The following is a 72,089-nucleotide window of genomic DNA, read 5'->3' as shown; positions in this document are numbered from 1 at the left end:
GGGGATGTAACACTTTTTCAAGGAGGCTTTGAGGGTGTCCTTGAAGCATTTCCTCTGCCCACCTGGGGTTCTCTTGCCATGTCGGAGCTCTGAGTAGAGCGTTTATTTTGGGAGTCTCGTATCGGGCATGCGGATGATGTGGCCCATCCATTGAAGCTGATTGAGCGTGGCCAAAGCTTCGATGCTGGGGATGTTTACCTGAGCGAAAACACTGACGTTGGTGCGCCTATCCTGCCAATGGATTTGCAGGATCTTGCAGAGGCATCTAGCTTGGTGTACCTCTGGGGGATGCGCCTGAAGTCATATTGCAGTTTTACATAGTTGAATACCAAGCTGGCAGTCAACATCGAGGAAATGTGAGGGTACTATTATAATAAATTGGGTCTCAGTTTGCAAGCCCCTTTAAAGGCAGAGGCATAGAAATTGCAGTGGCTGTGCTAAAAGCTTTTAGGGAAAACAACATCTGCTGGTTTCCACAAGATATTTCAGTCTGTGGGCTGCACCCCCACGTAGCAGGCCAGCCAATGAAAAGGGGAGAAGCAATATTCTTCAAGCTCAACTATAACCTGCAATAAGAAGGCAATTAAGCACCTGAAACAGCAATGAGGAGGCAAAGGCATCTGCTAATTTTTGCAAAATTGTTGTAGAATTTGGCATTTGCAGAGTGCGAAGATTCAGTTTCACAGCCAGTTTCACGGTAAGCCCCACTAGAAAAGGAGAGGAACAGGAGCAGGCCAAAATGAATATTCTTGTCTATGAGCCTGGGCAGGATATTCCATGCATTAACGGAGCAACTATGTTTGTGCTGGGTTTATAAGCAATGGGAAAGTTTGCACTTTTAGTATTGCATTCTGGATCAATGAAAATGTTTTTTTCCTAGTTCCATCTTCCTTGTTGAAATTAGCATTGATTGACCCCAAACACAATATGATTTATCGCTGCACTTGTACTTGAAATTAATTTGTAATAATGTTAAAGAGATTACGGCCTAGAAATTGGATTGCCCTGTGCCCGTTTTACAGGTGTGAACATTAAATATGTGGCTAATGCCGGCCAACGCTCACTTCTCTCCCCATTGCCTACCCCCTGGACTCTGCTGAGGGCCTCAGCTGGCATTTGAGCCAGCACGTTCTGCAACCCGTGAGCTGCCTTTGGTGCTCGCCGGTAATATACAAATGATGCCGCTGAGTGTATCTTCTTAACCAATCAATATTGAAGGGTTGTAAAATTAACAGCGCAAGGACTGAGAATGAAATGTAAATTCAATGACAATTCAGGTACAGAAAGCAAAATAAAGAGAGGGAAAGAAAGATTGGATTAAGAGAGAGAGAAAAAGAGACAGAAAGAAAAAATTAAAAAAAGTTATTTTTAATTTATTTAAAAGAAATGTCCAACAACAATTAGAACCAAAGGAATGAGAGTCCATCCTTGTAACAGTTAATTTTCACTGCCAGAGAGGTTGACTGGCAGTAATTAACACTTATCACATCGTTAAAAGGGTACTTAAACTTGAAATGATGGCTTAACTTTCTGTGTTGAGTTTACTTCGTATCCACCACCCAAGTACTGGAACTTCACAGTACTCAATGCATTTGAATGGGGAGCCAGACAGCGCGATGCCATTTTCATGAAGCTAACAACAGAGCGGCGCATCTCTGACAGCACCTGTTGGATTTCTGCATTTAACCGTGCGTCTGCCCTCGCCTGAAGTTGCCGTGGCATTTGCACATAAATAATGGAGAGCACCATTAGCCTCGCTGTTATTTTGACAGCAAATGTTGGGCCATTCTGTTTCTCTAATTCAGAAAATCTACAGACCAACCACTCACAGTAGAAGGATTTGTTGAGCAAACTTGAGAAAACGTCAGTTAGTGCAGTTTCTCAAATTGCCTTTTGTCAAATAACATCTCAAGTTCTTGCAGTTGTGAGTATTTTGCGTACGAGATGGTCACACAATGCCACATGCACTTACACCATCTGCTGTGATCTCCATTTTCGCCTTAGGGGAATGCAATCATTTATCTCACTGCGATCTGCATTTTTATGCACTCGAACTTTCAAGATACAACCTTCAAAGATGTTAAAATACCAACAACAGTTCTGTTCTCCTTATTTGTCCATCCTTCTGTATTTCCAATTGCATTTATTTTCTAAAAAGAAAATCCAGGCCAATATATTATCCTTTATTTGCCTCACTGGAGTATAATTTTACATCATTATCTACCTAACATGCAAACTATTTTTAACTGATAATAGCCACAAACAACAGCAGGCTAGTAGTGAAGCTTTTCCAATCTTTCTTATAAAATCAGTAAATACTCTATGATGTTACGTTCATCAGAGCTGTGGAGAGCGCTGAATAAAGATCTACGTTGAACACTTGTAATTCATGGATAATTCATAATTTTACCATTTTTGCAATGCTATTCCTGACTCGCTCCACTGCACCAACAACAAATAAAGTGTTGTAGTGGCTGACACACCACCGATGCTCAGTGAGTCCAATGTCAGCAGCTCATCAAACTGTAGTGTCCTTTCTACAGCACTTCTGTGGCAGATCTGATGACGTGCTTTGTGATTTCAGTTCATGACAACAGTCTCCATAGTAAAGGTAACACTTCTTTCCTATTTTTTTCGTTGCTCTGATATGTCCCCATGCGTCTCCTACAAGTGGCAGCTGATGCTGGGCATGGCTACAAGGATAGCCATCTTCCTGGGCATCTTATTTGATCCTGGACACCGAGGGGGAAGAATTGAGTGGGCGCCAACTTCGCCGGGGTGCTACTCCTGAAAAAATTAGCGCCCCCATGGCCGAAATTGAGTGGTAGTGCCCCAAGAGGGGCGCTGCGAGGGAATATCGCGTTGTTACGTGCCACAGCGCCCCGCACTGCGGCATGTCGCGCCGCGGTATTGCAGCTCTAACTCCACTTCTTAAAGGGGAGGGGCCTTGCATAGTGCGACCCGGGGCCCAGCTGGGCCCTCCGGGATCGGAGTGCCGGCAAAAGAGCCCGGCACTCAAGATAAGTGCCGGGCTCGTGGAGTGCAGCCGGCACTCCGCAGGGGGGAGGGGGGTGCTCAGGAGGCCAGGGACGGCAACGGAGGCAGGTGCTGGCAGGCGGCCAGCAACAAAAATGTCCGCTCAGCACCTCGCCTTTAATTAGCGCCACCCCCGCTGCAGGTAGGCCCCTCTGACCAGCAGGGGGCGCTACCAACGATCGTGGCCGGGGCACGAGCGGGGTGCTGCACACAGCGATGATGTCATCGCCGGCGGTGCAGCGCTGTGGGGCACTAACGGCTACCGCTGCCGCTAACCTCCCGCTGAATTCTGCGGGACGCGTTGGTGGCACCATGCCCAGGCGCTAGTTGCTTTGCGCCCCATTAGCACCCTGTTAGGGAGGCACAAAGCAACCGAATCTCTCCCCCCAAGGGTCAGGGGTTTATTCTACTAGTATGGGGTCATCAGAGCCAATGTGCTTGAAATAATAACTTGAGTGCATGGCAATATCTTTTCTGGAAGTGCTTCTTCAAGAGCAATCAGAAGCACTTACAGCAAACTATTTAGAGTGAGTTTAAAATTGTCATTGTTGCACAGAGAATGCAGTGTGAAAGCAGACACCTACAACCGCCAAGTGCAGCTCTCCTGGGTTTTCTATCATAAAGTGCTGGCAGTCGGTTCAGTTGGAGCACCAGTAGGAAGGAGGTCTACATGTTTCATAACTCCAATGGTGGGCTGTTGGGATCCAAGAACATACAGGCACTGGGCGCCCTCAGAGGTATCTGAGCTTGCCACCATGCTGTCAATATAAAAACACTTCAACCTCAACGTGCCATTGACTTACCCCATGCATGGAAATGTACCTTTTCATGAACTCAACTTGTAAAAGTGTGCAGAATCATCTTCGAATTTACAGAAATCTCCAAATCCCCTCACCCCACGGTAAATCACAATACTTATTTGCAGTGGTGTAGTCATTACAAGGTCAATGATGTTTCTACAAGCAAAATGTATAAATATTTACAGAAATAATTTGGGAAATTGTGATGCTGAATATTAAGTGTACTGCAGAGGAAGAAAAAATGTAAAACAGGACTCCATTTTTTAATTGAGGTGCTATTTGTAAAGGATTTGTTAGAAAGGGAAAATTATTAATACATTCTGTCCTAATTGTGCTCATAGTCTTTAAAATATTAATAATGAATCCAATTAAGTCAATATAATAACATGCTTTAAAAGACAATTCAGAATTAATGATTCTATTTAGCAACCAAAGATCTTTCTGTACAGCATGAAACTGACAAGTATATATTGGTGATCTGTTATGTGTAACATATACAGATTATATGCTGAATACTTATAGATCCAGAATAATTAAAAGAAACATTGCCTAAAGTGGCACTTGTAACATTGATGAATCTTAGTAACAATTGTTTTTACTGTAATTACATAGATTGAAGACATCTTTTGTACATAGCCAGGAGAACCATCCAATATCAGTCATTTAGATAAGCAGAAATACTGCGGATGCTGGAAATCTGAAAAAAAAATGCAGTATCTGTGGAGAGAGAAACAGAGTTAAAGTTTCAGGTCGATGACCCTTCATCAGACGTTACCTCTGTTTCTCTCGTCATAGATGCTGCCTGACCTGCTGAGTATTTCCAGCATTTTCTGTTTCAGTATCAGCCATTAATACCTTTTCAAGGGCTTTTACTCCCCTTGGGCTAAAAATTTGATTGCGTAACACCCGCTGTTTGGGCACGATGGGTGCTGTTTTGGGTAGAAAATGGCGTCCGAGCCATGCACGCACAATTCTGGTGCAGGACGTGCTGGATGGCACCTTGGTGAGGGTGTTAGTGTCGGCAATGGGTGCGTGCACCAGGCTTATGTAGAATAGGCAGATCGTGACGTCAATCGGCGTGCAATGCTGATTTGACGACAGCACTGCCATTTTCATCCCCAGCAATGGAACTAACCTCACACAGCTGGACATGTGTTCAGCAGCTGCAAGGAACTCCTACCAGTGATATTAAAAGGGATCGTCAACTACTCTAAGGTCAGTTGCTGATTAATTTCTACTGGCTCTGTGTAAGTTTGTGGAAGTGTTTGGAGCTTTCTCGAGTTGCTTAAAGTTGCTGAAGTGACAGGCAGTGGTGCTGCAAGTGGAGAAGGCCTTGACAGGGAAATGGAGCAGAGGCAACAAAGAAGAGGACAAGTTGCATGCAGAGGGAGGAGGAGGAGGAGAAGGGCTCTCAGCAGGAGGCCTTAGAGTCTTCCAAGAGCACCTCTCCTACCACAACCTGAGCCAAGAGCAGAGTGTGAAGTGTCTGCACTTTACGAAGGATGTGCTCACAGAGCTCTGCCACCTCTTGCAACCAAACCTGCAGACTCACACCAGGATAAGGACAGCACTGCCAGTGGCTGTGAAGGTGACCGTGACCCTGAATTTCTTCACGTCGGGATCCTTCCAGGCTGGAGCAGACGATATCAATAACATCTCCTAGTTCGCCATCCACTGCTGCATAAGAGCGGTGACAGACGCTCTTTATGCCAGGAGAGGGGACTTTATTGTCTTCTCTCTGAGCAGTGGACATGGCTTTGCCAGGATAGTGGTCATCCCATTGGTGCAGGGCACCAACAACTGCTGCATGTGGCTTTGTGGGCGCCACATCTAAATGCTGAAATGTACGGCAACCACAAACGTTACCACTCACTGTATGTTCAATTGGTGTGCAACCAGGCTTAGCATATCTTGATGGTCAATGCCCGGTATCCTGGCAGCAGTCATGATGCTTTCATTCTGTGCCAGTCTGCTGTCCCCTCAATCTTTGAGCCACCAAGAAAAACTAGAAGGTGGCTACTGGGCGACAAGGGCTATCCGCTGACCACCTGGCTCATGACTCCACTCTGCAACCCAACCACACGTGGGTAGCATGTTTACAATGAGAGACATGCTGCCACATAGAACCTGACAGAGCAGACCATTGGCGTCCTTAAACAACACTTCCACTGCCAGGATCGCTCTGGAGGAGCCCTGCAGTACTCGCCAGAGTCTGTCTCAAGATTTGTCGTGGTCTGCTGCATGCTCCACAGCCTCACCATCATGACAGCTCAACCCTTTCCACCAAGCATACGGTGACATGCTGAGGAGGAGGAGGAGGAAGAGGAGGAGGAGGAAGAGGAGGAGGAGGAAGAGGAGGAGGAGGAAGCGGATGAGGAGGAAGCGGAAGAGAGGAGGCAACCCAGACAGCCCCTTTCTGCCAGGGCTGTCCGTGATCGACTCATCCGACTGCAGTGACCGCAACCCCAATTCTCCATTCAACAATAGTTCCATACCTTACCTTCCCTCTGTTCCTGACCATCACTGCGTCCTCTTGGCCACAATGCTAAAATAAAAGTTACCACAAAACAAACATTATCAATCAATCCATCCAATATACCCTAACAAAGTCAACTGATCACCCTTGTGCATTCCCTTAGTGCCTGTCTTCTGTGTGCCTTTGCCTGTCCTAGTGCTTCTACGCAATGCTACCCCAGTGGCTGCAGCATGGCTGGTGGAAGGCTGCTGACTTTCAGTGGGGGAGACTGCAGATGGCCTTGCAGGATGACCTCGAGCATCTCTGGGCCCAGAAGATCCTGCTGCGGACTGCACCACCTTGGTATGGATGGCAGCAGTCTGGGCTGGCTGACAGGCAACAGCAAGGGCACTGGTGGAGTGACAGTGGTGGGAGGGCGAATGCTGTCATCCTGAGAGAGGACAGCAGGTTCAAGCTCCACGGAGCCACTGCCACTCCCCCGGGACAGCGCCTCAGCAATCCTAGTAATCAGTTGGAGGACAAATAGTTGGAATTTTGTGACACCCTGCAAGCCCCTTTCCACACTGGTAAACCCAGCCCTAATGGCAGCAGTCTAAGTTTACATGACTTCAGTCTGAGCTTCCACTGCAGCACTCAGACATTGGGTGGCTTGTGCTTGTTCTGCAATTGAAGCAGAGACATCAGCCATCAGACTCTGTATCATGGTTGGGTCCACAAGTGCAGTAATGGACCTGCCCACCCCTAACACACTGGAAATCATGGGTTCCAAGCTCTGCGCAAAGCCATGTGCAAGGTTGGTTCTAGACTCCTCTATGTTCCTTGACATTGCAGTCAGGCATAATAGCATGCCTGCCAATGCACTAAGCATTTCATTGTGAATACCCAGCAGCGTTCTTCCATAGGCCGCCCCATCGAAGTCCTCATCTGAGCCCTGTGCAGCAGAACTCGTGTGCTGGCACCTGCACTACCCTTTCCCTCTGCCCTGTCTGCAGCCCAGTTGTACCCAGTGACTCACCAGGTGCAGATCCCGCCTCAAAACTACCCTCTAAACTCTGCACAGTGCCAGTATCTGAGCTGGCAGATCGAGTGACTGCTTTTTCTTCTTCATCACTCTCTCCATCTTCTTCCACAACAACTGGCTGGGCAGGTTGGATTTCTTGGGTCTCTGAAATGTAAAAGGCACAAGGGTAGGGTAGGGTTGTTGTGATGGGAGAAGGGAAAGCAAGAGGTGCATGCTTACACTATCTGCAGTGTAGGGGGTGGCGCGTGCGGGTGGTGTTGCTTGGCGCGTGCGTGTGCCCAGTCAGTTATGCCTCTGACTGTTTATGAGTGGTTCGAATCGCTCCCACGCCCCTGGGTTCTAGACACCGGACTTAGGTACAAGGCGCCGGTACAGAGAAGACTCGAGTAGACAGGTGGTTGGATGTAAACAAAACCAAGATTTTATTGAAGAGGAAAAACTTACTTAGTACAATCTCATGAAAAAAATTACTAGTGTACACTTCTACAGGCAAAAATTACAAGAGACTCATAATAATATTTATACTTATACAGGGAATGGGGAACACACGGCACATCGAGGGAAAACAACGATCATAACAATCCCCTTATCCTTATCCCACCCCCTATACCTAACTAGATTAAGCTATGAGGGGTCAGACCTTTATGCTCACCAATAAGAACATAAGAACATAAGAAATAGGAGCAGGAGTAGGCCAATCAGCCCCTCGAGCCCGCTCCACCATTCAATAAGATCATGGCTGATCTGATCCTAACCTCAAATCTTCTATCACTCTCCATCCCACCTGAACCCATGTGATCTCCCGGGAGAGGCGAAAAACCAGATAAAAAACCCAATGGCCAATTTGGGAGAAAAAACCTGGGAAATTCCTCTCCGACCCATCTAGGCGATCGAAATTCTTCCAGGAGATCACTCTGTCCCTATATTTTCTACAGTACTTTCCTTCTGTAAAGGCGATCTCCACCCCAGCCAGGAACAGGAATAAAACCATCTCCTGAAATCTAACACAGAATTAGAACACAAGAAGTAGGAGCAGAACCAGGCTACACGGCCCCTGGGCCACTCCATTACCCACAGGGCCATGACCATTCCGAACCTAGACTCATGTCCAATTTCCTGCCCGCTTCCCGTAACCCTTAATTCCCTTTACTTCTAGGAAACTATCTATTTCTGTTTTAAATTTATTTAATGATGTAGCTTCCACAGCTTTCTGGGGCAGCAAATTCCACAAACCTACCACCCTCTGAGTGAAGATGTTTCTCCTCATCTCAGTTTTGAAAGAGCAGCCCCTTATTTTAAGATTATGCCCCCTAGTTCTAGTTTCACCCATCATTGGGAACATCCTCACCGCATCCACCCGATCAAGCCCCTTCACAATCTTATATGTTTCTATAAGATCGCCTCTCATTCTTCTGAACTCCAATGAGTAGAGTCCCAATCTACTCAACCTCTCCTCATATGACCACCCCCTCATCCCCGGGATTAACCGAGTGAACCTTCTTTGTACTGACTCGAGAGCAAGTATGTCTTTTCTTAAGTATGGACACCAAAACTGTATGCAGTATTCCAGGTGCGGTCTCACCAATACCTTGTATAACTGCAGCAATACCTCCCTGTTTTTATATTCTATTCCCCTAGCAATAAAAGCCAACATTCCATTGGCCTTCTTGATCACTTGCTGCACCTGCATACTAACTTTTTGAGTTTCGTGCACCAGGACCCCCAGATCCCTTTGTACTACAGTACTTTCCAGTTTCTTGCCATTAAGATAATAACTTGCTCTATGATTTTTCCTGCCAAAGTGCATAACCTCACACTTTCCAGTATTGTATTCCATCTGCCAAATCTCTGCCCACTTACTTAGCCTGTCTATGTCACTTTGCAGGTTTTTTATGTCCTCCTCACTCACTACTTTCCCTCCCATCTTTGTATCATCTGCAAACTTTGATATGTTACACTCGGTCCCCTCCTCCAAATCGTTAATATAGATTGTAAAGAGTTGGGGACCCAGCACTGACCCCTGCGGAACACCACCAGTTACTGATTGCCAGTCTGAGAATGAACCATTTATCCCAACTCTCTGCTTTCTGTTAGAGAGCCAATTCTCCACCCACGCCAGAATATTACCCCCAATCCCGTGATTTTTTATCTTGAGCAATAATCTTTTGTGTGGCACCTTGTCAAATGCCTTTTGGAAGTCTAAATACACTACATCCATTGGTTCTCCTTTATCCACCCTGTATGTTACTTCCTCAAAGACGTCAAGCAAATTTGTCAAACATGACTTCCCCTTCATGAAACCATGCTGAGTTTGTCCTATTAAATTATGTTTATCCAAATGTCCCGTTACTGTCTCCTTAATAATGGACTCTAACATTTTACCAACCACAGATGTTAGGCTAACAGGTCTATAGTTTCCAGCCTTCTGCCTACTACCCTTTTCAAATAAGGGTGTTATATTAGCAGTTTTCCAATCTGCCGGGACCTTTGCTGGGTCCAGGGAGTTTTGGAAAATTATTACCAATGCATCCACAATCACTACCGCCACTTCCCTCAAGACCCTAGGATGTAAGCCATCAGGTCCAGGGGATTTATCCAGCTTAAGTCCCATTATTTTACCAAGTACCACTTCCTTAGTGATTTTAATCGTATTTAGCTCCTCTCCCCCCAGAGCCCCCTGTTTGTCATGTGTTGGGATATTCTTAGTGTCCTCTACTGTAAAGACTGATACAAAATATTTGTTCAGCGTTATTGCCATCTCCATGTTTCCCACCATTAATTTCCCAGTCTCATCCTCTAAGGGACCAACATTTACTTTAGCCACCCTTTTTCTTTTTATGTAACTATAGAAACTTATGCTATCCATTTTTATATTTTTTGCTAATTTACTTTCATAATCTATCTTCCCTTTCTTAATCAATCTTTTAGTTATTTTTTGCTGTCTTTTAAAGACTTCCCAATCTTCTATCCTCCCACTAGATTTGGCTACCTTATATGCCCTTGTTTTTAGTCGGATACTATCCTTAATTACTTTACTTAGCCACGGATGGCTATCTTTTCTTTTACACCCTTTTTTCCTCGGTGGAATATATTTTTTTTAGAAGTTGTAAAATAACTCCTTAAATGTACACCACTGATCATGTACCATTTTACCCTTTAATCTATTTTCCCAGTCCACTCTAGTCCCTTCATAGTCTCCTTTATTCAAGCTCAGCAGGCTTGTTTGAGATCCAACCTTTTCACCCTCTACTTGAATATGGAATTCAACCAGGTTATGATCACTCATTCCAAGGGGATCCTTTACTAGGACATTTTTAATTAATCCTGTCTCATTACACAGGACCAAATCTAAGGTTGCTTGCCCCCTGGCCGGTTCAGTTACATACTGCTCAAGAAACCCATCCCTAATACACTCAATGAACACATCCTTAAGGCTGCTCTGCCCAATTTGATTTATCCAGTTAATATGATAATTAAAATCCCCCATAATTATAGCTGTTCCCTTATTACAAGCCTCAACTATTTCGTGATTAATACTCCGTCCAACAGAGTTGCAACTGTTCAGAGGCCTATAGACTACGCCCACTAGTGTTTTTTTCCCCTTATTATTCCTTATCTCTACCCAAACTGTTTCACTATCCTGCTCCTTTGACCCAATATCATTTCTCTGTATTATAGTGATTCCTTCCTTTATTAACATAGCCACCCCACCTCCCCTCCCTTCCTGACTGTCCTTCCTGATTGTTAAATAACCTGGTATGTTTAATTCCCAGTCATGGTCACCCTGCAGCCATGTTTCTGTAATGGCCACAAGATCATACCCATATGTAGTTATTTGTGCCGTTAACTCATTCATTTTGTTACGAATGCTACGTGCATTCAGATAAAGAACTTTCAAATATATTTTGTGACACTTAGTTCCTGTTATTTCCCCTTTTACTCCATACCTTCTGTCCCTTCCTGACACGTTCCATTTTTTAATTTCCCCACTGCTACCTAAGTCTATGACCTTCTCTGTTGTCATTTCTGTTATTTGCTCTCTAGAAACCTCCTCCCCACTAATTAGTTTAAAGCCCTCTCTACAGCCCTAGTTATATGATTCGCCAGGATTCTAGTCCCAACACTGGCCAAGTGGAGTCCATCCCAACAGAACAGCTCCCTCCTGTCCCAGTACTGCTGCCAGTGTCCCAAGAAGCAAAACCCATTTCTCCCACACCAGTCTTTGAGCCACGCATTTAACTCTTTAATTTTATTTATCCTAACCAAATTCGCTCGTGGCTCAGGTAATAACCCAGAGATTATTACCCTCGAGGTTCTGTTTTTTAATTTGACCCCTAGCTGCTCATACTCCTTTAACAGAACCTTCTTCCTTGTCCTATCTACATCATTTGTACCAACATGGACCACGACAACTGGATCCTCCCCCTCCCACTCCAAGTTTCTTTCCAGCCCAGAAGAGATGTCCTTAACCCTGGCACCGGGCAGGCAACACAGCCTTCGGGACTCCTGCTCTTGACTGCAGAGAACCCTATCTATCCCCCTAATGATATTATCCCCTACCACTACAACATTTCTTTTTACTCCCTCCACTTGAATGGCCCCCTGCACCATGGTGCTGTGGCCAGGTTGCTCATCCTCCCTGCAGTCCCCACTCCTGCCCTCACAGGGAGTAAGAACCTCAATCCTGCTTGACAAGAGCAAGGGCTGCGGCTCCTTCAACACTACATCCTGGATCCCTGTACCTTCCTCACTCGTAGTCACACCGTCCTGTCCCTGACCACGGACTACATCTGCAGTAAGTAATTTCATAGGTGTGACCACCTCCTGAAACATAGAGTCCAGGATCTGCTCCCCCTCCCTGATGTGTCGCAGTGTCTGAAGCTCGGTCTCAAGCTCTTTAACATGGAGCTTGAGTTCCTCTAGCAGCAAACACTTACCACAAATGTAATCACCTTGAGCCTCAATGGGGTCCACCAGCTCCCACATTTTGCAACAGTGACACATCACCTGTTCACCCATATCTGTGTAATTAATTACATTTCTTATTATTAGTTATGAAGACCCTCTGCCCCAATATAGATGATAATATTACACCACTATTTAATAGAACTTACCAACTTAAAGGTATAGAAGAGAAGGAAGAGAACCTACCAACCAGTTGATCACCAACCTCCCTCGTGGAAGCTGTCTGGGGGACCTGTCCGGTTGAATTGTCTCACTGCTCCACGTCCGCAGTGTTGGATTAGCCTGAGAGAGGGAAGCAAAACAGAGCAACAAGCACCTCCTCACCTCCCACTTACCCGAACTCTGCCACTTACCAAACTCTACTTACACTCAATGCGACCGCACTCAGCGCTACCGCACTAAGCCCGCCCCTTTTTATACGCGGATTCTACTTCCGGTTTCAACTCCCCAACAGCTTAATTTACTCAAAAAAATTAAACTTACTTCAAATAATTCACTTTTTTACTCACTAAAATTCAGTAAATTCACTTAAAACACTTTTTCTGCCACTTACCAAAGTTTGCTTAAACTCAATGCGATTGCACTCAGCCTGCAGCTCTAAGCCCGCCCCTTTTAATACCGGATTCTACTTCCGGTTTCAACTCCCCAACAGCTTAATTTACTCTAAAAAATTAAACTTACTTCAAATAATTCACTTTTTTACTCACTAAAATTCAGTAAATGCACTTAAAAGACTTTTTCTGCCACTTACCAAAGTCTGCTTAAACTCAATGCGATTGCAAAGGGTTTGTTAGATTCAAAACAACGGTTGGGTTCGGGGTTCGCTCTTGGCGCTCTCTGGAGCTTGTTGTCATCACGTGGCTTCCAGGTGCTGCAAGGGCATTGTCCAGGTTCGTGTACCCCAAAGTTACAGTCTCTGTTTGGGTACTTTACCTTGCAGGGATGGTTCTTCATCGACAGCCGCCAGATTGAGTTGGTGTGATTCGAAGGTCAGCTGAGGCTGAAGGCCCGATGATCCGAAGCCTCCCCTCGTTTGGTCTTCTTCCGCCGGTCTGCCCCTCGGTGGTTTTCCCTTCTCCCCTCATCTCGTCCCGCCTCGCCTGGCCTGAATTTGTCCGTGTCCGCTCGACCCGGTGCCGGGGCAGTTCCAGATGGAGTGGAAAAGGGCACGGGCAAAGGCCAGGGGGTAAGCGCAGGATGGGGAAAGAGCGGCAGCCACGAGGGCGAGGGGCCGAGGAGCAGCACCAGCACACCAACCAACGAACGCACCTGACGATCTTGGACACCAACTCACCAACTCTCCGTCTTCACGAACCTACTCAATGCTACCCGGGGCCTTCAATTATACCTTCATTGAAAACCCTTATCTGCCCGCCAAATCAGGTTAGCTCTTTGTTTAATCTTGGCGGGCTAGTTTAAACTAATGGCAGCAATACATATTAACTGGTTTTGGATTGCCGGTAATCGCATCTACCGGCCCGATAATTGACTTGTATTGTCCTAAAAGTTCCTTGATGGGCCTTGTCTGGCCTTGATGGCTCGGTTAATCTGTTTCCGATAATGTATGCAGACTGTTTGATGGCCTTAACTATAGGCCGAAACTGAATTTGGGTTTTGTCTCCAATTTGGTCTAATGCATAATTCAGAGTCCTGTCTGGTTCCAAAATACAAAGTTTCTCTTCACAGAAAGCCTGCAGCCTTAGTTTTGATTTCTCCCAAGCTGTCTGCCTTGCAGAATCTGTTGAGTCTGTGTGTCCCAGTTATGTTTAGGATCAATCACTGGACACAGACAACAAGAATAACTTTTAACAGGTCTTTACTATTCGGAGGTCAGGGCTGAACTGCCCAGCAAATCCTTACACAACACTTATATACCGGTGTGGTCACCACCGGTATTACAGTATACAGCAGCCAAGAGAAAGTAGTACATCTCTTAAAGTAGTTCTCTTAAGGTGGAACAGGTTACATACACCACAGAATCCATTTTAAAATCTCACAGTCTTTCTGCCACGAGGCACGGACGCCATCTTGGGTACCCTTTTTAACTTTAAAATGTCCATGCAGGGTCCCATTTATTAATAACAGCCTTCGGGGAAATGCAGAAATTTTGAGAATCTTACAGCAGCTTGTAAATCAGAAGAGATTGTGGGATGAGGGGGAAGTGGGATGCGAGAAGGAAGATAACGTATGAGGATACCGGCATCTCGTATCCTGGCCAAGGCTCAGCCATGCCCCTCCCAAGAATGGCCAGCACCATCTCCTCCAAGGGGTGAGGGGATGCAGACGAGCCTGTCCGCTGCTGGTTAGGTGCTGCTGACACCGGTTATATGCCATCTTTTCCTGCAACAGAAAGGGAAATCTGTCAGTGAGTGTGGGGCAATGTGTTTGTCATGGCTGTCATGGTTGAATAGCTGACAGCGTGTGTAAGCTGTGAGATATGAGTGTGAGGCTTGCAGCGGTGGTAAGTGTGTAAGGGTGAAATGGAGCATGTGAATGCTAGGTATGAGTTGTGAATGATAGAGCTTGTTAGTTGGTGGGTGGTGGGGCTGTGTTGCATTGAGCAGTATGCTACGCTTGTGGTGCAATTTGTGGGATATGGCATTTGAAGATCAATTCACTGACCTTGACCACTCGTGTGAGGTCATTAAACTTCTTGCTGCACTGTGCCCACGTCCTCAGGGCAACACTGTTGACATTCACCACAGTGGCTATCGGCTCCCATTGCTCTGTGGTCTGTTGCCTGAAGGGCCTCCTGGCCCCCTGTGGAAAGAGGACCTCTCTCCTCCAATTGACCTCCTGCACCAAGGCCTCCAGTGTTGCATCAGAGAAGCTTGGTGCATGCTCTCTCCCGTTTTGTGCCATCATTAATTGATGTTTTGCTCTGGTCTTCCTCAGCCAGTTGAATGATCTGCTGTAGGCAGAGTGCACCACCCCTTTAAGAGATGCAGATTGCCTTTAAGTAGTGCAGGCTAGCTTTAATTGGTGCTAGCCTCGCACGATCTTGGGCCCCCTGCTGAGCGTTCAGCCACTCAACAGCGTATTCAGCGCTGGGCTGAATGCTGCAATCATGGAAAAGAGCAGGCAACACAAAAGTCGCATGCAGCCTGCAGTCCTCCGAACGGGTGCAGGTTGCTAGCAAATCGCGATTCCCATGCCCATTTTCGGGGGTACACAAATTTCTAGGCCCTTGTCTTTTTGGATGTATTTACCTGTAGATGGTTGACCTAAATGAGCAAATTAGTTAGGGATGTCATTAAGTATAAATATGAACATAAGAATTTTTAAGGAAAGGCCATTTGACCTAACAAGCCTATTGTTTGAGACAGGTGAACCTCTGTCTTCTCCCTAGAAGGGTGGTTCAACAATCTCACACTTCCAGTGGGGTGCCGCACTCAGAAGGAATACAGCTTGGAGAATGGAGGCCTTACAAGCAACCAATGCAGCTTCATACGGGGATTCAGTCCGTAAGGGTGACCCCGAGCTTCCGGTCGCCTGTCATTTCAATTCACCGCTCCATTCCCACTCGGACCTCACCGTCCTTGGCCTCTTGTACTGTTCCACGGAAGCTCAACGTAAATTCGAGGAACAGCACCTCATCTTCCGATTAGGCACTCTGCAGCCTTCCGGTCTCAATATCGAGTTCAACAATTTCAGATCATAACCTCGGCCCCTATTTCATTTTCACTTATATTTTTCCACTCCTTTCCTTTCCACCCCCCCCTTTCCTTTTGTTTCTCTCTCACACCTGGCAGCTATCTTTTGCCCTGCCAGTACACTTTACACCTAATCACAGCCTATTACCATCTCGTCTAGCTTCTAATCTCTTTTACTTCTTTTGGTTCTTTTATTCTTTTGTCCGATCGCAGCCCTGCCTTCGATCTAGTTCCTTTTCTCTCCAGTTTTGAAGAAGGGTCAAACCCGAAACGTCAACTCAAATTTCTCTCCATGGATGTTGCCTGACTTGCTGAGTTTTTCCAGCATTTTCTGTTGTTATTTCGGATTTCCAACATCTGCAGTATTTTGCTTTCATACTGGGAGGGTTGGCTCATAGAATCGCACCTTACATTTGTTAATCTCGCCTCTCGAAGAAAAAACACCTCGAGCTCTCTCTTGGACCCACTTATTGTGTCTGCTTCAATGACCTCCTCCTTTGCTGTTGTGAACAATTTATCTGCATCAGTTTTGCCAATTTCCTTCATAATCATGAAAACTTTGATTAAGTTATCTCAAAGTCCCCTCTTGTCCAAGCCGAACGTCCTTTACTTTTCATAGAATCATAGAATCGTACAGCACAGAAGGACGCCATTCGGCCCATCGAGTCTGCCGGCCCTTTCGAAGAGTTAGTCCCACTCCCCTGCTCTTTCCCCATATCCCTGCAATTTTTTCTCCTTCAGATATTTATCCAATTCCCTTTTGAACCTGCATCCACCTATCAGGCAGTGCATTCCTCATAACTTTATGAGCATTTGTACTTCACCATTTAACACTTTAAGAAACTTTTACTTCTAGATTGTACAAAAGCTGCAGCTCTAACTCAGTTGTAGAATGAGCTTTAATTCTTTCATCAAACCCATTAAAAGTTTTAATTAAAAATAAAAATCTCATTATGGCATTACGCTTTGACTGCAGCAGAACTGTTTGAAGTTGTTAAGTTCCCTTGTGTTCTGGCTTGGATTTTTTTTTATGTAGCTTTGTTCAAATTTTAATTGAATTTGATACGTTTTGTGTGTGTTTAATCATCAGATTGTTATGTGTGCCCAATTTTACTGATCTTTAAGCTGTTCAAGTACTGAAAAAACAGTACATGAAACTACCTTATAGCTTCATGACGTCTCTGAGGCTATTTCACTGGAACTGTAATTAGAGGCAGCTCTTCCAATGGCTAAGCAAATTTATCCAGTGAGCATCTGAGCAATACCTACCAGAAAGGTCTCAGAAAGAAAGAAAGATGTGGTTTTATATAGCTCCTTTCACGACCTCAAAATGTCCCAAAGTGCTTTTCCAGCCAATGAAGTACTTTTTGAAGTGTAGTCACTCTTGTAATGTCGGAAAAGTAGCAGTCAATTTGTGTCCAGCAGACTCCCACAAACAGCAATGTGAGAATGACCAGATAATCTGTTTTTTTTAGTGATGTTGATTGAGGGATAAATATTGGCAAAATAAGCAATAAGCAATAATGGATGTACAATTTAAGGAAGGAAATGGCTAGAATTCCTACACCTGCTTGGTGCCCAGCAACCCCTGCTGGAAGTGAAGTGTGCATCTGGATATTGGGCAAGGGACTGAGTTCGCCTGCTCACTATCTCGGCTGACATATACTAACTGGCTGCTTAGGCCCAGTATCCATGGAACTGTACCTCAGAAAGTGAGCAAAAACTTTAGGAGAGGATTGGTAGGAAGAAATTTGTGAGGGGGAAAAAAACTATTAAGCAATATTGTTCTCTGTGTTTACTAACCTGGGGAAGTTTGGATAAGCAGCCTAATTCAAGGATGAGATCATAGGCTAGATCTTGGGTAATATCAGGTTGTCAGGAGTGGGAAATGTGGTGGGGAGCTGTTCCACCAGACCCCCGATATTCTTCATCATTTCTAATATTTTCTGCCGAAAGTGATGACAGACATTGAATAAGATTGCCCGGCATATTTAAATGATACATTAACGATGGGAATATGTTACCTAACGTATTTCCCATTATTAATGCCTTAGCAATGTTGGGCATTAGGAAAGATAAAGCATTCCGAGGGGGAGAAATTCATTATCGCCCAGGAATGGGAGCTAACTTTGGAAAAGTTTGAGATTTAGCGCCAGGCGCTAATGAATCTCACTGCACGCAAAATTCATTGTCACTGCTCAAAGAAAGGATGGGAGCGCTAAATCAAGCGCGAACGGTCTAGCTCAGTGGCGTTACACTCAAAGCACAAAGCAATATCAGGTGCAGTCTAATCCCAAATCATCATTGCCACAGGCTCTTTCCAGTTCTTAAAGGAGAGGTTAATTCATGCTGCAGAACCTCATTCTCTGCATTGCTGCCTGTGAACCTATGTCAGCAAGTAGGAGCAGGCCAAGCCCAAGAAGCTGGACAACTCAACCAGCTGTACTCATGGCAGATCCACGCCCCAGGGAGAGAGCCATCAGATTTTCGGACCAAGCATTGGAGGAGTTGGTGTCCGCTGTGGAGAGACGGAGGGCAGTGCTCTACCCGGCAAGTGGCAGGAAGCCCTCGCCGCAAGTCTTCTGTGCCATCTGGAGGGAGGTTGTCCATCAGGTCTCGGGCAGCACTGTGGTCCCCAAGACCCATACACAGTGCAGGAAGAAATTTAACGACCTCACTCCGGTGGCCTGGGTGAGTCAATGCTTCAACAAATACTACATACCACCATCTGAACCACAGTCTGCACACACTGCCCAAAGCACCACTCCCCCAGCACTCACCCACCAACAAACTCTACCTACCAATACTCGCACCCACATCTCACACCTTGCACACAATGACAGCTATTCAAATATGGCAGGCACAGCACCCAAACACATTGCTCCACACTCACTCACACTTTCCTTTCTCTTGCAAGTCAAGGTGGCTCACAACAAGAGGGAGCAGGAGTGCACAGGCGGTGGACAAGCCAACTCCCAACCACTGTCTGCGCTGGAGAATAGAGTGCTGCAAATTATTGGGCGCCAGGTAGTGGCCACCAGCGACGTTGACCCCCTTGGGGACAACAACGATATGTTCATCCCAACTCCTTCTTCTCACATCCCACGTCCCCCTCACCCCACAAGCCTTTCGCACTTTCAAGCTAATCATGCTGTACGCATGCATTTCTCCCTTCCTGCCCCCCTCCCCTCATCTTAACCCAGCTCTTGTGCCTTTATGCTTCCAGATAATGAGCAAGCACAGGAGCAGCCTGAACAGGACTCAAATGAGGACCTCGATGGGGGGTGCTTTTAGAAGAAGGGTGATGGACATGCACACGGAGATGATAGGTGCAGTGGCAAGGGTGCCCAAGAGCCTTTCGGCAATGGTAAGGAGCGTAGAGGAGTCTGCCTCCAACATTGCACAAAGCTCTGAGCACACCATGGAGCCCATCATTTCCAGTCTGGAAAGGATGGTACACTCCCAGAGAGACCGTGGCGACCCAGGCCTGATGCCACGTGTGATGGGCAATCTGGTAGCTTCCATTGCAGCACAGGTTGAAGCGATGCAATGTCTTAGTGCTGTAATGCAGTCTATGGTTGGTGCCAGTCAATCTCAGACTGCTCTCATGCAGTCTCAGTTCGATGCCACGCAAGCTCTGACTGCTGCCAATGTGACTAGGTCTACCATCGTCGAGCGGGGCTTTCACGGTGTCGCAGCAGGCCAGCAATCTGTGCTGCAACAGATTGCTAGGGATGCTGAGGTGCTGCCCCAAGGTAGTGACAGTGGGTCAGTGGAGCAGGAACCTGCTGTCCTCTCTCAGGATGACAGCATTCCTGCTCCCACCGCTGCCACTCCGCCATTGCCCTTGTCATTGCCTGTCATCCAGCCAGCCCAGACTGCTGCCGCCCATGCTGAGGTGGTGCAGTCTACAGCCAGGCCTTCCGGGCCCAGAGCTGATCGACGGCATCTTGCAAGGCCATCTGAAATCTCCTGCATGGACACTCAGCAGCCTCCCACCAGCCGTGTTGCAGCCACAGGGCCAACACATCGTAGGAGCACTAGAGTAGGAAAAGGCACAGTAACGAGAGACACTAAGGGATTGCACATGGGTGAATAGTTAATATTGTTAAAATATATAGGGGGAAAAATTCGGTTGGTTTGCGCTTCCCATTAGCGCCTTAAGAGGGTGCTAATGGGGTGCAAAGCAACTAGCGCCTGTACGCGGCGATGTTTGAGGCGCTCACGAAATTGACCAGACATTTTGCGGTGGCGCTAAACACTACCGCCATGATCTCCTGCGCCCGCAGATCATGACGTCAGTCAAGCATGCAATGCCCCGGTAGCGCCCCGGACCGGATATTGAGTGGCACTGCCTGCTGCTAGCAACGACAGTTTGAGGGGAGCGTTTTGTAGTCGGGAAGGGACTGGGGGAGCGCTATTTAAAGGCGACCGCTTCCTGCCTATTTTTGTCGGTGACATTTTTGCACCACGCATTCTGAGTGAGAGAGTGAGACTTCTGGAGACATTCAATGCTGTGTTGAGGAGTTTTGGGTACTGAGCAGCACTTTGCAGGTTCATTTTGATTTGAACTTCCTTGCATCGATTTAGAAGAGACTGTGGGGCTGCAGTCTGTGCTCTTTCTCTGGGCCTCTCCATTGTTCTTTCCAGCAGATTTGATGTACAGGTCTCTCCAGGCCGAGATTCAAGGCTGCAATGAACAGGGTGTGGATGGAGAGCAAGATCAACCCTCCCCTTTAAGAATGTGTCTGTGTTCCATTGCTGACTGACATTACATGAGCTTCGCCAGCGCTCTGAGGTAGCGCCTCGCTCCTCAGTGTTAGAGCCTTAAGAGAGGTGTGTAGCGCCTGATTTAGCGCTCCAATCACCTCCAGGGGCGATAGAAGCCAAGTTTGCAGTCTGAGGTGATAATTAGCGCCAGGCGCTAAATTGTGCGCCCGACTGATAATTGCGCCCCAAACGGGGCGATACCGAACTTCTCCCCAGTAGTCGCTTCTCCTGCTGTAGAGAGCCTCTGTGACCTCCTGGCTGCAGCGATGAATGGCGAACTGCGAGATGTTAGCCATATCTCCTGTTGCAGACTGGAAGCATCTGTGGGTGAACAAATTGAGGGCGACGGCGACCTTGACTGCGACTGAGAGAGCCATGGTCGTCCTGATCTGAAGCTCGAGGTCTGGTTGCAGGAGGTGGCAGGGTTCTGTGACCACCTCCTTGCTGAAGCGGAGCCTTTAATACACTGCTCCTCACTTAATTGAAGGTAGGAGAAGCTCTCGGAATACCCTTGGAGGGTAAGGCCTCCTGTTGAAAGCCCTCATTGCCCTCCTCCTCCCTTCTGGCCACATATTCCAATCTTTCTTGCTGCCTGCACCCCCTCTGCCATAGATCCTGCAGGGCGAGGTCGACTGCCAGTACAGCCCCCCATTAATGTAACGATGTGTAGCACTTTGATATGTTGTGAGAAGAAATGTAACTAATTGTTAGTAGCCACAACACTCCGGAGACTAAACAACCTTTAAATTACTGAATTAAACTGTTGCACTAACCTGAGAGCTGCAACTCATTACTCATGATCCCTTTAAGTAGTGCCCCTGGAGCTGGCTACTAACTGCTTCACGCCTCCTCTCCCTGTCGCTGACGGGGCGAGGTGCTAAGGCTGGGCGTGATATTCAATTTGGCAGATCGGGCGCCCAGTGAGTGTTGCACACTCACTGACGTCACGATCTGCCTGGCGCTGAAGTCCCCAGCGCTAACTCGTAGCGGCTGCTCTACAGGGGGGCCGACATTGGCATGCACCACTGGATTCACCTCGCCCCAGCGCTACTGCCTCATTGCCCCCGCCAGGCGCTAACTGAAGGCACTAAGATACTGAATTTCTCCCCCAGTGTCCAGAATTGCAAAGGCAGTCATGGAAGGGGGAGATTCAGAATTACAAAGCCACCTGGCAGTAGTGGAAACACCATAAGAATCCAACAAAATAAATGTAAATGATCTGCAGAGCCAGCACTCAGGGACACAGACGGATACAAAGCCTGCCCTGCCACTAATCTAGTGAGATTTCAGTCACATCTGAAAATCTACCTTCACAGGTTGAGTTCAATTCACTGGTATATTCTCCATTCACTGCATTGTCTATATTTAAAGACATATTTTAAATAATAAGGAAAATGATGGGGAAAATGTCAGTATTTGAAAGGGTTGTTAGTTTCTGGATGGGCAGTGTGCTTATAAATTGCAGTCCATCTCCAATGGTTGGGAAAATTAAGAGCCAGTGTAAGATTCACAAAATTTCTACATTTCCCCAAAGATTATTATTAATAAAAGGGACCCTGCATGGACATTTTAAAAAGGGTACCCAAAGATGGCGTCTGCACCTCGTGGCCGAAAGCCTGCAAGATTTAAAAGCTTAGACTCTGTGGCACAAGCAGCTTTTGGGGAAATCGAAACCAAAGCTGCAGTTTCAGTGAAGAGGGACTTTTGTATTTTGAAAAGCAGACAGCAGGACTTTGAATATCTATTAAGCCAAACCGGAGACAGATCAAAACCAGTCAGGCCTATACTTAAGGCCATCAAGCAGTTTGCATAAATAATCGGAAACAGTTTAAGGAAGCCATCGAGGCTGGGCAGGCCGATTAAGATGCATTAATAACAAAACAACTCGATAATCAGGCCAGTAGGTGCGATTACCGGCCATCTAAAAACAGTTAGTTTAGATTGCTACCATTATTTAAACTAGCCCGCAAAGATTGGGACAAAGAACTAACCTGATTTGGCACGCAGATAAGGGCCATCCGAAGGAGTATAACTGAAGGCCTTGGGTAGCAATCACTCTCTGCTCTCTGCCCTTGCTTGTGGCTCCTGCTCCGGCCCCTCGCCCTCGTGGCTGCTGCTCTTCCCCCATCCCGCGCTTACCGCCTAGCCACTGCCCGTGCCTTTTCCATCCCATCAGGAACGCCCGGCATTGCACCAGGTGGACACGGACAAACCAGGCCAGGCGAGGCGGGACGAGACGAGGTGAGGTGGTGAGGAAGACGAATAGGGAAGACGATTGAAGAAAAGCTTCGAATAATCAGGCCTTCAATCCAGCCGACCTGTGACTATCTTCATGCAAACTCCAACTGCCGCCCGAGGAAGAGGAATCATCATCCCTGCGAGGTAAAGTACCCAAGCAGAGACTTTAACTTTGGGGTACTTGTACCTGGACGACGCCCTTGCAGCGCCCCGAGACCACGTGACGACGGCAGGCTCCAGAGAGCACAAAGAGCAAACCCCAAGCCCCACCGCTGATCTTTGATTGGTGAGCATGAATTCTGGCCCCTCATAGCTTAATCTAGTTAGGTATAGGGGGTGGGATAAGGATAAGGGGATTGTTAATATAGTTAATATAGTTTGTTTTCCCTCGATGTGCCGTGTGTTCCCCATTCCCTGTATAAGTATAGTTATTTTGTATTTGCCTGTAATTTTACACTAGTAACTTCTCATAAGATTGTGTTAATTTCTATTTCAATAAAATCTTGGTTTTGTTTACACCAATCCACTTGTCTACTCGAGTCTTTCCTGTATCGCCGCCTGTACCTAAGTCTAGGTGTCTAGAACCCAGGGGCGTGGGAACAATTCGAACCGCTCACAAACAGTCAGAGGCATAATTGACTGGGCGCACGCGCCACACCAGCCACCCCCTACACCAATCAAAATACTGAATTAACAGGCATCCAGTGAGATAGGCGATAAAAGACTGACCTGGTAATTTTAACCCTACTTGCTCAGCAGAAACCTGGCCGGTGGGCAGTTAAAATCGCCCTGGCTCTTACCTGTCCGAAAGCTGCCATGATCGTAACATCTGCAATTTTAACCTCTTCTCCTGAGCAGGCAGCAAGGACACATGCCCGGAGCCAACGGGGTCCTTCTTCACATATGCATGTTATGGCCTGATGACATAATTGAGACTCGAATGTAATTTTAACACAGGCCTGTACAAGGGAATCCACCTGGAGTTAACATTGGGGCCATGCATATGGTTTTAAGGCCATAGTATGAATTTCATTTGCATCCATTGTTTTATTAGGCTACAGAGATAACAAAGTGAAATGAAAATACAAGAAAGTGAAATAGTAACACAGATACTGTATTAAAAATACATATGTTATGGCATTATAATAAGTTGGACCCAAAATAGAAACATGTATATATTACATATCAATGACTCGATCATAAGGTCAAAAGTGGGGCTGGTCGCTGATGCTATCACAGTGTTCATCATCGCTGGGTCAAAATCCTGTAACTCCCCAACTAACAGCACTGTGGGAGTAACTTCACCTCACGGACTGCAGCGGTTGAAGAAGGTGGCTCACCACCACCTTCTCAAGGGCAATTAGGGATGGGCAATAAATGTTGGCCTTGCCAGTGATGCCCACATCCCGGAATGAATAAAAAATATAGCAGCAAAGTTACTTGGATCCCATTTGTCCAAACTTTTCATAAGTTTAAACCTTTCTATCATATCCCCTCTCTGTCTTTTATCAAGAGAGAAAAGGCCCAGGGTAGGCGATCTTTCCTTATATGTTGTTCCCTTAAGTTCTGGGATCAGCCATGTAGCCCTTCTCTGTACCCCCTCCAATAACTGAATATCCTTTTTGGAAGAGGGAGACCAAACCTGCACTCAGTACTCCAGATGTAGTCTCACCAGGGCCAAATACAGTTTTAAAATGAACTCTCTGGATTTATATGTTACACCCCTTCCTATGCATCCCGACATTCTGTTTGCCTTTTTAACAGCCTTGGAACATTGTTCTGATGGTTTTAGAGACCTGTGCAAATCTGAATCGAAATATTTAACTCTGAACTGACTAATCCAATCCAAATCTTTCTATTTCTGATTGTCTCCCTTTGTTCCTCCTCTCCTGAAGGTGACAGAAGTTATCTGGGCCGTCTTTTTACTTCCCCCATTCTGTCCAGAAGGCAGTGGTTCTGGTTGGGCTGTGGTTCCACAGAAGGCAGCATTGCTTTGGTTCCTTGTCCAGATGGCTATTCTTCATGTATAACTTTGAACACAGGACATTGGTAGGCTAACTGCAGAAGGTATCCCAGCCAAGACCAATTGTTCACACAAGGTATCCATAAGTGCACACTTCCAGCAGATGCTGAGAGAGCAACAATTCTCCTGCATTCAGTGGGAGACTTCGGAGATAACAATCTCTTGTACTCTCTCACCTGAGGATTACAAAGCCGCATCGCCATGTCCAATAGTCACTGGGGTAAGATACTAAAGGGCTGCCGCCAACCATTTAACTGTACCTATGAAGAAATAAATGATATATATAATGTGTGTGTGTGTCTGTATATATTTCGTTGGATAACAGTTTTGGGTGAATGTCAGAGATCAGGATAAGAAGGGTTGATCAGCATATTGCAGTAGGCCTGATTATTTCTCTGAAGAGACTATTCAGCGTAATATTGCTATGCTTTAAAAAAAAATCTTATTGTGACTGTGTAACTGTGAAATTTAAAAAATATATTAATGTAGTTTCCATATTTTAAACCATAATATTTTGAAATAGTTATTCAATGTCCAGGGGGTTTGGAATTCAGCCTGTGTGGGGATAAATCAGATAACATGCTGCTGTCGGCATGAGAAATGCTGGGATGGCTCCTAGAGTTGAATAGCTTTCAGAAAGGGAAAGAATGGCCCAGAAATTCGTGTCGGGGGCTTCCCACGGGTGCAAGCCCCCGACCTACACTTACCTAGCGCGCCGGCAGTTGAGGCCTGGGCCTGCGTGGAGTTCCTCTCTGTGGCCCGGTCCAGCTCCCGGCGCGCTGTGCTTGTGTGATCCAACGGCGTACTTAGTGCGATGCGTCCGCTGGGATCACGTGAGCCATGGGCAACCAATCGGAGGAGGGAAAAGCCCATTCATGAGATTGACAGAAAGAACTGTCAAACTAATGAACACTCCGGCCCCCAAAACAGTACTTACCCTTCAAATAAATATTTTAAAAAATCACACTTTTTAAATAAACTATAAATAACATTAAATAACTATTTTAAACAATAATTTAAATTTTTGAAAAAAATAATTTTATAAAAAAACGGAGCTAAAAATATACTTACCTTACTTTAAAGTATTTAAAAATAATAAACCTGTGAAAAAAAAATTCTAATTTTAATTAATTGACCACTTACCTTTTAAAATGAAGTCCTTACACCTGGGCCTAGAAATTGGGTTTTGGCTTAGCCAGGGCTTTAGCGCCGGAAATTAGTGCCGGCGCTAAGTCCCCTGCGCGCGCCAAAAATTCAGTGGCGCCGCGCCCAAACGGCTGCCGGCGCTACTGAAGGGTCTTAGCGCCTGGAAAAGGCCGCTAACTGCCGTTTCGCGCCGCAATTCCGGCGCTGCGGCACCCGATGCGGTGCGGCAGGCTGGGGAAGTGCAGGCCTCCTCCTTCCGTTAAGGAGGAGCTGCCTGCACCCGGCCGCGGCCCGCGCAAATCTCCTCAAAAATGAGCCCGGCACCTCGGACAAGTGCCGGGCTTGCATCTGTTCCGGGGGGGGGGGGGGAGAAGTCCGGGGAGGGAGCTGCGGGCAGGCGGCCGGCGGGAAAGCGGCCGGCCGCCGCGCCTCCTTAAAGCGCCGGCGCAGACTCCGGCAGCACTCGTTTGCCGGAGTCTTAGTTGCGGCTGCCACTGGCGAGGCGGCCGCAACTGAATTTCAGCTTGGGGCCGGGTTACCACGGCAACCGGGACGCTGCGCACACCGATGACGTCATCGGTGCCGGCGCAGCGCTACCGGTCTACCGCGGCGGAAGGGCCCCAGGCAATTTAGGCGCCGGCGCCAATTGCAGCGCTAGGCCCTCTAGCGCCGCAAAATCGGCGCTAAGGGCACTGAATTTCTAGGCCCTGGTTTTTAAATGTGTAAAATGTAGAGGCCTTCACGCACGGAAAAACCTGTAAAAAAAAAGGAAGTTCAATGCGCATGCGCAGACTCCCGCGCGAACGCGTTCGACCTCTGAACCCCTGCGTTCAGAGGATCGGAAATGCCGGTTTCCCACGCATACGTAGTGCATGCAAGAATCCGGCACTTCCATCGGGTCCACGCGTGAGTACTCCATGCTTACTCATGCGTTGGGACCCGAATTTCTGGGCCAATATGCTTGGTCAAAGATAGGTGATGTTTACCAATGCTAATTGCAATGGCATCAACAACAAACAGGCACAATCTGCTCAGACAAGTGTGATCAAGTTCATGTGAAATATGCAAAACACATGGCAGGGCAGCAGAGCTGCCACATAGCAGTGACAGGGAGGGTATAAAGGGAGAGAGTCTACAGCTCGTTTGGGAGCTACGATAAATCCTCCACTGAGAAAGAACACATGATTGGCATAGGCTGGGGGGGGCCTAGAACCAGGGGTCACAGTCTCAGAATAAGGGGTCGGCCATTTAGGACTGAGGTGAGGAGAAATTTCTTCACTCAGAGGGTGGTGAATCTTTGGAATTCTCTACCCCAGAGGGCAGTGGAGGCTCAGTCATTGAGTATATTCGAGACAGAGATGGATAGATTTTTGAATATTAAGGGAACCAAGGGATATGAGGATAGTGCAGGAAAGTGGAGGTGAGGTAGAAGATCAGCCATGATCTTATTGAATGGCAGAACAGGCTCGAAGTGCCAAAAGGCCTACTCCTGCTCCTATTTCTTATGTTCTTATGTTCTTATGTCCAGGAACAGAGATAATCACTCTATTCCGTTGGTAACATGCCCCACAGCAAAAATGTAGCACGCTGTCCTCTTACCGATAGGGTCATGAGCTGCTTTGCTGGTACTTGAAGTCTTCATAAATAGAAATTAAGTGGATTTTAAAAAATATACATGTGCGGTCGTGTCTGATTCGACGAACCTGAATCCAAATTATATTCAGCGACACAGTACATATCATTGTGGCTATCAATCCACATGTGTGTATATAATATATATCTATATAAATATATTAAAATTTACACTTTAGTGCACTTCCTGTCAACTTTATTTGTTATAAATTTCTATGTCTACATTTGCATTCTACTATAATTCCACCCTCCTGCCAGCACCACTGGTGGGAACGTGTAATTACAGTGTGACAAATTTACACAGGCAGTTTCCATTATTAATATAGACATGTGAATTTATAATGGGAATACAAAAATAAAGACAGAATATATGACTTTAAAATGTGAACTGAATTATGCCAGTGTGCCCTGGGCCACTGCCTTTCCTGTCAGGGGGCAGGTATGGGTTGTATGGTGTGGTGTGGCAGTATAAGGAGCCTCCAATGGTAGCGGGCTTCATTTTGGATGGGCATTGAGGGGAAAATGTGATGCTTAGTAGCTTGTTTCCCATTCACTCCCCTAATCACTCATGGTTGTCCTCAAACCCCTCCTCCAATCATTCATGGTTGTCCTCAAACCCCTCCTCCAATCATTCATGGTTGTCCTCAAACCCCTCCTCCAATCATTCATGGTTATCCTCAAACCCCTCCTCCAATCACTCATGGTTGTCCTCAAACCCCTCCTCCAATCATTCATGGTTGTCCTCAAACCCCTCCTCCAATCATTCATGGCTGTCCTCAAACCCCTCCTCCAATCACTCATGGTTGTCCTCAAACCCCTCCTCCAATCATTCATGGTTGTCCTCAAACCCCTCCTCCAATCATTCATGGTTGTCCTCAAACCCCTCCTCCAATCATTCATGGTTATCCTCAAACCCCTCCTCCAATCACTCATGGTTGTCCTCAAACCCCTCCTCCAATCACTCATGGTTGTCCTCAAACCCCTCCTCCAATCACTCATGGTTGTCCTCAAACCCCTCCTCCAATCACTCATGGTTGTCCTCAAACCCTTCCTCCAATCACTCATGGTTGTCCTCAAACCGCTCCTCCAATCATTCATGTTTGCCATCACACCCCTCCTCCAATCTCAGTGGGTAGCGATCCCACCTCTGAGTTAGAAGGTTGTGGGTTCAAGTCCCACTCCAGATCTTGAGCACAATAATCTAAGCTGATGCTCCAGTGCAGTACTGAGGGAGCGCTGCACTGTCGGAGGTGCCGTCTTTCAGGTAAGACATTAAACCTGCTCGCTCAGGTGGATGTAAAAGATCCCATGGCACTATTTAGAAGAAGAGCAGGAGAGTTATCCCTGGTGTCCTGGCCAATATTTATCCCTCAATCAACATCACTAAAACAGATTATCTGGTCATTATCACATTGCTGTTTGTGGGAGCTTGCTGTGCGCAAATTGGCTGCTGCATTTCCTACATTACAACAGTGACTACACTTCAAAACGTACTTCATTGGCTGTAAAGTGCTTTGGGGCGTTCTGTGGTCATGAAAGGCATTATATCAATGCAAGTCTTTCTGTCTTTGTATACACTGACTGCATAAACCAACTTCAGCTCACAGCATCACAGCTCTGGGCAAAATTACCAACTCCAAGCCCAGGCTTGTGGAACAGGAATTAATGAAGGCATTAAAAGACACAAATGACAAATGGATACATTTAATCATGCTGTTGTGAAACATGTAACTTTTTGAATTTTGTATTTTGGTTAAACCCTTATTTTGGAAATTTCAGCTAAGAAAATGGCTGAAAACAATAGTTGAGAAGCATTCGGAGTGAACTGTGGGAACCTGGGGACCAGATTGCACAGAGTGAGAAGTTTAGGCACTTATTGTTAACATAGAGTGTTATATTGGAAAAAGCTGATTCAAAAAGTGTGATAAAAACAGGATAACAGGAAGTCAAGTGGCACAGGCAGGAAGTGCACATAGATGTAAGATTTTTTAATTTATTGTAGATTGATATATATATATTTAGGATATATCCTCAACATACATTTTCTGCTGTTATCCCTGAGCGTTTTTTTTTCCTGTAGTATAATTGAAATGTTTGGATCTAATGGTCAAGATTACAGTACTGTATTCATGCTGTTTCAGGGATATTGTTTAACGATACCCAGAAAAAAGTATATTTAATTTTTTCAATTGGTTTGATTCTATATGGGAAGTAAACCCACAGGTATTTCACGTGCATAAGTGTTTCTCAATGGTCTGTTGGTAAAATTCCCAAAGGGTCCATTGCTCTTCTGACCTAATGTCTCAGATATTTCTTTTTAGTATATACAAACATCTCTGTTTGACAGAGAGAACTGAAAGATACGGTCATTCTCTAACAAGCGAAACCCAAACACCGTCCCCCCCCCCGGGTTTTCATTCTCAGTTAGGAAGTCCAGACACAGTTACAGCTGACAGTAGACCAGAGACCATTGGTTTAGTGCATGTGGTAGTAGAAGTGCACCGGCCAATTGTTGGATAATATTAGCTTTCTTCAGAAAATATTCTGAAACCAAAACATGCTATTTGTAAAATTGGCAAGAAATTAAACTGAGACCAATGGATGAGAGACAAAAGAGGAAATATAATATATGACAATGAAAGTGAAGGCTTGCTACGCGAGAGATTGAAGTTCAATAATGGTTGCAGTTTGTGTTGATGGCAATGGTAGCTATGGTGCCTCCAGTTGAGATTTTACTCCTGTAGTGTGAAATAAATTTTGATTAAAATAAGAGCTCTTATTCAATATTATAGTCCGTAATGTGGTTCAACACGTATCCCCAGCAGTTAATAACTATCTAATAATCTACAAGCACTGACATTGTAAGATATTTATTAAGATTATATTATAATGAATAGAATTAATAATAGTGCCTCCTATCAGAATGCATTATCTATTTTATCTGTACCAATGTCTGCACGCTGAGGTATTCAAAACATTGAATTTAGAACAAAACGTTGTGAATGTATTACTGCACAACTGCCCTACCTCATGATGACATAGCTCCATGCATATTATTGGATAGAGCCTGGGTGTCATCCAATATATTGAGCAGATTGCATGCCGTAGGCAGTTAGATTTAGCAAGCATGATGTGCAGCCACTTTGGTGGATTAGATGTAGAAGCTCACTGAGGGATGTTCTGCGGTAAGGCGTTGATCACCTGCCTTTAGAAATGAAGATCAGCACTATCCTTATTCCTGACATCTTTTATTTTTCAACCATTCTTTGCTTGCCTATGCTGTCCAATATGGCAGAAAACTCTATCCCATGAAGTAGGAAGCATTGTAATCGGGGGATAGGGCAACATTTTTATTTCAACAAGTGCTTGTGGTGTGTGCAGTGGAATGGAAGCAGTGGCTTTGTTCAATTGATTTTAATACAATTATAGTGCAACCTAATGATCAGTTATTGAGTCTCTGGGGAGCTTTGAAGGACGTTTTTAGATTTGGACAAAGCAATTTTTAATGGTTTTTGATAGTTTTCCTGAAATTATGTTTTGTGCATAGAATACATATAGTACCGCTTTACAGGAAATGCAAGTCCCATTAATTGAGATCTCATTAATCAGACTGTACCCAGTAAACAGAATCTGTTGGCAAGGGTTTAAAAATGATGGCTACAGATTGGCTGCAGAAGGGAAAGTCCATGCTCGTACATTCAGCTTCACTTGGGAGAAAATTCTTAACTTGTGTAATTTCTGTACATGTATAATTCTGTTGTCATCAAAGGGTATATGTAGCTTCAGATGTAAAAGTTTAATTTTATCCCCTATCGGCCACCTTCTCTGGTCATCATTTAACCACTTTTTATGTTGTTCAATTTCCATTAATACCCTCACCTAACAAAAATCTATTGATCCCAGTCTCGAAAGTTTCAATTGATTGAGCATCCACAGCTTTTTTGGGGGGCTGGGGTGATTTCCAGATTCTCGCTACCCTTTGCGTACAAAAGTTCTTCTTGATTTTATTCCTAAATGTCCTGGCTCTAATTTTAAGATTATGCCCTCTTGTCCTGGATTCCCCCACCAGAGGAAATAGTTGTATTTCTGCATCGACCCCATCAAATCCCTTAATCATTTTAAATATTTGGATTAGATCACCCCTGAACCTCCTAAAATGAAGGGGAATGCAAGTTAAGTTTATGCAGCCATCCACATAATTTAAACCTTTACGTCCTGCTATCTCTGTCTGCTGCCTCCCGACCAATTATCGACCCACGTCACAAGATTGCCTTCAATTCTGTGTGCTCTTTTTTTTGCTAATAATCTCTTGTGTGGAATCTTATCAAATGCCTTCTGGAATTCCATATAGGCAGCATTCACAGACACTCCCTTATCAACCTGGCAGTGCTCGTCTTGAAAAATTCAGCTGAGATGATTTGGACTTCAGCATCGGAAAAATTATCTTGACATTTGCTGTAAAAAGTCGGAGGTTTGGCAAACAATAAGGAGAATTGTAAAAGACTTCAGGAAGGCAACAACAGGTTAACAGAATGGGGAGACAGGTGGCAGATGCAATTTAAAGTGGGGAAGTGCGAGATAATACATTTTGGGAGAAAATACAAGGAATGGGAGAGTACATGTAATGGAAAGACACTGAAGAGAGCGAGAGATCTAGGAATTCAAAATACATCATGCATAATTCCCTGAAAGAGTGAGTGCAAGTAGATAAAGATTAAAAAAATAGAATTTTGGATTTTATAACTAGGGACATAGCGTAAAAAGTAAAGAGTAAATATATAATGGCCCATTTATACATAACACTGGTTTGGCCTCAGTTAAACTACTGTAAACAGTTTTGGTTACCCCATTATAAAAAGGACATTAAAGCCACAGAGAATGAAAAGAGTCAATTCACAAGGATCATGCTAGGGATGGGAAACTATAGTTATGAGGAGAGACTTGAGGTACTGGAACTATTTCCACTAAGAAATAATAGAGGTGCCATTACACTACCAGGTGTATTCTATAGGACACCAACTAGTGGGAAGGATATAGAGGAGTAAATTTGCAGGGAAAATACAGAGAGGTGCAAGAACTATAGATTAGTGATAATGGGGGGACTTCAATTGTCCTAATAGAGACTGGGATTGTAATAGTGTAAAGGGCAGAGAGGGGGAAGAATTTCTGGTGTGTTCAGGAGAACTTCTTGATCAGCACGTTTCCAGCCCAATGAGGAAGGAGACACTGTTAAATCTGCTTCTGGGGAATGAGGTGGGTCAAGTGGAGCAAGTTTCAGTAGAGGAACATTTAGGGAATGGTGATCATAGTATCATATGGTTTAGATTAGCTATGGAAAAGGACAGGGAGCAATCTAGAGTAAATACTTAATTGGAGGAATTCAAATTTCAGTGGGTTGAGAACAGATTTGGCCCGGGTAAATTGGAATCATAGATTGGCAGACAAAACTGTAATCGAACAATGGGCTGCCTTTAAAGAGGAGATAGTTCGGGTATGGTTGACTGTTAGAAATTAGGGGTACCTACAATGTATATGGTTATGCGAATGAAGTTGTGATGTGAATAAAACTGTGTTTAAATGATTGTATTAGAGCTTGAGACAAGTAAGAGGTTAATCTATAAGTTGTGTTTTACTGGAACTGCTTGGGCTGGATTTTGTCAATGGGAAGCTTTTGGAGGCGGGACTGCTGCTTGCCAGCTTTCAATCCCGCCTCCATCAGCTTCTGGCCAACCAGCGGGATTTTCTCCTGATTGACCTTGTTAAGCCTGTCCAGAGGGCACAGCAGGCCAATTAGGGGGAAGTCAGCATGGCACGTCAACGTCTGACATGCCATCTGTCAAGATTTTTTGAAAGAAGAAATGTCAGCATTTGACAGCTCTGACATTCGGTGTAGTTTGATGAATCCTTGTGTTCAGGACTCATCAAACCTTTCAACTTTGTCAAAATCACCTGGCTGTTGGTTTGGAGTATTCAACAGCCAGTCTGTGATATCTACAATGGAGGTGTCGGGACTCCGGCTCCACAGCGGCTGAAGGCTGTAGGCAGAAACAAAGGTAAGTGAACATTTTCTAACACTTTACACTCACCTTACATACTTACCACTCCACACTTGCACCCATCACTTACCTCTACATCGCACTTTCAGACCCCACCGACCCCCGCAGACCTCCTACTTGTCTCCTGCACCCTGGCAGGGTTCCCCGAGGTTGGGAAGCCTGCACATCTAAACGAAAATGAGGATAATTCTATTTTCTGCCTGTTCACTACCTGTGAACAGGCAGTTAATAGGCTTTAATCCCTTTCCCACCTCACGGAGAAGGGACCCGGGGCAGGATGGCTTCCCGCCTCCTGGCAAGAGGGCATGGAGGCGGGATGGGGCGGGTTTGCCATCTGCCTCCAAATTCTGCAACGTTACCGGCAGTCCCGCCTCCATACCCGCCTCCTTGGGGCTGACAAAATCCAGCCCCTTAGGTTTTGTTTTCCTGGAAACTTGTATTAGAGCTTGAGATAAAGTGTCTTCAGATGAGTATTCAAGACCCCTGCAGATGTGATAACATTCTGCACTGTGGCAGTCACATATGACCTTATCTCCCAGGCTAGCTGTCTACTGTTTGTAAGATAGGATTTTGACTTTGTTTAATGTAAGGCCTAACCTATTACAAAAAGAAAATACTGCAGATTCTGGAAATCTGAAATAAAAACAGAAAATGCTAGTGCTACTCAGCAGGTCAGGCAGCATCTGTGAAGAGAGAAACAGAGTTAACGGGCTGGATTTTCATTCAGGAGTCGGGTAGGAGGCGGGACTACAACTTTCGGGGTTGTAGTCCTGCCTCCATCGAGATGTGGCCAATCCACACGATTTTAACTTGATTGACCTTGTTGAGCCCACCCAGCGGGTTCAGCAGGCCAATTAAGGGCCACCCGGCAACAGGTGATGTCACAGACTGAAATTTCATCTGTCAAGAGGTTTTGACAGATGATGTGTCGGCGTTTCACAGCTGTGTGAAGCTGTCAAACACTGACAGTCTTACTTCTACCATGAGTCCTTCTCCACAGACTCAGTTAGAAATCTCTCCTGCACAGAAAACTGAAGGCTGTCACTTTTGACAGTTCGCAGCCATTCTGCTTTCTGTGCCGGTAAGATGAGGGACTCCCAAGACCTAAAGGAAAGAAGGCTGAAAAGGTAAGAAAAGGTAATTTAAACTTCTTTAAACACCTTAGGCACACCAAACACACTTACCTTTGCACTCATGCACACATCACTCACCTGAACACCGACATCTCGACCCCTCCAAGTCCTTCAACCCGACGGCCCGCCTCGCAAATTGGCATGGTTTGGAGCTGTCAGGAATCCCACACTTCACCATTAAAAATAGGTAAGAAGTCACACAACACCAGGTTATAGTCCAACAGCTTTATTTGAAATCACAAGCTTTCAGAGCGCTGCTCCTTCATCAGGTGAAGTGGAGAGATGCATATAGACACATCTTATATAGTCAGAGAATAATGCCAGATGATTACAGGTAATCTTTCTAACTGCCATTTATCACACCTCAGCATAGAGATAATCACAGCAATCAAAGGTGTGAATGGTGTCCAAACAGGTCCGTCAGGAAAACATTACATCAAAGAACAATGAGGTGGGGTCACAAGGGGCCAAATGTTGCAGATGCTGGGGTCTGTATAAAAAACAAAAAACAGACAAAAGACATTTTTTTTGCTGGAAATCACAGCAGGCCTGGCCGCATCTGTGTGGAGGGTACAAGCCAACGACGACTCGAGTCTGGATGACCCTACGTCAGGTGGGGTTACATGTAGTGTGACATGAACCCAAGATCCTGGTTGAGGCCATCCTCATGAGTGCGGAACTTGGCTATCAGTTTCTGCTCGACGATTTTGCGTTGTCATGTGTCTCGAAGGCCACCTTGGAGAATGCTTACATTAGATCGGAGGCTGAATGTCCTTGACTGCTGAAGTGTTCCCCGACTGGGAGGGAACACTCCTGCCTGGTGATTGTTGCGTGGTGTCCGTTCATCCGTTGTCACAGTGTCTGCATGGTCTCGCCGATGTACCATGCTCCGGGGCATCCTTTCCTCCTACGTATGAGGTAGACAACGTTGGCCGAGTCACATGAGTATGTACCATGTACCTGGTGGGTGGTGTCCTCACGTGTGATGATGGTATCTGTGTTGATTATCTGGCATGTTTTGCAGAGGTTGCCGTGGCAGGGCAATTAAAAATAGGGATTAGGCTAAAAACTTCCTGTTAACTACCTGTGCGGGGCGGGTACCCACCTCCTTTTAAACTGGCATGTAGGCGGGTTGGGGGCGGGATGGGGTCGGGACCCCTGATATCGGGATTTTAACCCCCCACATGCCTCCAATCCCGACTCCACGGCCCAATGAAAATCCTGCCCAACGTTTTAGGTCGATGAACTTTCGTCAGAACTGGAAAAAAGCAGGAAATGGAACAGATTTTTAAGCAAGTGTAGGAGCTGGGAAAGGGGGGAGGAGATGAAAAAACAAAAGGGAAGGTCTGTGATAGGATAGAATGCAGGAGAGGTTAAGAGCCATTAAGAGATATTCAAGGCGAATGGAGATGGTAATGGGACAGTTTAAGAAACAAAAGATGGCTCTAGATGAAGTGTAATTTACGCTGGCAGAATAAAAGACAGCTGCCATGTGGGAGAGAAGAAAAGAAGACACAAACAAAAGTGTAGAAAAAATATATATATGATAGGGGCTGAGGTTATGATCAGAAATTTTTGAACTCTATGTTGAGCCTAGAAGGCTGTAAAGTGCCTAATCGAAAGATGAGGTGCTGTTCCTCGAGCTTATGTTGAGCTTCAGTGGAACAATGCAAGAGGCCGAGGACGGTGAGGTCTGAGTGGGAGTGGAGCGGTGAATTAAAGTGACAGGCGACAGGAAGCTCGGGGTCACCCGTATGGACTGAACGGAGGTGTTCCGCAAAGTGGTCACCCAATCTGCTTTGTTCTCCCCAATGTAGAGGAGACCACATCGTGAGCAGCGAATACAGTATACTAAATTGCAAGAAGTATAAGTAAATCACTGTTTCACCTGGAAGGGGTGATTGGGGCCCTGGACAGTGGGCATGGGGGAGGTATAAGGGCATGTGTTACATCTCCTGCGCTTGCATGGGAAGGTGCCGGGCAAAGGGTGTTGGGGGTGATAGAGGAGTGGACCAGGGTGTCGCGGAGGAAGCGGTCCCTTTTTGAATGCTGAAAGGGGAGTTGAGGGGAGATGTGTTTGGTGGTGGGATCACGCTGGAGGAAATGACAGAGGATGATCTGTTGAATGTGGAGGCTGGTGGGGTGAAAGGTGAGGACAAGGGGAACTCTATCGTGGTTCCGGGAGGGAGGGGCAGGGGTGAGGGCAGAAGTGCGGGAGATAGAACGGACACGGTCAAGGGCCGTGTCAACCACAGTAGAGGGGAATCCTCATTTGAGGATAAAGGAAGACATGTCGGAAGCACTGGTATGGAAGGTGGCATCGTCAGAGCAGATGCGGCAGAGATGGAGAAACTGGGAGAATGGAATAGAGTCCTTACAGGAAGCGGGGTGGGAGGAAGTGTAGTCCAGGTAGCTGTGGGAGTCAGTGGGCTTGTAGTGAATGCTTGTCAATAACCTATCCCCAGAGATGGAGACGGAAAAGTCGAGGAAGGGAAGAGAAGAGTCAGAGATGGACCATGTGAAGGTGAGGGAAAGGTTGAAATTGGAAGCAAAGTGAAAGAAATTTTCTAGTTCAGGGCGAGAGCAGGAAACGGCACCGATACAGTCATCAATGTACCGGAGAAATAGTTGAGGGAGGGGACCTGAGTAGGACTGGAACAAAGAATGTTCCACATACCCCACGAAAAGGCAGGCATAGCTAGGACCCATGCGGCTTCCCATAGCAACAGCTTTGATTTGGAGGAAGTGAGTGGAGTCAACGGAGAAGTTGTTCAATGTGAGAACAAGCTCAGCCAGGCGGAGGAGGGTGGTGTTGGATGGGGACTGGTTGGGCCTCTGTTCAGGGAAGAAGCAGAGAGCCCTCAGGCCATCCTGTTGGGGAATGGAGGTGTAGAAGGATTGTACATCCATATTGAAAAGGAGGTGGTTTGGGCCAGGAAACTGGAAACTGTTAAAGTGGACAACATTCAGACTTGGGCTGACAAGTGGCAAGTAACATTCGCACCACACAAGTGCCAGGCAATGACCATCTCCAACAAGCAAGACTCTGACCATCTCCCCTTGACATTCAATGGCATTACCATCGCTGAATCCCCAACTATCAGCATCCTGGGGTTACCATCGATCAGAAACTGAACTGGACCAGCCATATAACTACTGTGGCTACAAGAGCAGGCCAGAGGCTGGGAATTCTGCGGCGAGTGTCTCACCTCCTGACTCCCCAAAGCCTTTCCACCATCTACAAGGCACAAGTCAGGAGTGTGATGGAATACTCTCCGCTTGCCTGGATGAGTGCAGCTCCAACAACACTCAAGAAGCTCGACACCATTCAGGATAAAGCAGCCCGCTTGATTGGCACTCCATCCACCACCTTCAACATTCACTCCTTCCACCACCGGCGCACTGTGGCTGCAGTGTGTACCATCTACAAGATGCACTGCAGCAACTGACCAAAGCTCCTTTAACAGCACCTTCCAAACCCGCGACCTCTACCACTTAGAAGGACAAGGGCAGCAGGTGCATGGGAACATCACCACCTACAAGTTCACCTCCAAGCCACAAACCATCCTGACTTGGACCTGTATCGCTGTTCCTTCACTGTCGCTGGGCCAAAATCCTGGAACTCCCTTGCTAACAGCATTGTGGGTGTACCTACACCATATGGACTGCAGCGGTTCAAGAAGGCGGCTTACCACCATCTTCTCAAGGGCAATTAGGGATGGGCACTAAATGCAGGCCTAGCCAGTGACGCCCACATCCCATCAATGAATAAAAAAAATAAAGGCCGCCGGAAGAGTCATGAATGTAGGTGGGAAGAGACTGGACAAGGGGAGAAAAAATAGAGTCGAGATAGGAAGAGATAAGTTCCGTGGGGCAAGAACAGGCTGAAACGATGGGTCTACCAGGGCAGTCCTGTTTCTGGATCTTGGGAAGGAGGTAGAAGCGGGCTGTGCATGGTTGGGGAACTATGAGGTTGGCGGCCATGGGGGGAAGATCTCCAGAGGAGATGAGGTCAGTGACAGTCTTGGAAACGGTGGCTTGATGTTCGGTAGTAAGCTCATGGTCCAAGCGGAGGTAGGAGGAAGTGTTGGAGAGTTGCCGTTCAGTTTCCGCTAGGTAGATGTCGGTTCGCCAAACAACAGCAGCACCACCCTTGTCAGCACGTTTAATGACAATGTTGGGGTTGGATCTGAGAGAATGGTGTGCTGCAAGTTCAGAGGGAGGTAGGTTGGAGTGAGTGAGGGGAGCAGAGAAATGGAGACGGCCGATGTCACGCCGGCAGTTTGCAATGAAAAGATCTAGAGAGGTTAAGAGGCCAGAGGGAGGGGTCCAGGTAGAACGAGAATTCTGAAAGCGGGAGAAAGGGTCAGCAGTGTGGGGGGAAGACTCCTGGCCAAAGAAGTGGGCACGGAGACAAAGGCGGCGGAAAAAGAACCCAGCATCGTGCCGAGCTCGAAATTCATTGAGGTGGGGGCGTAAAGGGTTGAAGCTCAGGACTTGGCTAAGGACTGATCATTCGGGATCAGAGAGGGGAAGGTCAGAGGGGATGGTGAAAATGTGGCAGGGGGTGAGATTGGGAGAAGGGATGGGGTCAGAGGAAAGTGAAGGGGAAGAAGGTTCCGGAGGAGTGTTGGTGTCCAAGGGTTGCTGAAGCTTGCGATCCTTGACACCTAAAAGGAAAAAAAAAAGTTTTTTGTTAAAGCGCAGGATGAAGCGAAGGATGAAATGGAACTGCGGACCAGGACAGCTTTGAGATAGTGAGTCGGTGCTGCTGAAGAGAGAGGTCGAGAGTGTTCATGTGGTGGCACATGGCATTCAGCGTGGATCTCAGGTTACGGCGAGAGCAGTGGTTCGAGGAACGCTGAATATCTTGGAGATATCTGTAGTCCTAGGTGGATCCAAAACACGAAGGGTGGAATTTCAGTTGGAATCCACGTGGAGTAAGTCGGAGCCGGAGACAGTTGCTGAGGAAAGATATGTGGTTGTGAAAGCGAGTTTTGGTAGATACCTGATCAAACACGAGAAGGGAGACAGAAAGCAATGAAGATGAACAAGGTAAAAGAGACAAACGGAAATCCCGTCGGAGAGAAGAGCAGAACTTCTTCAAGGTGGGCATTCCTGGAAGAGAGGTGGCAGTGAATTAAACACCAATACAAAAAGAAAATACTGCAGATGCTGGAAATCTGAGATAAAAACAAAAAATGCTGGAGATACTCAGCAGGTCAGGTAACATCTGTGAAGAGAGAAACAGAGTTAACGTTTCAGGTCGATGACCTTTCATCAGAACTGGTAAGCTCGACATAAGCTCGAGGAACAGCAGGAATGACGTATGAAGAGAGATTGGGTCGATTAGGCTTATATTCGCTAGAGTTTAGAAGAATGAGGGGATCTCATTGAAACTTGTAAAATTCTAACAGGACTAGACAGACTAGATGCAGGAAGGATGTTCCCGATGGCGGGGGAGTCCAGAACCATGGGTCACAGTCTAAGGATAAGGAGCAAGCCATTTAGGACTGAGATGAGGAGGAATTTCTTCACCCAGAGAGTGGTGAACCTGTGGAATTCTCTACCACACAAGGCAGTTGAGGGCAATTCATTAAATATATTCAAGAAGGAGTTAGATATATTTCTTAAGGTTAAAGGGAGAAAGCAGGGACAGGGTACTGAATTTGGATGATCAGCCATGATCTCATTAAATGATGGAACAGGCTCGAGGGGCTGAATGGCCTACTCCTGCTACTATCTTCTATGTTTCTATGTTTTACCTCATCTTTCGATTAGGCACTTTACAGCCTTCTGGACTCAACATAGAGTTCAACAATTTCAGATCAGAACCTCGGCCCCTATCATATATATATTTTTTTCAACACTTTTTGTTTGTGTCTTCTTTTCTTCTCTCCCATATGGCAGCTGTCTTTCATTCTGCCAGCGCAATTTACACTTCATGTAGAGCCATCTTTTGTTTTATTAACCTGTCCCATTACCATCACCTTTTGCCTTGAATATCTCTTAACGTTTCTTAACCTCTCCTGCATTCTATCCTATCACAGACCTTCCCTTTTGTTCTTTCATCCCCTCCCCCCTTTCCCAGCTCCTAAACTTGCTTAAAAATCTGTTCCATTTCCTGCTTTTTTCCAGTTCTGATGAAAGGTCATCGACCTGAAACGTTAATTCTGTTTCGCTCTTCACAGATGCTGCCTGACCTGCTGAGTGTTTCCAGCATTTTCTGTTTTTATTTATGGTCTAACCTATGTTTCTTCCATTATTGCTAATAACCATATTATAATGCTAAGTTCAGAATTGGAGTTCGTTTAACAGAACTGCTTGTGAAGATTTGTAGAAGTTAATTAGTATAAGGACATACAATAGAAGGAATTTATGGGAGTTAATGTATCATCTCAGGATGGAATAGTCTGTTGGATTAAGGGGAGATACTTTGCTTGACAGCTGGCTCAGCAGACAGCTTTAGCTTGGGCCTCAGATTAAAGACCCAAGGCTGTGGCTGGTACAGACTGGCTGCACCAGGGAGGACAAGGACAGATGAGATAAGAGGAATTCAGATGGATTGGCCTTCAAAATGTATAAACAAGAAAGACATGTGAGGAAAAGCATAAGACCCCTTAAGGGAGGGTTTTCATCTGTAAGTTTAGACAAAGAACTCAACATACAATTGGGCAGCTTGTTTTAAGGGGAAGGTTAAATGGTCTTGTCAATATTCTGCCCCAGGTCCACCCCTTAAAAGTGAATAAAAGAGAGATCTGAAAAGCCCCTAGAACAGATGGTGGAGTGAGAGAGAGAGAGAGAGAGAAAGATGGAGAGGAAGAGCTGTCAGTGCATACCAGCCATTCTGTCCGATCGGGTCCGATACCATCTACTTGTCATGGTCATATGTTGTTGCTATAGTGTGTCATATCCATCTGTAACTCCAATTAAACACAGTATACCCACCATATTGGTTTGCAATCGATCCTGATTATTTGAAAGACCAGAGATAATCTAATCTCAACACGAGTACATTCCCACAAGGGGGGAAGGTAGGGCAACTAAAGCTCCCTGGATGACGAAAGAGATTAAAATAAGGACTTATACAGGAAACTCTTTTTTATCCGGCACCAACAGGACCAGCGTGGTGCCAGTTGATCAAAAAGTCCGGATTACAGAGAGGTATACTTACTAAGGTACGAGAGCCCCGTACACGACCACAGATCCAGGCATCCCTGTTGCATGGCAACAGGTGCAGGAACTCCGGTTACACGGCCACAGATCCAGGCGTCCCTGTTGCATGGCAACAGGTGCAGGAACCCCGGTTACACGGCCACAGATCCAGGAACCCCGGTTACACGGCCACTAATATGAAGTAAAACTTACCTGAACCTACTCCCGAATTTTGCCAGTTAAGAGAGATTTCCGGTTATTTAGGTGCCAGTAAAAAGAGAGTTTCCTGTATTTATATAGCGCCTTTCACAACCACCAGACATCTCTAAGCACTTTACAGCCAATGAAGTACTTTTGGAGTGTAGTCACTGTTGTAATGTGGGAAATGCAGCAGCCAATTTGTGCACAGCAAGGTCCCACAAACAGCAATGTGATCATGAACAGATAAAGGGCTAAAAATTCGGTATCGCCGCGCCAGGTCTTTAGTGCCCGAAATTTTGCGCTTGCCCGGATTCCCGTAGCGCCCGCCTGAAATTCAGTTGCGCCGCCCCAAGACGGAGGCGTGCACTATTGCAGGGTTTGGCTGCCTTGTTTGGGGCGATGAAAGTCAGTTTCAGGCGTCCAGCTGCCGCTGCGGCACCCGATGCGGTGCGGCAGGCTGGGGTACTGCAGGCCTCCTCCTTCTCTTAAGGAGGAGCTGCCTGCAGCCGTGAGATCGCCGCTGGATTCCCCCGGCAAATGAGCCCGGCACCACGGAGAAGTGCCGGGCTCGCAGGAGTCAGACACCAATGCCGCGGGGGGGTGGTGCAGGAGTCCGGGGAGGGAGGTGCGGCCAGGCGGCCGCCGGGAAAGCGGCCGGCCGCCCCTCCACCTTTATGCGCCGGCCTCTCGGAGCTGCAAGGCACCGTTTTTCAAATGCTGTTTGCGGCCACTACGGGCGAGGCGGCCGCAACTGAATTTGGCCATCGGCACGGAATAGCATTGGAACCGGGGCGCTGCGCACACCGATGACGTCATCGGTGCCGGCGCAGCGCTACCGGCTAACGCCGATGTTAGAGACCAACTGAATTTCGGGCGCTAAAAAACTTCCGACGCAAACCACTCTATAGCCAATAAGTGGGCGCAAACGCGACTGAATTTCTAGGCCACACTGTTTTTATTATGTTGATTGAGGGATAAATATTGGCCAGGACACCGGGGAGAACTCCACTGCTCTTCTTTGAAATAGTGCCATGGGATCTTTTACATCCACCTGAGAGAGCAGACATGGTCTCGGTTTAACATCTCATCTGAAAGACGGCACCTCCGACAGTGCAGCACTCCCTCAGCACTGGAGTGTCAGCCTAGATTTAGTGGAGATACTGGAGTGGGACTTGAACCCACAACCTTCTGACTCAGAGGCGAGTGTGTTACCAACTGAACCACAACTTACACTGATAGAGAGTAAAATGAAGCACAAAAAGAGCACATATGACAGATGTCAGGTTGAGAATACAAGCGAAAATCAGGCTGAATATAGAAAGTTCAGAGGGGAAGTGAAAAGAAAATAGGAGGGGCAAAGAGAGAGTATGAGAATAGATTGGCAGCTAACATAAAAGGGAATTCAAAAGTCTTCTATAGGCATATAAATAATAAAAGGGTAGTAAGAAGAGGGGTGGGGCCAATTAGGGACCAAAAAGGAGACAGAGGGCATGGCTCAGGTACTAAATGAGTACTTTGCATCTGTCTTCACCAAGGAAGGAGATGCTGCCAAAGTCATAGTGAAAGAGAAGGTAGCGGAGATACTGGATGAGATAAAAATTGATAAAAAGGAGGTACTAGAAAGGCTGTCTGTAATTAAAGTAGATAAGTTACCAGGACTGGATGGGATGCATCTTAGGATGCTGAGGGAGGTTAAGGAGGAAATTGCGGAGGTACTGACCATAATCTTCCAATCCTCCTTAGATATAGGGGTGGTGCCAGAGGACTGGAGAATTGCAAATGTTACACCCCTGTTCAAAAAAGGGTGTAAGGATAAACTCAACAACTACAGGCCAATCAGTTTAACGCCAGTACTGGGGAAGCTTTTAGAAATGATAATCAGGGACAAAGTTAACAGTTACTTGGACAAGTGTAGATTAATTAAGGAAAGCCAGCATGGATTAGTTAAAGGCACATCGTGTTTAAATAACTTGATTGCATTTTTTGATAAGGTAATAGAGAGGGTTGATGAGGACAATGCAGTTGATGTGGTATATATGGATTTCCAAAAGGCATTTGATAAAGTGCCAGCAAAGTTGAAGCCCATGGAGTAAAAGGGACAGTGACAGCATGGATACGAAATTGGCAAAGTGACAGGAAACAGATAGTAGTGGTGAACGGTTGTTTTTTGGACTGGAGGATGGTTACAGTGGTGTTCCCCAGGGGTCGTTACTAGGACCACTGCTTTTCTTGATATATATTAATGACTTGGACTTGGGATTACAGGGTACAATTTCAAAAGTTACAGATGACACAAAACTTGGAAGTATAGTGAACAGTGAGGAGGATAGTGATAGACTTCAAGAAGACATAGACAGGCTGGTAAAATGGGCAGACACGTGGCAGATGAAATTTAACACAGAAAAATGTGAAGTGATACATTTTGGTAGGAAGAATGAGGAGAGGCAATATAAGCTAAATTGTACAATTCTAATGGGGGTGCATGAACAGAGAGGCCTGGGATATATGTGCACAAATCATTGAAGATGGCAGGGCAGGGCAGGGCAGATTGATAATGTGGTTAAAAAAGCATACGGGATCCTGGGCTTCATGAATTGTGGCATAGAGTACAAAAGCAAGGAAGTTATGATGAACCTTTATAAAACACTGGTTCGGCCACAACTGGAATATTGTGTCCAATTCCGGACACTGCATTTTAGGAAGGATGTGAAGCCATTAGTGAGGGTGCAGAAAAAATTTATGAGAATGATTGCAGGGATGAGGGACTTCAGTTACGTGGAAAGACTGGAGAAACTGGGGTTGTTCTTCTTAGAGCAGAGAAGGTTGAGAGGAGATTTGATAGAGGTGTTCAAAATCATGAGGGGTCTAGGCAGAGTAGATAGAGAAAAACTGTTCCCATTGGCCGAAGGGTCGAGAACTAGACGACACAGATTCAAGGTGATTGGCAAAAGATCCAAAGGCGACATGAGGAAAAACTTTTTTACGCAGCGAGTGGTTATGACCTGGAATGCATTGCCTGAGAGGGTGGTGGAGGCAGAACCAATCATGGCTTTCAAAAGGAAATTGGATAAGTACCTGAAGGAAAAAAATTGCAGGGCTACGGAGAAAGGGCGGGGGAGTGGGACTAGCTGAAGTGCTCTTGAAGAGAGCCTGCATGGACTCGACAGGCCAAAGGGCCTCCTTCTGTGCTGTAACCACTCTATGATTCTCTGGGGTAGAGAAGTCCAATGGAATTTTTTTTTTTTTAATTACGCAGAGTTTTTATACAGTGAAGAGGGAAACATTATTTCCTCTGGTTGGGGGTCAGTGAAGAGGAATCATCAATTTAAAATGATCACCAAGAGTGAGAACATAGATTAGGAGAAATTTCTTTACACAGAGGATTGTTGGATCACAGAATCACAGAAACCCCACAGTGCAGATAGAGGCCATTTCGGCCCGTCGAGCCTGCACCGACACATATCCCACCCGATTCCCGTAACCCCTACACCAACACATATCCCACCCTATCCCCGTAACCCCATGTATTTAATCCCCCTAACACTAAGGGTCAATTTATCATAGCCAATCAACCTAACCCGCACATCTTTGGACTGAGTCTGGAATGCTTTGACCCAGGGAATTAATCTAGCTAAGAGCCAGCACGGACACAAAGGGTTAAATGTCATCCTTCTGCGCTGTAAATTTCTATGGTTCTTCTCTCATTCGCACCTTTTGCTCTTTGTATATTCACAGCATATGCTGAGAATTTCATTGGAGCTGCTCCTGCTCCACCTCTGTATCTTCACTGGAGGTATGCTGGAAAGCCCACTTACGGGCAAAGTTACAGCGGTGGAGTGGGGGGGGCAGCGCCGAGCAAATTCCCGGCCATAACCTGTAACTATCTGATCTGGTTACTCTTTGATCATGCGTTAATGAACTTAATTTAATAACATTGGCTATTTAACTGGTGTTCGATGAATGTGGATTTTGTAGGCAGTGTGGGAGGAGGAGGGGGAGATGTTAGTTCGATGCCACATTGCATTAAGAGAGGCTACTGAAACAAGGACAGATGACTGAGGAGTTTGACATCATGATTGCTGTGAAGACAGAAAGGCTGGGAGAGTTTATATTGAGTGCTGATGGGCAAGTCGTAGGTTTCTCATGGCCCTGATTGTGCTTCCTCATATTTGGCTCGGTAAATGTGGATTAATGTTGTGTTGATGTACTGTATGGAAAGGACATGGTTCCAGATAATTACGGTGTCTTGGAGAGTGTTCTGCGGGCAAGAAAAAGTGCAGTTCTGGTTTTGACTGGTATTTGGTACTGCCATTTTGGATTTATTGCTGTCCTCAGGGTTTATCTTCAGGAGAAGTCTCATTACTGTGAATAGACAGGGCAACCTTGTAATTCCTAATGTCAACTGAAATCACAGTACTGAACTTTCAAAGTGAGTATTTCGAGTGGCAAATTTCTGATGTTTGTGCTGCCAGCTGAGATGCTGATAATTATTGTGACACCGAGTGCTGACTGTGGAAGGAACAATCCGAGAATTAATGGCACAGTGAAAACAAGAGTTGGATTCCATAAATGGCAAAGCTTGAGTTTGAAAATTCATGGTGTGATTGCAGGTGTCCAGGTCCATTTTGTATCTGACTCATCTTGCGATACTGGAGCAGAAGTAAGGGAGCTAAAACAGGCCTCTGCTTAGAAAGAGGGCTAGAAATTTGTGGCTTTAGCGCCAATCCATAGCGCCATTAAACGGTGCTAAAACATCAGCCGCCACTCTTTCTTTTCTGGTGGTGGGTCCCACGGCAGCTGCTGTTTCGGTCCCTACCTTTGCACTGGCAGTAACTGGCAGCGCCATCCCAAACAAAATGGCGGTGTTGTGACGTCAATGGGTGTGCAACGTTGACTTAAAGTCACAAATGCGAACTTCGACCCTGCTGGGTCCTAAGCATGCCAGGTTAACCTGCCGTGCAAGCAGGCTGACACTGGCAATGTCAGCACCTCTTAAAGGGACACACACATCATGCAGGTAAGTTTGTACTTAAGCTTTCGGACTAGGTTTTTTTGATTTTATTGGAATAGTGGCTTGCTGCAATAGATGTGAAAAGTTTTTTAAGTGTGCAGGGAGTGCTGCTGGATGCTTGCAAGGCCTCGGATGGTAAATGAAGGCCTTTGAGAAGACAGAAAATGCTGCAAATGCTCAGCAGGTCAGGCAACATCCGTGGGGCGAAAACAGAGTTCACGTCTTAGGTCGAGATGCTGCCTGGCCAGCTGAGTATTTCCAGCATTCTGTGAAGTCATTTCACATTTACAACATCCGCTTGCAGAGGGAAGAGGAAGACACAGAAGAGGAGGAAGCTGAAGAGGAGGAAATCAAAGAGGAGGCTGGGCAGGCTGCATTTCTTGGGTGTGTGAAATGAAGAAGGCACAAGGGTGAAGTTGTGGTGATGGGAGGGCAGGAAAGCATGAGGTGCATGCCAGAAGAAGGATAACGTACGAGGATACCAGCATCATATATCCTTTCAGCCCTTTCAGCTAGCCAAGGGCACAGCCATGCCCCTGCCAAGAATGGCCTGTACTGTCTCCTCCAAGTGGGTAAGGTGAAACTAGGAATGGGAGATGTGCCTCATGATTGATGTAGATTGTTGGTAGGTGAGTGATTGGGAGTCATGCACTGAGCAGTGTGTGAGTCTAGTAGGGGACAGCTTTTGAAGATGCATTCACTGACCTTGTCCAGTGGTCTACGGTCATGAAGCTTCTTTGGGCATTGGAGCCAGGTGGTGGGGGCGAAACTGCTCGCAGTGATGGCCTTGATAGTGCAGTCCCACATCGTTCTTTCTGGAGGGCCTCCTGGCCCCTGTGGGTAGAGGGCCAGTCTTGCAGTGTTGACCCCCCTGCACAAAGCTGGAGTACTGCGTGCGAGACCCTCGGTGGCCCTTCCCTGGCTTGCTGAGCCATTTGGGTTAATGCTGAGGCTGTTTTTCCATTTGTTGAGGTTCGGAAGGTAATTCAGCTTTAATGTGCTTAATATTGACATTTGGAACTTCTTTAAATATTGAATATTTTGTTGAGATACGTGGGGTTACGGGGATAGGGTGGGATATGTGTTGGTGTAGGGGTTACGGGGATAGGGTGGAATATGTGTCGGTGCAGGCTCGATGGGCCGAAATGGCCTCTATCTGCACTGTGGGGTTTCTGTGTGATTCTGTGTGTGAGATACCGTGGCAAACGTGGGAGTCGAGACCAGAGTTGGTGAAACACAACTGCTTTAATCTACATCATGGCAAAGAGAGAGCTTGAAAAGCCCGCGCAACCACTTAAATACTCCCCAGACAGGAAGTGCCCCCGGCAGCCTGGCCCTGTGGGAAACAAGTTGCCAGAGGAAAGGGCCCCCGGCTGGGGGCAGCTGCTGCCGGCAGTGCGCCTGCGTAAACTGTCCATGCCGCCGTGAGCGGATTATGTCCAATGGTGGCGTGTCGCCACAGAGCTCCCCCCAGAATCCGCTTAGGAGGAGTGGACGAGTCGTGACGGTGGTCTAATGGTTCTGCCGGAGCTGCTCTGAGTGGTCGCCGGTCTAGTTGGTGGGGCCGGGCGGTTCGCCGCCGCCTGTGCTGGCTTGCTGGCGGGACGGCCTCTAGTTGGAGGTCGGGCCATGGGGACCTGTTCCCCTGGTTCTGTGTGTGCTGGTTTGAGCCGGTCGATGGAGACTGTTTCGACCCTGTCGCCGAGTCGCAGCTTGAAGACCTTGTCCCCGGTTTGTAGTACCTCGTACGGTCCATCGTACGGGGGTCGCAGGGGTCCGCGGTGCGCGTCGTGTCGCACGAAGACGAAGCGTGCCTGCTGTAAGTTTGGCGGGACGTGAGGTGCGAGTTCGCCGTGTCGGTTGACCGGAAGTGGGGCGAACTGTTGAGCGGAAGAGAAAGAGTTGAGCCGCTGCTGTTCGGCCGACCAAGGCGTGGTAGCCTCCGGGAGGAATTCGCCTGGTACGCGCAGCGGTTGTCCGTAGACTAACTCCGCTGCTGAGGACTGGAGGTCTTCCTTGACCGCGGTGCGTAGGCCTAGTAGCACCCACGGTAGGCGGTCAGTCCAGGTACTGTCCTGCAGGCCGGCGTAGAGTGAGCCCTTGAGTGACCTGTGGAAGCGTTCACAAAGCCCGTTGGCCTGCGGGTGGTACGCCGTGGTTCGGTGGAGCGTCACCCCGAGGTTGCGTGCTGTGGCCGTCCAGAGTTCGGAGGTGAACTGGGCGCCTCTGTCGGAGGTTATGTCGGCCGGTACGCCGAACCTCGCGACCCAGGTGTTAACGAACGCCCTGGCGATGTCGGCTGTGGTGGTGGAGGTCAGCGGCACTGCCTCAGGCCAGCGTGTGTAGCGGTCGACCATCGTGAGGAGATAAGTTTGGCCTTGCGATGGCGGCAGAGGACCGACGATGTCGACGTGTACGTGGTCGAAGCGGCGGCTGGGTACCTCGAAGTCTCCCAGGGGTGCTTTTGTGTGCAGCTGTACCTTAGCCTGTTGGCAGGCGAGGCAGGAGGTGGCCCAAGTCTGAACATCTTTGCTGAGGCCGCGCCAGACGAAGCGCTGGGAGAGGAGTTTGACGGATGCGCGGGAACCCGGATGGGAGAGCCCGTGCAGCGCGTCGAAGATGCGGCGGCGCCAGGTTGCAGGGACGACTGGCCTGGGTTGGCCGAGTGAGATGTCGCAAGTGACTGCCGTGGCTTCGGGCCCGTGCGCGACCTTGGCTAGGCGTAGGCCTGGCAGGCTGGTAGCCGCCGAGAGGAGGTCTGGGTCCGTGAGCTGGGCCGCTGCTAGTTGCGCGTAGTCGACCGCGAGGTGATTCGCGCAGATGGCGGGACGGGAATGGCAGTCGGCGACAACGTTGTCTCTACCGGAGACATGCTGGATGTCCGTGGTAAACTCGGACACGGCCGCGAGCTGGCGTTGCTGCCTAGCGGACCAGGGTTCGGTGTGCTTGGCCATCGCGTATGTGAGCGGCTTGTGGTCCACGTACGCGGTAAAGGGACGGCCCTCCAGGAGGAACCTGAAATGGCGGACCGACAGGTGGAGCGCGAGGAACTCGCGGTCGAAAGTAGAGTATTTGACCTCCGGGGGGCGCAGTTGGCGGCTGTAGAAGGCAAGTGGCTGCCACGCGCCATTGACCCACTGCTCAAATACAGCTCCGACCGTGTGGTCGGAGGCGTCGGTGGTGAGCGCGACCCGGGCATCGGCCCTCGGGTGCGCGAGCAGGGTGGCGTCGGCGAGCGCGTTTTTGGTGGCGTCGAAGGTGGCTGACGTGTCATCTTGCCGGATTTACCTCGGAGGGAGTCGTATAGTGGCTTCATGAGGGCTGCTGCTCTGGGGATGAACCTATTGTAGAAGTTCACCATCCCGAGGAACTCCTGGAGGTCCTTGATGGTTTTGGGGCGGGGGAATTGCTGGACGGCCTGCACCTTGTTGGGCAGGGGGACGGCCCCAGCAGGGGTGATGTGGTGGCCGAGAAAATCGATCTCGGCTAGGCTGAATTGGCACTTCGCCGGGCTGAGGATGAGCCCGTGTTGGGCTAGGCGCCCAAACAGGATGCGAAGGTGTTCGAGGTGTTCCTGTTGGGAGGAGCTGGCCATGAGAATGTTGTCTAGATAGACGAATAGGAAGTTCAGGTCCCGGAGGACTGAGTCCATAAGGCGCTGGAAAGCCTGGGCTGCATTCTTGAGGCCGAAGGGCATTCTCAGGAACTCGAACAGGCCGAATGGGGTGATGACGGCCGTTTTGGGGATGTCCGCGGGGTGTACGGGGACTTGGTGGTAACCGCGCACCAGGCCGACCTTGGAAAAGACGGTTCGTCCGGCCAGTCGGGCCGAGAAGTCCTGGATGTGCGGCACCGGGTATCGGTCGGGGGTGGTGGCGTCGTTGAGGCGGCGGTAGTCCCCGCAGGGGTGCCAGCCTCCGCCGGGCTTGGGGGCGATGTGGAGGGGCGAGGCCCAAGGGCTGCTGGAGCGGCGGATGATGCCGAGTTGCTCCATGGTGGTGAACTCGGCCCACGTGATTTCCAGCTTGGCCGGGTTGAGTCTGCGGGCGTGGGCAGAGACCGGGGGGACGGTGGTGGGGATATAGTGCTCCACACCGTGTTTGGCGGCTTTGGCCGAAAAGGTCGGGTTGGTGAGGGCGGGAAACTCGACTAGAAGTGCCGAGTAGTCGTCCATGGCTCTGGCGAGGCAGTAGGTCGTCAGGCCGGCCGAACGGGCCGGGGTGAATGCGCCAGGGATGGGGGCCATAGTGTTGATGTCGATGAGGCGGTGCCTCGGAATGTCGACAAGGAGGCCGTGGGTGCGTAGGAAGTCGGCGCCGCGGAGTGGGCAGAGGACCTTGGCTGTGAGGAACTCCCAGCGGTAGCGGCGGCCTGCGAGGTCGAGCATGACCATGCGGGTGCCGTATGTGCGGATGTCAGAGCCATTGGCTGCGGCCAGCGTGATACCCCGTGCGCCGCGTTGGATTTCGAGGGCGGAGGCGGGGGTGATGCTGTGCTGGGCTCCTGTGTCGCACAGAAATCGGCGGTTGGTGCTGTCGTCGTGGAGGCCGGTGCGGGGGGAGGTTTGAAAGTGCACGGTGGCGTGCAGCATTGGGCCCTAGTGCCAAAACGGGTGTGGTAGTAGCAGTGACCCGGAGTGGAAGGGCGGTCGGGCCTAGTGGGCTGGGGAGACCGCGTGGTCGTTGCCGTGAGGTCGGGCGCGATGTCGCGGGCAGTCTGCGCGGAGAGCAGCCGGTCGCCTTTTCGGCTATCTCATTCAGGTCCGTGGAGCCAGACTCCACAATGAGCGGGCGGATGCTGGCGGGGAGCTGCCGAATGAAAAGCGTGTGAAAGAGGGCGCCGGGGTTTTTGTCGTCCGAGAGGGACAGCATGTGGGAAAGCAGGTCCGACGGTGAAACGTCACCAAGGCCTTGGAGGTCGAGGAGTTGGCAGTTGCGCTGGTAAGAGGGCGCCTGAAATTTTTTAAGAAGTGCGGCCTTCAGATGTTCGTACTTGCCTTCCACTGGTGGATCCTGCAGCGCTGCCCAAACCTTGGGAACTGTGGCGTGGGTGAGAGAGGCGACGAGGTAGTCGTACTTTGTGGCGTCGACTGTAATGCTTCTCAGCCGGAATCTGGACTCGGCTTGAACGAACCAGGCCTCGGCCAGGTTCTCTCAAAAGTCCGGTAGTTTAACCGGGACTGCGTTTGTATCCGCCATGCTAGCTTAGGATTCGTCCTGAGCGTCGGGGTCACCAGTGTTGCGTTACCGCGGCAAACGTGGGAGTCGAGACCAGAGTTGGTGAAACACAACTGCTTTAATCTACATCATGGCAAAGAGAGAGCTTGAAAAGCCCGCGCAACCACTTAAATACTCCCCAGACAGGAAGTGCTCCCGGCAGCCTGTCCCTGTGGGAAACAAGTTGCCGGAGGAAAGGGCCCCCGGCTGGGGGCGGCTGCTGCCGGCAGTGCGCCTGCGTAAACTGTCCGTGCCACCGTGAGCGGATTATGTCCAATGGTGGCGTGTCGCCACAATTTCTTAAAAGGCAGAAAGGGCTGAAAAATGTATTGATTCACTGCATTTTATTTTGTATTGCTTCAGTGTGCTTGGTCCCTTTAATTCTCAGACCTCTTCATTACCCACAATTCCGTGCAAGCTCCATAGCTTCGCTCACAGAGGCTGTGGAAAGGGTAGTGTATGTACCTTTAAGAGAGAACTACTTTTACAGCTCCTGTATACTGTAGTACCGGCAGTGACCACACCTGCATATAAGCCTTGAGCATGCCTCTGTACTGTCAGTCTTTAGACTACCCTCCACCAGTAAACACCTGTTGATTGTTAAGTTACAGCCTCCGTGTAGTTATTGGAAAACATCATACTTTAAGAATCGCGGATTCAACAGTGGCGACGAGGTTGATTCGAATCTACCTGCAACTCTGCATTTCCCTTCAAGGATTCGCTTTGGGAGGGCGGTGGAAGAAAGTCGAAGCCAGAAGCACGGGCGTCGACCATGAGCAACCGCCCAGTCATCTGGCAGAGAGTGAACATCGCAGGGGAGGCTGTTGAGAGCCGGGCTTGGTTCCCCAGCCACGACGATCCAGCAACAGACTGGCAACAGGTACAGTGCAAACCCTTCCCGGACAGCGGCGGCTGGAGCCGACCGACGGCAGAGAAAAAGCCGAGCAGCGTCGATGGGGTAAGAGAGAGGGTGAAGCGCACAGGGCGCAGCCGGGGGTTGAAAACCGAGCGGCGTCGAGGAAAAACAAAACAGAGAGAGGGTAAAGCAGCAGCCAGGTTCAGGACCGAGCGGCGGCAACGGGAAAGGTGCACAGGAGAACGCGCAGAGCACAGCCAGGGCTCAAGGGCTGAACAGCGTCTGCGGGGAGAAGAAGGGAGAGCACTGGAGACGCCATTGAGCCGCGGAGAAGAAGGGAGAGCGCGGGAGACGCCATTTTAGAAGCCGCAGCGGAGAAGTAGGGCGAGCGCGGGAAGAAAGGAAAGCGCGGGAGATGCCATTTTGTGCCAGCGGAGAAGAAGGGAGAGCACGGGAGACGCCATTTTAGACAGTTAAATCACACTCAGGGATGCCGAAGAGTGGCAGTATCACTGCGTTCGACAATGAAGTCGAAGATTGGGCGACATATGTGGAACGCATTGAGGTGTACTGCAGGGCGAATGACGTGCCAGATGCTAAGAAAGCACTGGTTTTGTTCAATTCCATGGGTGCAAAAACTTATGGCTTACTGCAAAACCTAATAACCCCAGAGAAGCCAGTGGATAAGAACTTTGAAAACATAGTGGAAATCCTACAGGACCACTTAAACCCCACACCGCTGCTGATAGCAGAAAGATTTAAGTTCCACAAAAGGAACCAGCATAAAGACGAAAGTAATGCTGAGTACTTAACAGAACTGCGCAAGCTATCGAAACACTGCCAGTTTGGAGTGGGACTAGCAGATACGTTAAGGGACAAGTTCGTGTGTGGGCTTCAAAGTGAAGGAACCCAGAAATGGCTTCTATCAGAAAAGGATCTTACGTCTATTGTCGAAGTCTCGACTTCTGAGTAAGACTCTTTAAACACAAAGTATCGTCAAAGGAAGACTTTATTAGTTCTTGTATACAAGGGAAGCGGACATGCAGACAATGGCTACGCTGACCACTTCAAAGATCATAGGCAAAAGGTAACATATTTATAGTTAAAGCAAGCCTTCAGAATCACATGATCGAAGTCTGAGATCATAATTAGTAACAAGAAAAATATAGTGTTAGTCAAACTGTAATCAAGGATAAAAAGGACTGGAACAAAAGGAATGCCTACAGATGGGGTTATCTAATCTATAAGTTCTGTTCTTCTCTGACTCCCCATCCTGGTTTATACATGACTCAAGGACTCTCTTCATCTAGCTATGAGAAAGAGATAGGGAGGCTTTACAGTATGTACCTTTGAAGGTCTTTGTACTAATTAACAGTTGAGGTCATTTTGTTAATTGGAGAGTTCTGCTTTAACAGCAGAACTAGCAATTACTAATCTATGGAAGCCATTTTGTGTTTCTATTCTGTACCTTGTGAAGCCATTTTGTAATATAAAAGTACACTTCCTCATTATCAGCATGGCAGTATCACACGAAGCAGCTGCACGGGGCGCTGCAGAGATACAACGGAGACCGCAAGAATATGGCACCAATGAAATGTCATATGGAGCAGGGAAGTGTTATCGCTGCGGCAGAACAACACACGACCAGAAGGATTGTTGGTTCAAGGACCAAGTGTGCAGACAGTGTGAAAAAGCAGGACACATAGCAAGAGTCTGCAGGTCAGGGAAGAAAACCAGCAGCAAGAAATCTCCACAGGAGAAGTACAAAAAGGTACATAAGGTGATGGACAGTAGTTCAGAGGAACAGAAAAGTGATACAGACTTCTGAAGCAAGGAGCTGGGTTGTCTGAAACTACATAAGGTAATCAAAATGGAGGATCACCAGACTATCTGGGTCACACTCCAGATAGACGGAGTCCAAGTGAAAATGGAATCAGCCCTCACAGTCATAAACCAAAGGGACTACAAGCGGCTATTTTCACATATATCCTTGAAAGCTACAGAGATTGTCTTGAAGACGTACACGGGGCAAAAAGTCTACCCCAAAGGAAAAATAAGGGTGAAAGTGATATACAAAGGCCAGGAAATACCTAAAATGGACCTATATGTATTGCCAGATGGATGACCACCACTACTAGGACGTGAATGGATCCGGAAGATACAATTAGATTGGCATTCCATACAGGCACTGAAGGTTGAGGCCAAAAAGGATGATGACATCACACCTGGACGACTGTCAAAAACGCTAACTGACGCACAAGAAGTGTTCCAGGAGGGACTCGGAACACTAAAAGGCATAACAGCAACGATTAAAATAGAGGAAAATGCAAGCCCAAAGTTTTTTAAGGCCAGACCGGTGCCTTATGCGATCCGACCAGCTGTCGAAGCAGAGCTGGAAGGGTTGGAACATTCAGGAGTACTGTCCAAAGTAGACTGGAGTGAGTGGGCTACACCCATCGTTCCTGTAATGAAGAGGTCGTTGAGTAATACACCTGGGGAACCAAAGAAGGTCCGCATCTGTGGGGATTTTAAGGTGACAATGAACCCAGTCCTTCACACGGTACAATGTCTGCTTCCACGGATTGAGGATATTTTCGCCTTGCTATCTGGAGGTAAACGCTTCACCAAAATTGATCTGGCCCAGGCGTACTTGCAAATGGAGGTAGAAGAAGCCTCGAAACAATACCTCACGATCAACACTCATAAAGGTCTCTACCAATACAACCGGCTGGTGTTCGGGGTAGCATCGGCTCCGGCTATTTGGCAAAGGGAAATGGATCATGTCCTGCAAGGGATTCCAGGGACCCAGTGTTATTTGGATGACATCCTGGTCACGGGTGAAAATGACAGTGGTCACCTCGCCAACCTGGAGAAGGTGCTCACTAGATTAAAGGAATATGGGCTACGAGCTAATCGCCACAAGTGCGAGTTTTTCCAGAAGCAGATCTCGTATTGTGGCCACGTTATTGATGAAGAGGGGTTACATAAGTCCCCTGAAAAGATTGAGGCCTAGAAATTCAGCTGTTTGCGCCAGCCGTTAGCGCCAGATTTCCGGCGCTATCCACTTAGCGCCCGGGCACCGCCGGATCTGCGCCTACGCCGAAATTCAGCTGGGCTTTAGCGCCGGCGCAAAGTGTTAGCGCCCGCTCAGCTGCGCGCGCATCTTATGACGTCATTCCGTCGTGCAACGCCGTTTGTGCGCCCCAAACCGGAAATTCAGTGGCGCCCGGCCGATGTGGCCGTGGCGCTGCTAAGAACTGTGAAATGGAACTCAACAGAGGCCCTGTGGGATTCGGGGAGCGCTAATTAAAGGGCACATCCACTCACCCATAAAAGCTAGCCATTTCGCTGCAATGACTTGACTGGTTTGGATTTCTGCACAGAGAGCAAGGCACAGAGATTACTGATTTCGGACACCATAGGAGAGGTATTTTTGGCTTCCAGCCAGTGCTTTGACATTTGCATCCTTGTGATTTTGCTGTTTGGAACTTTGTAATGGGGGCTGCATGGGGGGCCAACCCTCAGTTCCTACATTTTGTGCGAAGGGCTCGCAGACGCTTTGAGACAGGGCCAGGCATGCCTAGACGCAGAGGGGCCATTAGGCGTCGCCAACGTAGGCCTTACCCAGTCAGGCAATACCGGGAGCAGGTCTCATATCTCACCATGACTGCGGCACATTGTGTTAAGAGGCTGCGCTTCAGAAGGGAGGTGGTTGAAGAGATCTGCCAGCTGCTTCATGCAGATTTTCAGCCACAGCTCATGTCCAGGGCGTCTCTCTCGGTGGAAGTGAAGGTCACGGTGGCTCTCAGCTTTTATGCAAGCGGCTCCTTCCAAGCCGCTGCTGGGGACATCGCGAACATCTCCCAGTTCGCCGCGCATCGCTGCATCCGACAGGTCACCGAAGCACTTTTCGCGAGGAGGCACCAATTCATCTCCTTCCCCATGACCCAACACAAGCAGGAGCAGCGTGCATTCGGATTTGCCAGGATCGCGGCCTTCCCCATGGTGCAGGGCGCCATTGACTGCACGCATGTGGCTATGCGGGCACCTATCCACAATGCCGAGCAATACCGCAACCGGAAGGGCTACCATTCCCTAAATGTGCAGCTGGTGTGTGACCACAGGCAGCGCATCCTAGCTGTCAATGCCCGCTTCCCAGGAAGCAGCCACGATGCCTTTATCCTGCGACAGACTACTGTGGCTGACATGTTCCAGGCACAGCCTCCACCAAGGGGATGGCTTATCGGGGACAAGGGCTACCCTTTGTGCAGATGGCTCATGACCCCGCTCCGCGCGCCCAGGACCCCAGCGGAGCTGGCATACAACGAAAGCCATCAAGCCACAAGGAACCTAATAGAGCAAACGATAGGCGTCCTCAAGCAACGGTTCCGTTGCCTGGATCGTTCGGGCGGGTCTCTTCAGTATTCGCCGGATAGAGTCTCCCAGTTCGTCGTGGTGTGCTGCATGCTCCACAACCTGGCTATCCGCAGGACTCAGGCACTGCCACCTGACATTGCCCCACCACCTCAGGAGGACGAGCAGGAGGACCCTGAGGAGGAGGAGCACCAGGCCAGGAGGGAGCGGCAAGGTCCAAGGGCCGTCCGCCGGGGGCTTATTGCTCGACACTTCTAGGCCCCCTGTCAGGGAATGGCCTGACCCACTGAACGCAGCCGCTTCGCAAGCCCTCAGCCGGTTAACCCAACAACCACTTGAAACATGACACCTGCACATAGTGAATAAATAAACATCTTTATTTCAAAAACACAGGGCCCTTCCCACATGGAAGAGCAAAACAGAGAAGACCCCCAAAAAACAGTCACAAACTTCTGTCACTCCCAAAACCTGGGGAGGACTAACATAACATCACCATCCAAATGGCCTTCGTCACTGGCCTAACAAAAACAAGCCCCCCCAACAACACAAAGACCCCCATAAAACCAAAACACATAATGCCCCCCAGAACAGAAGCCCCCGCATCACCCAAACCCTCGCTCAACACACTCTATTCGGTGTGGCGAGAGGGCGAGTCTGTCGACAGCCGTCTTTTGCCCCGGCCCGTCCTGCTGCTGCGCCTCAAGCTGGGCCGTGAGGCTGTGGCGAGGCTGGGGGAAGGATCCTCAGGGCGACAAGGCGTCTCGCCAGATGCCCTTGGGGGTCGGCCTACACGAGGGCAGGCCCGGGAGGGGCCGGCTGGTGGCTGCTGCAGCTGTGGGTGGCCCTCTTCACTGGCTGCAGTAGCTCCTTGCACCCTGGCTGGGGGAGTGGCAGGCTCGCCTGCACCAATGGGGACAAGGTGGGTCATGCCAGGCGCGCGCTGGTCGCCAGACACACGTGCACTCGGCCGGCCTGGCCGGGGAGCAAGCGCGCCAAACTGTTGGTCGCCAGACCGGTGTGCGGCAGCAGGGCGGCGGCTGGCCTGGCGACGCCTCCGCGCCAGTGCGAGGGTGGCAGAAGTCAGTGCCCCAACTGCGCCGGCATGTCCCCGCATCTGCAGTGCCATTGTCTGCACAGCACCTCTCAGCTGGCGACTGGCGTGCTGCGCTGCCTCGAGTTGTTCGACCCCCCTCTCATGCGCTGCCACAAGGAGCTCCACCCCCCTGGCGTGCGCTGCTGCGAAAAGCTCTAGGCCCCTGGCCTGGGATTGGCCGAAAGCCACCACACTTTGAGCGAGGCTTTCGATGGCCTGAGGCATCTGTGCCACCACCTCCATGATTTCCACGTGCCGGCGCTCCGACGCCGCCGACATCTCGTCCAGGAGGCGCACCTCCTGGGCGACATCCGAGTCCGGACTGGAGGGCGCCTCCACCCTCTGGCCAGAAGGCTGGCGTGCCGCCGGAGCGTTGCCGCGTGCGGCCACGCCACTGGCACCAGGTTCTGCCCTCCCCTCCACCGCCTCCCCCCTCTGGGCAGAAGGCTGGCGTGCCGCCGGAGCCTTGCCGCGGGCGTCCATGCCACTGGGACCAGGTTCGGGGCTCCCCTCCCCCGCCTCCCCCTGGCTCTCCGGCACGCCAGACGTCTCCCCTTCATTGCCATCTCCTGGAGCGGAGGAGGGTTCCCCCGAGGTGGCGCCTTCCTGCTGCTCCTCGACGTCCTCCTCCTCCGAGGGCCTGGCTGTGTGGGCTTCAGGGAGCACCTCCTCCTCACCAGCTGAAAGCAGGAAGGCACAAGTGTAGCTTTAGAGTGAGGACAGGCCGACAGCGAGGGAGGCCGCACTGGTGCATTATGCGCATTTTTCGGCCAGTGGGGAAGGATGTAGATCTGATGCACGAGGGCAAGGATAGAGGTGCACCCGGTCCTGTCCTTACCAGTGGGTTCCAGTATAGGGTCGGCGTCGCCGAGCGCCACAGGCCCAATCACCGGGTGACGCAGCAGTCGGGCCACCCTCTCTTCCAGAGGCGTTAGCTCCTGGTAATCGCGAGGGCCTCCACCAGTGACACGCAGGCTCCTGGCGTTCCTCGCCAGCTTGGCCTGCAAGAGAAAGGAGGGCGTCTAAGTACAGTGTGGTGCCCCGTTGCTGTGTGTGAGGCCTGCCATGGTGGAATAGCTTGCACAGTGTGGTGCCCTGTAGCTGTGTGTGAGGCCTCCCATGGTGGAATAGCTTGCACAGTGTGGTGCCCTGTAGCTGTGTGTGAGGCCTGCCATGGTGGAATAGCTTGCACAGTGTGGTGCCCTGTAGCTGTGTGTGAGGCCTGCCATGGTGGAATAGCTTGCACAGTGTGGTGCCCTGTAGCTGTGTGTGAGGCCTCCCATGGTGGAATAGCTTGCACAGTGTGGTAAGTGCAGAAAGAGCTATTGATTAACATGCAAGTGCCATTGCAGCGGCAGCAGGGCTGGGCATTAGACCTTGGATGTCCCTTTGGCCCTAATGGGAGGTGCACATGCAAGGATGAGGGGGACATTGGAAAGGGTACTCACCTTGACCAGCCGACATAGGTTGTTGTATTTCTTGCGGCACTGGTCCGCACTCCTGGGAACATCGGAGTTGGAGGAGACCCTCCGGGCAATTTTGGTCCACGCCTCCCTGAACTGGCTCCTGGGAGCCTTCCTGCCACTAGCCGGGCACATGACCCGTCTTCTTTTGCGCACCCCATGAAGGAGCACACCCAGCGCATGCTCAGAGAACCGCTGGGCTCTTTCACGGGCCCTCTCCATGACCTCCAGGCGTTGATATGGCACACAACCAGTCCTGAGGCCTAGTTGCAGGGCTACAGCATGCAGGGCGTGGCTGCAGTCAAAGTTGACCCTTCCCCCTTTAAGAGCTGGCCGGCGTCAGGGTGTCTGATGACACTCACCACATGATCGCACCTGCGCTGCACCCGGAATCGGCGTTATTAGGCTGCATCGCCGGATTAGCGCCTGAACACAGGGTTCCAACGCCTTTTGCAGCGCTCGGCCAAAAAGTTGGCCAAATCTACTGAATTTCGGCGAGCTCGCCTGCACTTTCCGGCGGCCGCTAAATTTGACGAGCGCCCGACTTTAGCGCCGCAATAGCGTCCGAGCTGAATTTCTAGGCCTGAGGCAGTAGTCAAGGCTCCAGCACCAGAAAATGTGTCGCAACTGAGGTCGTTCCTCGGGCTGGTAAACTACTAACATAAGTTCTTACCAAATTTGTCTACAGTATTACACCCACTGAACACCCTACTGCAAACGGGGGTACCATGGAAGTGGAATGACGAATGTAAATGAGCTTTCCAGAAGTGCAAAGAATTGATCACATCAAAAGAGGTGTTGGCCCATTTCAACCCAGCACTACCAATTCGGTTGGCATGTGATGCATCAAGTTATGGTATTGGAGCGGTGCTGTCGCACAAATTCCCAGACGGGTTGGAGAGGCCAGTAGCCTTTGCGTCTCGGTCACTAACCTCAGCCGAGCGCAACTACGCCCAGATTGACAGGGAGGCCCTCAGCCTAGTATGGGGAGTAAAAAAATTCAACCACTATCTGCATGGGCAGAAGTTCACCTTGCTGACTGGCCACCAACCACTTGTCTCCATCTTCAATCCAAAGAAGGGCGTTCCGGTGATGACTGCACAACAGTTACAAAGATTGTCCCTTTTTCTAGGGGCGAACCAATATGAAATAGAATATAAAGGCACGAAACAGCATCGAAACGCTGATGGCCAACACGCCTGCCACTGCCTACTGTGGAGGAAGCACCAGCAGTGGACCCTATCGAGATATTTTTTCGTAAATAATTGAACGATTGCCAGTAACTAACGCGGATATAGAGAAGGAGACCCGCAATGATCCGACACTGTCTCGGGTATATGATTTGATGGTGAGGGGATGGCCAACACATGGCGACTCACTGTTGCCAGCATTCTCATCCAGAAGAGAACAGCTGTCAGTATGCCAGGGGCAGTGATGTGTGGATCCCGAGTGTTAATTCCACCCATGTTAAGGGAGAGAGTGCTCAATGAGCTTCACGAAGGCCATCTGGGAGGGGTGAAAATGAAAAGCCTTGCTAGGGCTTATGTGTGGTGGCCGGGGATCGATCAACAATTCGAGGACCTAACCAAGAGCTGCTCAGGATGCCAGAAGGTCCAAAATGCACCACCACTTGCCCCTCTACACCCATGGAAGTGGCCCTCCTCTCCATGGCAATGGGTGCATATTGATTTTGCTGGTCCATTCATGGACTCAATGTTCTTAATAGCAGTGGATGCTCACTCGAAATGGCCTGAGATGATAAAAATGTCCTCAACCACTACAGAGAAAACGATTGCAGTCCTACGGACCATATTTGCCAGGAACGGCTTGCCAGAGCAGATTTGCCTGAATGGGGTAATGGACCACAGTTTGTGTCCGAAGAGTTTCGGAAATTTATGAGAAGGAATGGGGTAAGGCATTATACATCTGCCCCGTATCATCCAGCCACAAATGGATTGGCTGAGAGGTTCATACAAACCTTTAAAAAGGCGATAAAGGCCATGTGCGATGATGAAATTCCACTACAGCATAAGGTGGACAATTTCCTGTTAGCCTACAGAAATGCGACACATGCAGTTACCAACCAGACCTTGGCCATGATGTTCTTTAACCGAAGGTTGAGATCTCGTCTGGATTTGCTCAGACCAAATGTGCGAAGAAATGTTGAGGATAAACAATTCCAGCACCTCAATGAGAAGCCGACAAGGAGCTTCAATGTAGGACAACCAGTCTTGGCCCGTGACTACCGAACAGAGAAATGGCAACCCGGAATGATATGCACACGGCAGGGGCCATTAATGTACACAGTGGATGTCAGGGAGAACATTGTGAGACGCCACGTCGACCAGATCTCAGCGTCACAGGAACGAATCAACCCCATGTCTCGCGTCCCTGGGGATGAACCCGACATACCGGTAGCATCTACCTCAGAAACAGTAGCAGTGGAAACTGATGAAATAACTGACGAAAAGGGGCCAGAATCGCCTCTGCACCAAGAACAAGAACCTCAGGAAAGGCGCTATCCAGAAAGGATCAGGAAGCCGCCCCAAAGACTGAATCTATAAATGGACTATTTCAGTTTAATGTGCATGTTAAAGTGTTAATTGTTATTTGAACATTATGGTACTGCTAATCTAAAAGGGGAGGAATTGTAGTGTATGTACCTTTAAGAGAGAACTACTTTTACAGCTCCTGTATACTGTAGTATACACACCTGTATATAAGCCTTGAGCATGCCTCTGTACTGTCAGTCTTTAGACTACCGTCCTCCAGTAAACACCTGTTGATTGTTAAGTTACAGCCTCCGTGTAGTTATTGGAAAACATCATACTTTAAGAATCACGGATTCAACAGAAAGCTACAATGCCGGACCTGGACAGAAACCTCATCCCGGATCCCTCCAGCAACGCCATCAGGACAACGTTGCATGGAAGGTGAGCACTGCGCCACCTATCTCCATGCCCCCCCCCCCAGACCAACTTCACTCGGTTAGTGTTACGGCCGTTTCCAGTGGCCGTTATCTGCAGACACCGGCAACTTTGCTGGCAAACACAAACTTTTCCCCCAATGTTTCCTCCTCACAGCTTACTTTCCCACCTAGCTTTGTATTGTCACAAAACTTGGATATATTACATTTGGTCCCCTCATCTAAGTGAAACTTCCGGCAGTGACGGCCTTGGTGATGTGGTCCCACACTGTTCTTTCTGGAGGGCCTCCTGGCCTCCGTGGGTAGCGGACTGCTCTTGCAGTGTTGACCACCTGCACAAAGCTGGAGTGCTGCATGCAAGACCCTGGGTGCCCCTTCCCATGGCTTGCTGAACCACTTGTGTTAGTGCTGAAGTAGTTACCCCATTGTTTGAGGTTAGGAAGAGACTTCAGCTTTAAGAGCTGAATATTCGCATTTGAGACTTTTTAACGTTCATTTTTTTTTGTTGAAAAGGCAGAAAGGGCTGAAAACTGCATTGCTTCACTGGGTTTTAATGTGTATTGCTTCAGTGTGCATGGCCCCTTTAATTCACAGGCCTTTTCGCTGGCCACAATTCCTTGCGAGCTCCACAGCCTCGCTCCCAGAGGCTGTGCGAGGCTCGAACGCCGCTCCTGGACAGGAACTCCGGGTCGGGTGCCTCCACCAGGAGGGCGTTGCACGGAAGGTAAGTACGGTGCCACCAATCTCCAGCCCCCACCCCCCAACCCCCAGACCAATTTTGCCCAGTTAACATTGCAGCCTTTTCCAGTGGCCGTTAACTTCAGCTGGCGGTGACACTAGCAACTTTACTGTAGCAATAGAATTAGGCTCAGCTGCTCAAATAGCCTATCAACGTTCACTGTATATGCTCATACATGAAGCAGAGCCACTCAAACAAGTTAACAGGAAGCTGCAGTGCTGGTGAAATGGGACCCCAGTATGAACTGCCACTTGGAGGAGAGGGGATGAAAAAATCTGAATAAAATGCTCATGTAAGTAATGCTTGTTGATATGTCCTGTAACATGCCAGTCCACTTCAAGCATTAATACCTCATTTATATTACAGTCTTGCCTCTGGATGCAGGACACACCACGGGTGGGAATTTTGCCAGCCCTGGGGAGGCGGGTAAGGAGGCGGGACTGCCAGGAAAATGGCAGAAACTGGGAGCGGGTACCAAACCCGATCCCTACCCGCCTCCGTGCCATCTTTCCAGGAGGTGGGTACTCGACTCGCGCTGGGACCCATCTCCTCGAGCCAGGAAGGGGATTAGAGCCACTTAACTGCCTGTTAACAAGCAGTTCACAGGCAGTTAAGAGGATTATCCCCATTTTACAAACACAAGTGTGAGCTTCCCGACGTCGGGAAACCCCGCCAGGGTCAGCGAGGCGAGCAGTGGGTCTGTGGGGGTCAGAGGGGTCGAAAAGTGCGCTGTGGAGGTGAGTGATGGGTGCAAGTGTGGAGAGGTAAGTATGTGAGGTGAGTGAATAGTGTGAGAAAATGTTTCCTTAGCTTTGTTTCTTCCTGCAGGCTTCAATCATTGAGGATACGAAGGCTCCGGCATCTCCACAGCAGAGATGACAGAATGGCTGCTGCATTCTCCGATGTAACAGCCATCTGTTTTCTGCTCAGCAAATAGCTTTGATGAGGTCTTGAATACAAGGACTCATCAAACAACAGAGAATGTCAGTGTTTGACAGCTTCTCAAAGCTGTCAAACGATGACAATTCATCTGTCAAAAAATTTTGACAGATGAAACGTCATACGCTGATGTTCGCTGTCACTGGCTTTTCCTTAATTGGCCTGCTGAGCCCGCTGAGCGGGCTTAACAAGGTCAATCAAGGGAAAATAGCGTGGGTTGGCCACAAGTCAATGGAGGCGGGACTAAAACCCACAAGTGGGAGTCCCGCCTCCAAAAGCTCCCCATTGACAAAATCCAGCCCCACCTTGTGGGATTTTTTCTTTCCTTTCCTGCATCATTCGCGACATGTGTGCTGCCCGAACCATCATTTTATTCTGACAACAGCCATGGCCAGAATGGTATCATGCAAACGTGATTTTGGATCAAGTGCTCTTGCGCAATTCTGGTTTTGACCTCCGCCAAGTTTGAACATATCTTACAGTGCAAGTGGACACATTTGGAAAATCAGACACTCACATGATGTTGAAGAGCTGATTCTACGTTAGAACTGGAGTGTGGGCGAGTCAAGGGTCCCAGAGACAGCAAAGCAAAAATTGTTGCAACAGACAAGTTACAAAAAGATGGGAAGAACTAAATGTGGCAAAGTAAAAACAATTGCACTTCACTCCAAATCAACGTAGAAGTTATTGTAATGTGTTATATATGAATTGCTGGCAGGGAATAGATGATGTATTTTCTAAGGGAAATGTGTCTGTTCTGTTCTGTGTAATAGATGCAGATCCAAATGAGCTGATTGCTCACTACATAACTGGTAAGGTATTGTGCAATTAGCACTGGACCAGCAATGTTAGGTGTATTTTCTGATTAGGGTCTAAAAAATTGATTGAACCAGTGGGTGCGGGGCACAATCCCTGCACCTGAATGGATAGGCTCGAGGTCTCATAAGATAAAAGTTGAAAAGGACATAGATATGACAAAGACCAGGGTAATAGATTGGAGAAAAGCTGATTTTGAGGGGCTGAGAATAGCACTTAGGAAAATAAAATGGGCAACAATATTGTCAAACAGTGATGGAGAACAGCAATGGGAAACATTTAAAACGGCGTTCAACAGAGTCCAGGAAAAATATATTCCACTAATAAACAAGAACAAGCTAAACACTAATGAGACTCCATGGATGAATAAAACTGTAAGGGAAAAATTGAGGGTAAGATAAGAGGCATACATTAAGTACATGGACAGCAGCGGAGAGCATGACAAGGAAGAATATGAAGCGATTAGGAGAGAAGTCAATAAAACAATTAGGGAGGCAGAGAGGAACTATGAAATTAAATTATCAAGGAACATAAAACAAAATAGTAAAATATTTTATAGGCACATCAATAAAAAAAGGAAGGCCGGGGTGGGAATAGGGCCACTAAGGGATGGCGAGGATAATACCACAGGTAATGATAGAGAGATGGCAGAGATATTAAATAATTACTTTGCTTCAATATTTTCCAGGGAGATGGAACAGATAGTGATGACATCAGATGATGAGATTAGTAATGAGTTAACTGCATTTAAAATAAAATGAGGAGATATATTAAATAAACTAATGAAACTCAAAGAGATAAAACCTCTGGTCTGGACGGATTACATCTGAGCATTTTTAAAGAATCTAGGGAAGAAATAGCAGAGGCATCACTACACATATTAGTAATTCATTAGAAAAAGGTATAGTGCCAGAGGACTGGTGGATAGCTAATGTATAATACCTATATTTAAGAAGGGAGATAGAGCATTTCCAGGGAACTATAGACCAGTCAGCATAACATCGGTGGTAGGAAAAATAATGGAATCCCAACTAAAGGAGAAAATGGAAGAACATCTAGAAACCAAAATTATAATAATAAATAGTCAGTATGGATTTCAAAAGAGTAAGTCTTGCTTGACCAACCTAATTTAAATTTTTGAAGAGGTACCGGAGAGAGTAGACAAGGGTAATGCAATAGATGTAATTTATCTAGATTTTCAAAAGGCCTTCGATACAGTACCCCATAATAAACTAATGAATAAGGTCAGGGAATGTGGAGTCAGGGGACAAGTAGCAGAATGGACAGCTAGCTGGCTTCAAGACCGAAAGCAGAGAGTAGGTTTAAAGGGTAGCTATTCAGAGTGGCAGAAGGTGGGAAGTGGTCTTCCACAAGGATCCATGCTGGGACCAATGTTGTTCACAATTTATATTAACGATTTAGACTTTAGAATCAAAAATACAATTTCTAAATTTGCAGACAACACCAAATTGGGGGGGATAGTCAATACTGAGGAGGACTGCAACAAATTACAAGAAGACATTAATAAACTTGCAGAATGGGCATATAATTGGCAAATTAAATTCAACACAGATAAATGTGAGGTATTACATTTTGGTAAGAAAAATAGAGAGGTCACATATTACCTGGAAAATAAGAATCTAAATGGGGTAAAGGAGCAAAGGGATCTCGGAGTACAAATACACAAATCACTAAAAGTATCGACACAGGTTAACAATGCCATAAGAAAAGCAAACCAAGCACTAGGGTTTATTTCTAGAGGGATAGAATTGAAAAGTAGTGAAGTTATGCTAAACTTGTATCGAACCATGGTTAGACCACACTTGGAGTACTGCGTGCAATTCTGGTCGCCATATTATAAAAAGGATTTACAAGGATGATACCAGAAATGCGAGGTTATACATATCAGGAAGGGATGAATAGGCTGGGTCTCTTTTCTCTTGAAAAAAGAAGGCTGAGGGGTGACCTAATAGAGGTCTTCAAAATTATGAAAGGTTTTGATAGAGTGGATACAGAGAGAATGTTCCTCGGAGTCCACATCACGGAAGACCTCTCCTGGTCCCTCAACACCTCCTCTCTGGTGAAGAAGGCCCAGCAGCGCCTATATTTCTTGAGGAGGCTGAAGGGATGTAATCTGTCACCCCCGATCCTCTCTAACTTCTACCGCTGCACTATAGAGAGCATCCTGACAAACTGTATCATGGTATGGTACGGCGGCTGTAGCTCCCATGACCGGAAAGCCCTGCAGCGGGTAGTCAAAACTGCCCAATGCATTACCGGCACCCGGCTACCGACCATAGAACATATATATCAGAAACGCTACCTACGGAGGGCATGGACCATTATCAAAGACCCTACCCACCCCAGCCACAGTTTGTTCGCCCTCCTACCATCTGGAAGACGCTACAGATGCATTTGCACCCGTACGACCAGATTTAGGAACAGCTTCTTTCCCAGGGCTGTCATCCTACTGAACTCCACAAATAAACACTAAAGCCTGCACATCTGCCGATGCACTTTATTCACTTTATTATGGTCATATTTATGCTAATATATATGTACAAATGTATGTTGAAATGTTTAAGTGTCCTAATCCAAATTGTACACTCTCGGGAGCCGCAAGCCTACATTTCGTTGTACTGCACTTGTGCACTAACAATGACAATAAAAGTTGATTTGATTTGATTTGATTTGAATGTTTCCACTTGTGGGGAACAGCATAACTAGAGGCCATCAATATAAGATAGTCACCAAGAAATCTAATAGGGAATTCAGAATATACTTCTTTACCCAGAGAGTGGTGAGAATGTGGAACTCGCTACCACAGGGAGTGGTTGAAGCGAATAGTATAGATGCATTTAAGGGGTGTTTAGATAAGCATATGAAGAAGAAGGAAATAGAGGGTTATACTGATAGGTTTAGATGAGGAAAGATGGGAGGAGGCTCGAGTGGAGCATAAACACCGGCATAGACTGGTTGGGCTGAATGATCTGTTTCTATGCTGTATATCCTACGTAATCCTATGTAATCCTCCTCTTGTTCAAAACCCTTCAAGGCCTCGCCCCTCCCTATCTCTGTGACCACTTGTTGCACCCCTACTATTGCTTAATAATTCTCCTTGATTTATCTAAAATCATTGCATTTTTCTTTTCAATATGACGAGAGGCTATTTCTTAACCCTGCGGTCTGGGACTTAGAATTTGCACACTAAATTTAATATTGAAAACATGGCTGCTCTAGTTATTACACAAAAGACCATACTGTAAAAGTTTGATTTTATAATTACTAAACCACTGAACAGCATTCAAAGTTCTAAGGGAAGTATATAAAATATTAAACTGGCAAGTTCTGACATTAATTCCATTTTAATATTCCCACTACTGTCCACGAGACATCTGCAATTATCTCCTCTTTATCATTTGTTAAAGAGGACATATGAAGATGCTCATTTCCCAATTAACCTCTAGGGCTAATCCACAACAAGCTAAGAGGTGCGTGTGATCTATTGGGAAGAGAATTTCAGCATCAACATTTTTTTTCTTTGAGGTCAGTGTAACTGTAATCGTACGAGGAAAATTTGAGCTCTGAATCTTGAACCCATGATCGTCTGTTGGCAAGCCAAAACCCACAAAGAATTTATAAGAAAACAATCTTTGGAGCAGTGAGTCAATTATAGCTCCATTTGCGTGGTTTGCTCTCTCTAAAAGCTGTGGTGAAAACGGGATTCTTACTTTAGCGTCTATTAATTAGAATTATATAGGACTGCTTTAGTATCCAACATGTCACTGTGTCACTGCTCCTTATGATCTCAGTCAGAATGATCCAAAAGCCTTGGTTGCTCCTTTTGACGAATTAGAAATGTCTGCCGATTGTGTGAATTACACTTCTGCTGAAAAGTATCACACTGTGACATTAAATGCTGGATAACCCTGAAAAGTGTCCTACTGCTTGTTGCATAGATTCTCCTCCAGTGCATAGCGTTTACCTGTAAATGTTAGATGAAGGCTTCAGAAGCCATTACTGGACAGTAAATCTTGTTGGGATAGGCATCACTTTATTACTGTGTATGTCAGGTATGTTCTTTTGCTGGCAGCTGCTCAAAGCTGAGTCCTAACTAAAAGTGATGAGCTTTACTTCGGAAAATGCTGAATGTCAGGAGGTGAATGGTCTTGACCTTCATATAATTAGTTGAAAACTTGCTGATAAGCATTTTCTTATTTACTCAGATAGAAATTGAACTAAAGGGGATTGAAGGATTTGTTCATCCTAAGGTAGATTCATATACTTTTATTTGTATAATCCATTTCAATGTTATACATTTAAATCAGCAATGGGATTGCCATCTCTGTTTGGAGGCATTCCTGGAGATTTGATCAGGTAACAATCTGATCACATAACGTCAGACCATGTGAGGACTGATCACGTGATGTTTGACCATGTGACATCTTACAATGTGATGTTTGGTCACGCGACATCTGACGACGTGATGTCTGCGAATGTTATTACTTTTACCTTATAGAGGTTGGGTCCCCTGGGGTTCACTATCTTTGCTTGTGGTTTTATGCCAGCAGTTGTTTGTACAAGTTCCAAGAACCAGGAGGCCACCAGCAAGAAAAGAAAGGAAACCGAGAGCACGGAAGAAGGGAAACCGAAGATGGGAGAGCGATTTGCAGAGGGGAAACCAGAAGTGGGAGGAACTTTCATTCCACCAGTAACTAATAATAACTCACTGAAATTGGACCGATAAGTTAATAGTAATACTTATAACATTCAGATTTCCCACATAACCAACAGTAATACAATGGCCCAGAAATTCGGGTCAGGGGTTTCCTGCGGGTGTAAGCCCCCGACCTGCACTTACCTTGCGCGCCGGCTGTTGAGTTGTGGGCCCGCATGGGATTCCGATCCTGGGCCTGCTCCAGCTGCCGGCACGCTGTGCTTGCGTATCCCAGGGGCGCAGTTAGTTCGATGCGTCCCCTGGGATCACTTGGGCCATGGGGAGCCAATCAGAGCAGGGAATGCTCCATTCATAAGTCTGACAGGAAGTGCTGTCAAACTTAGAAATACTACGGGCCCCAAAACATCAGTACATCTTCAAATAATTTTTTTTTTAAATCACATTTTTAAAATAAACTATAAATTACATGAAATAACTATTTTAAACAATAATTTAAATTTTTGAAAAAATAATTTTTTTTTCTAATGGGGCTAAAAATAAACTTATCTTTCTTTAAAGTATTTAAAAATAATAAACCTGTGGAAAAAATGTTTAAATTTTAATTAATTCACCACTTACCTTGTAAAAATGCAGGCCTTACGCCTGCTTTTTACATGTCTAACTTTTGGAGACTTACCCTCCCGGGAAAACTTGTAAAAAAAAACGAAGTTCGATGCGCACGTGCAGCCTCTCCCGCGCACATGTTCGACCTCTGAACCCCTGCTTTCAGGGGAATGGAAGTGCTGGTTTCCCGCACATGCGCAGTGCGTGCAGGAAACCGGCACTTCCATTGGGCTTACGGGTGAGTACCCCGTGCGTACTCACCCGTGGAGACCCGAATTTCTGGGCCAATAACTCACTGATAGTCTGTATGTAACATAGTAATAGGTGTAATGCCATTATGCCCTACTTGTAATTAGTAGTAATCATACAACCCGTTGATATACACCCTGAAACTACTGCCAAAATCCTCCTGCACTGCACAAATGGTACCTGCTTGAGCATACAAATTGCGCGATGACGTTTCTGGTGGCGACGTGGCTCTTGTTGTTGGCCAGCTGTGCAGCTGTGTCCATGTTCCTGACAGGAGCCATGACTGATGCAAGAATATTGGGCACAGACCTGCACGATACTCTGCCTGTGGTCGCAAACCAGCTGTATGTTGAGGGAGTGGTATCCCTTACAATTGATAAAGACGCTAGACTGGAGATAGGGAGCATACAAGGCAATGTGGCTGCAGTCAATGGCACTTTACACTCTGGGGAAGCCTGCTGTGCAGATGAAGCCTAGTGCTCTCTCATCCTGCTTCACTCTGTACATAGAGAGGAGATGTAGGTGTTCCTTCTGGTGTAGAAAGCCCCGTCCGGTGGTCAGACCAGCAACTAGTACCACACATCACTTGGGTGATCATAACATCTTGAATGTCGCGCTCGTGCACAATAGTCAATCAGGGATCACTATCTTTCGCATCCTTGAATGATTACCATTCAAAAATTCAGTACTTGATAGGAGAAGGCCCAAATTTGAAAAAAAATCTTGTAGATCAACTTGAGGTGCCGATAAGTATGACCATTTGTCAAAAGCAATGCTGACTTTGCCAATCACCTTCAGTCAGACCACTTAATGCCCATACA

The 72,089-nt window shown here is 47.7% G+C and overlaps 1 pseudogene; it reads right to left on the bottom strand.

The window, feature by feature from the left end:
- Window positions 1-37,810: 37,810 nt before the first annotated feature.
- LOC147110682 (uncharacterized) lies at window positions 37,811-71,549 on the bottom strand (annotated as a pseudogene).
- Window positions 71,550-72,089: the final 540 nt, after the last annotated feature.

This window comes from Somniosus microcephalus, chromosome 11 (genome assembly GCF_052327205.1).
Source record: "Somniosus microcephalus isolate GS21.2 chromosome 11, FLI_Smic_1.0, whole genome shotgun sequence".
Classification (NCBI taxonomy): Eukaryota; Metazoa; Chordata; class Chondrichthyes; order Squaliformes; family Somniosidae; genus Somniosus; species Somniosus microcephalus.
This window is presented reverse-complemented; position numbering and strand designations above follow the sequence as displayed.